Consider the following 70,918-nt stretch of genomic DNA (forward strand, 5'->3'; position numbering starts at 1 on the left):
CTGCTTACAGCAAAGAAGGATGAGGCTCCATCTTCGAGTAAGGAAGCTGTCATTTGTGCAGAACAATCCCAGAAAATAGAATTGATGCCGAATGAGGTAAAATTGGAAGGGGTAAAAAATTACTTGTCATGGTCTAGGAGGGCACTGCGTCTGTTAAAGGCAAAGAAGCTTGAAGGCTTTGTCAATGGAGAGGCTATCGAGCCTAAGGATAAATTGAGTGCCGAGTGGAAGAATTGGGATGCTGCAAATTCTTTGGTGGCGGCATGGATGTTGAGCTCTATGAATCCAGCCATTGCTAACACTGTTGATACAATTATCAATGCGGCAGAAATGTGGGAAGCCGTAGAACAGATGTATTCAGGAGCTGGAAATGTCATGTTGATGGTGGAGACTGAAGATCGCCTCCATAATATCAAGCAGGGGGAGCGATCTGTGGCTGATTATGTTCAGGAGTTAAAGTGCTTGTGGGCTGATTTCGATCACTATGATCCAATTGAGCTGCCACACTTAGAATGTGTTGTCTGGGTAAAGAAGTGGATAGAAAAAAGGAGAGTAGTTCAGTTTCTAAGGGGTCTAAATCCAGAGTTTGAGGGAAGATGTGCTACCATGTTTCATCAATCCAATTTGCCTACCTTGCAGGAGGCCATAGCTGCTATTTCTCAAGAAGAGTCAAGACTCAAAGTGATGAGAGAAGATGCTTCAACTCCATCTCGTCCGGCTTTTGCAGCTATGAGAACTAGAGATACTAGAGAGTGTTACAACTGTGGTGATGTTGGGCACATTGCCCGGGGTTGTCCTAAACCCTTCAAGTTCAATCGTGGGAGAGGAAGAGGAGGAACAAGAGGTGTTCCTAGAGGTGGAGGTGGCAGAGGTCGTGGTGGCAGAAGTGGCTACAGGGCTAATGCAGTAGGTACAGAAGAAGAGATTTCCAGGACTGGCAAGGTTGAAAAATCAAAGAAGGTGAGTGAAAGTGAAGGAAAATCTAATGAGGAAGATTCAGAGATTCATTATGGTGATTTCGTCAACTTCGCATACATGGATGAAGGTAATTATGCTAATACATCTGTTTCATCACAAATATCACAATTAAATTGGATTCTAGATTCTGGAGCATCAAGGCATGTCACAGGTGCAACAAGTGAATTTGCATCATATACTCAGTATCCCCCCACACGTAGAGAGACTATACAAACTGCTGATGGTACACCTCAACCTATTAAAGGTGTTGGTATTGTACAGTGCACTCCAATTATTAAATTATCATCTGTCTTGCATGTGCCGGCTTTTCCGGTTAATCTTATTTCACTAAGTGCTTTAGTTGATCAATTGGATTGTCGAGTCATACTTGACCATGAAGGTTGTTTAATTCAGGAGAGGCGGACAGGGAAGTATCTTGGGACAGCCACCAGGCATAGTGGATTGTGGTATATGGATCGAAAAGGGACTAATGAGGCATTATGCTCGGTGTTGGCAGCTACCATGGGAGAAAAGGAAGCATCAGTAATGCTGTTACATTGTAGAATGGGACATCTTTCCTTTGATAAGATATGTAAAGCGTTTCCCAATATAATGTGTGGGATGGATAAGAGCAGATTATTTTGTGATGCCTGTGAGTTTGCTAAACACACAAGGACATCTTATGTGAGTAAGGGAATCAGAAGTTTGTCCCCTTTTGTGCTAGTTCATTCGGATGTTTGGACATGTCCTGTGGTCTCTATTAATGGGATGAAGTATTTTGTTACATTTATTGATTGCTTCACTCGCATGACTTGGGTATATCTTATGAAGCACAAATCTGAGGTGTTTAAATGTTTTCGAGATTTTTGTGCACTTGTCAAGAATCAGTTCAATACTCAAGTCAAAATGATAAGAACAGATAATGGGACGGAGTACGTGAATAAGGAGTTCAGTGATTTTCTATCAGAAAATGGTATATTGCACCAGACTTCATGTCCAGATACACCTCCACAAAATGGAGTTGCAGAAGGGAAGAATCGTCACATTTTGGAAGTTGCTCGCTCACTGATGTTCACTATGAATGTGCCAAAGTTCTTGTGGAGTGAAGCTGTCCTAACAGCCACATATCTTATTAACCGTACTCCATCGAAAATACTCTCAATGAAGACTCCATGTGAAATACTTTGGGGTGAAAACAAGTTTGTGGTTCCACCAAAAGTATTTGGATGCACATGCTTTGTTAGAGATCATAGACCACAAGTGGGGAAGTTGGATCCACGGACAATAAAATGTATTTTTGTGGGATATTCTACGGGACAGAAAGGATACAAGTGCTGGAGTCCTAGTGAGCGGCGCTTGTTTGTAAGTATGGATGTCACATTTCGGGAATTAGTGCATTTTTATGGTGAGAAGACAGATCTAAGCTTTATGTTTGAGTCCGACTCTACTAGCATAGATGAATCCAGTAGAGAGGGGGAGAATGGTGATGTAAATGATTCAAATGAGCAACCATTAAGAAAGATGGATGCGGTAATCAGTAGTTCTGTTCCCGAACTGAAAGAAGCAGAACCACAGGCTGATGATCCCAAACCGAAAGAAGCAGAACCACAGGCCGATAAAACATGGCAACATAAAAATATATCGAAGGTGTATACAAGGAAAAAGTTTGGATCTCAAGCACAAGCAAGAGAGGTAGTTCCAGTATCAACTACAGAACAATGTTCTGCATCCTCAGTCCCTCACGAAGAGCTGGAGATCATTGATGTCACATCAACCTCAGAAACAGAAATTGAAGCCTCCTCTCCAGCTGATCTTCCCATTGCACTACGAAAAGATGTACGAGCCAGGGCTGGAATCCCTCCACCGAGGTATGGATTTGAGCATGACATTAGTAACTATGTCTCTTATGCATCTTTGTCTCCTGCATATTGGGCATTTGTTACATCACTACAATCCATTGTTATTCCCAAAGATTGGAGAGAAGCAAATCATGATCCTAAATGGCGAGAGGCTATGTTAGAGGAACTGAGAGCTCTTGAAAAAAATAAAACCTGGGTTCTTGTGAAACTGCCATCAGGAAAGAAAGCTGTGAGTTGTAAATGGGTTTTTACGGTGAAGCAAAATCAAGAAGGGAAGGTACAAAGGTACAAAGCAAGGCTTGTTGCAAGGGGATATAGTCAAACTTATGGAATAGACTATGATGAAACATTTGCACCAGTGGCTAAGATGAGTACGGTGAGAGCTTTAATCTCATGTGCGGCAAACTTTGGTTGGCCATTGCATCAACTGGATGTCAAGAATGCTTTCTTACACGGTGATCTACAAGAAGAAGTGTATATGGAGGTCCCTCTAGGATGTTCTAAACCCGACACAGCTGGCAAGGTGTGTCGATTGAGAAAATCATTGTATGGTCTTAAACAATCTCCTCGGGCATGGTTTGATAAATTTAGACGTGCACTCTGTGAAATGGGCTACAAGCAATGCAATGGGGACCATATAGTTTTCTATCGACATTCTAGAAGAAAGATCACAATCTTGGCGGTATATGTGGATGATATTATCATTACAGGTGATGATGCAATAGAGATTGGACGCATAAAGGATAATTTAAGTGAGAAATTTGAGGTCAAGGATCTCGGTCAACTTAGGTACTTTCTTGGTATTGAAGTTGCTCGATCTCAAAAAGGCATATTTCTCTCACAAAGGAAATATGTTCTAGACTTACTAAGTGAGACTCACATGCTTGCATGCCAGCCTGTATCAACACCCATCGATCCAAATCATAAGCTGTCTGCTGAATCTGGAGATCCAGTGAACAAAGAGAGATATCAAAGATTGGTTGGAAGACTTATATATCTCTGTCACACTAGGCCTGATATTGCATATGCTGTTAGCGTTGTGAGTAGATATATGCATGATCCAAGAAGCGGGCATTTGGAGGCAGTTTACCGGATACTAAGATATTTAAAAAATAGTCCTGGAAAGGGACTCATGTTCAGAAGTCATGGCCATCTGAATGTTGAGGGATATTGTGATGTCGATTGGGCAAGCTGCCATGATGATAGGCGATCAACATCAGGATATTGTGTGTTTGTTGGAGGAAACTTGGTGTCATGGAGAAGCAAGAAACAATCGGTTGTATCTCGATCAACTGTTGAAGCTGAATACAGAGCCATGGCACAAGGTGTTTGTGAGATCTTATGGGTTAGAAACCTTTTATCTGAACTGAAAGTGATGAGGAGAGGTTCGTCAAGGTTGCATTGTGATAACAAGTCGGCTCTTAACATTGCCAACAACCCTGTTCAACATGACAGGACAAACATGTTGAGATCGATCGTTTCTTTATCAAGGAAAAACTAGATGGTAATATTATATCGTTGAACTATGTAGCATCTGGAGAACAGATTGCAGATTGTCTAACCAAAGGTTTAGGATCAAAGGAGTGTGAGTCAGCATGTAACAAGATGGGGATGATAGATATCTATCGCCCATCTTGAGGGGGAGTGTTGGGTAGTGTTGAGTTTATTGGGCCTAGAGCCCAGCCCATGTATGTAATGTGTATATGTAGCACTAGCAAGCAATGGAGAACTACTAGATTTTTCCAAACCTCCACAGACGGCAAAAATGCCTGTCACAGACTCACACAAATTGATTGTGGAGGCATCACTCTGGAGGATCTCTCGTCAGTCGGTAACTATTCGGTGTATCGACGCTTCAGCACGCTGGCTAGCTACCAACGGATTCTCGTACGATTACATGCCAGGATGTTCGGCTTTTGAGTTAATGACAACAGAACTAAGCATGTTGTAGTTGCTAGTCTAAATAAGGACTCCTAAATGTCATTTACTGGTTCTGCTACAATTTCTTCAGATGTATAGCCAAATCATGGCTACATTATATGACTAGAAATCTTGAGAAAACAAGGTAGAAACTTAATCTTGCCATTTAGGTCATTATGCTTTTTTTTAGATGAAGGATAATAAACCGGTCTCTGCAATCAAGGCTTTGATCGCATACAACCAACGAGATTCTACCCTGCAGCATATAAGCCGCACACCACATAAAGTGACACGATACAAGAGATTTAGATCACCCCAAAGAGACAACAATAAGATCTAAATAGATTCTAGTTATCAATTCTCTTGAAGATATTCCACCCAGCTTTGCTCAAAACGTCCATAGCTGTTATCTCCAAACTCTTGCAGCCTCTTAGCAGTAGGAGTTTCTCTTCCTCTTTAGAAAGGAGCGCCCAACACCGTATCCAGTGTGTCCCTCTGAAGATCACCTGCATACAAGAATTAGTTTTTGATTTTTGAAATACCACGTCATTACGACACAACCACAATGCCCAACACAAGGCTGCAGTACCAATTAACACTTGATTTCTCAACTTAAAGGGGAAACTCTTGAGCCAAGAACCAAAGAGATTTGCAATACTACAAGGTGGTTGAATGCCAAAAGACATACTAACTATATTCCACATCAAGCGTGCCAGATGGCAACCAAAAAACAAGTGCTGAATAGTTTCATTATTACTACAAAAACAGCATTGCACACTTCCTTTCCATTTCCTCTTAAGAAGGTTATCTTTAGTTAGAATGACTCCTTGTTGTAGATACCAAAGAAAGACTTTTATCTTGAGTGGAAGCTTCACTTTCCAAGCAAAGCACTCGGCTGGCAACCCAGCCCCTTTCATTAGTTCCTTGTACATAGAGCTTACTGTAAACGTTTTGCTCAAGCACCAGGAGAAAGCATCCTTGTGTTTATCAAGCTGTATACATGTTACCTCTCCTACCAGTTTATGCCACAAATCCAAGTTACTCCCAGTTAAAGCTCTTCTAAAAGAAATCCCTATAGGAGTTGTACTTAGTACTTTGGCCACAGTGACATGCTTTTTCCTTACGATGTTATACAGGGATGGAAATTGTTTCATCAAAGGCTTATTTCCAATCCACAAGTCCTCCCAAAACCTAACCCGGTTGCCCTCATGTACAACAAACCGACCCCTTTCCAAAAAAATCGTTTTTAACTTCCATCAGCCCACTCCAAAATTGCGAGTCGCCCTTCCTCTTTTCCACTTGGGACAAAGTTTTATTTTTGAGGTATTTCTTCCTCAGCAAATCTTGCCACAGGCCTTCCTCATTTAAGAGTTTAAACAGCCACTTGCTCAATAAGCATTTGTTTTGCGTGTCCAAGTTTATAATCCCCAGCCCACCAACACTCTTTGGCTTACAGAGAATGCACCATTTGGCCAATCTATATTTTTTCTTATGTTCGTCACATTGCCAAAAAAATCTAGACCTGTAATAATCTAATTTCCTTAGAACACCTTTAGGTATTCTAAAGAAAGACAGCATAAACATTGGTAAGCTAGAAAGCACTGAATTGATTAGCACTAATCTTCCTCCTATCGACAACATCTTACCCTTCCAGCTGCTAAGTTTTTTCTGAAATCTTTCTTCGATGATCCCCCGATCCTTATTTGAAAGCTTGCGGTGGCTCATAGGAATGCCCAAGTACCTAAAAGGTACCACTCCTTCCTTGCACCCAAACAAAGCTACATACGCATCGACCTTTTCTTTTGCCTCCCTGAAACAAAACAACTCACTTTTATGGAAGTTGATTTTTAGCCCAGATAATTTTTCGAAAGCATATAGTACTGTTTTCAGATTCTCAGCTTTATCTAAATTATCTTCCATAAAGAGGATTGTGTCATCCGCATATTGGAGGATTGAGAGCCCTCCTTCCACAAGGTGAGGTACTAAGCCTATGAAGTGATCAAGCTTTGTAGACCTTTCAATTAGGACAGCCAGTATATCTGCCACCAAATTGAAGAGTACAGGAGAAAGAGGGTCTCCTTGTCTCAAACCTTTTTTAGTTTGAAAAAAGTGCCCCATGTCATCATTCACCTTAACGCTCACACTCCCACCAGTGACAATTTTATCTACCCATGCACACCACCTCTCCGAGAAACCTTTCATTCGCAGCACTTGCTGCAAGAAAGACCAATTAACCTTATCATAAGCCTTCTCAAAGTCAATTTTAAGGATAATGCCACTCTGCTTTTTCCTTTGGAGTTCATGGATCGTTTCGTGCAGGACGACCACTCCTTCTAAAATGTAGCGACCCGGCAAAAAAGCCGACTGAGATTGCCGAATTAATTTACTCGCTACCAAGGTTAATATATTAGCCATCACTTTAGTAAAGATCTTGAAGCTCACATTTAGCATGCAAATAGGTCGATACTGCTGGATTTTCTTTACCTCCTTTTGTTTTGGGATCAAAGTTATTATCCCAAAGTTAAGGCTAAAAAGAGGGAGATCCCCAGAGTGAAAATCTCGGAACATGGCCATTAGATCATCCTTTATGAGACTCCAGAACACCTGGTAAAATTCAGCAGGAAACCCATCTAGCCCCGGAGCTTTGTTATGTTTCATTTGAAAGATGGCGTTGCGAACTTCTTTTTCAATGAAATCTGCAGTTAAGATGTCATTCTCCTGCTCAGTTACCTGAGGGATATCTTCCGTAATTGACTCTACCAAAGAAAAATTATTTTCTTGATGTTGTCCGAAGAGACCCTTATAGTATTTTGTTATATACTTCTTAAGGTTTTCATCTCCTTCAATTATTCCTTCATCTTGCTCTAGCCGAAAAATTCTAGTTTTTCTTCGCTTGCCACTAGCCACAAGCTGAAAGTACTTTGTATTATCATCTCCTTGTAATATCTCCGTCGTTTTAGCTCTTTGGAACCATTTAAGCTCTTCCAGTCTAAGGAAGTGGGCCAAACAATGTCGTTTCATTTGAAAGATGTCATTATGCTTATGCCTGAAGCAAGGCGCTACTATCATTAGATTCCACAGACCAGGTTACAATAGTATTGCCGTTGCAGATTCTAGATCAATTCGAGCAGCTGACTGATCATAGGTGCACGTGCACCTATTTATCAGTTATCTCTATTGTACAAAGGAGGTTCTCACTTCTTATGATGCGAACACTGTATAGTACTATGAAATGTGAACTTCCATACTGCACGTTAGATGCTGATGGGGTGACCAAGATGATCGCTGCAGTTGGTGGATGAAATCATGAAACTACATATTGCTCCAGCTTCCCTGTCCACTCCTGCCGTGGTTTCAGGGTGATCGCTCTCTCCACCGCGGCCGCATCAACCCAAAGCATCTGCTTGTACTCCTCATCACCAAAGTCCACCATAGTCTTTGATTTATTTTCCCACGGATTCAGCACAACTGACAGGATTACATACAGGATTACAATGAGAAATCCGTCATGCTGTTAACAATTAATTTTCTGGTAGGTAACTAAGGGCAACATGTCTTACCAATGTCAGGAAGTCCTTCCTTTCTTATGACAAATGAGTGTTTCTTCTCATAGCCAAGAACTGCTACTGCATTTGGGGAGCAAACATAGACTCGATTGACCTGTATAGCAATTGAACAAAAGACTAGAAATATTGAGCACCTAAGATAGAAAAAAATCCAGTGCAAACGACAACTATAGGCTAGAATCTTCTACAGTTATGCTTTAAGTATCAACAAAGGCTAGCACATAGTTATATGTATGACTATAGCAAGGAAACTGCAGCAATTTACTTGCAAGACTTAAGTTTCCACTAGTTTGAGCAGACTTAGAAAGTTTTATTGCATCAATACATCCTTTAAAGTACTGGGGGAAAACTTCACCTCTGACTCAAATGTTATAGTGTCTCCTTATTTTGTAAACCGTTCTTTGTGGCTAAGATTGTCGAGATATTCAAGGGCCTCCAGACCTTCTATCCTCACCTCACCGTAATTAACAAGACATAGCAAGTCACGCATGGAACGTCAATGAAGGGAGTAGTTAGGTATAAAAAATCGATTGCTGGGCAAATAATGCGGTAATGCCTAACCTGATGTCAGAAACGGAAAGATATGAGTGATAAGCAAATGAGAAACTGAATGGCTTGCCATTGATATTCCTAATGCGTGAGACTAATGACAAGTCCCCGTCTTTCGAAAGAGAGACCCTCATACAAAATCCAAAACTGCAACCAAATTATAGTCAGACATGAGGACTTGAGGAGATTTGCATGAAAGAGCACAGATAAAAATTACCAGGAGAACTCAATTTTGCATGTTGTGATTCAACATGAGAATGCATCTGGATCCCACCGCTGCTTGGGAGGAAGTACTGTAGGGCGAGCGACGGGCAGGGGCCGATCGGCCACCGCGGATGCCTCCCGAGCGACGGGCGGGGGCCGGGCAGCGAGCGACAAGCAAGGGCCGATCCGCTGCCGCGGATGCCTCCAGGAGCGGGGAGCGTCGGTCGTTTGGGAGATGGCCCGTCCTCCCGCCAGGGGACGCGCGTCGGGCGCGGCACGCGCCGCCTCACCGGCGGCGAGCAACGGAATCGCCTTTGGGCATCCTGAAACCCTAGGCGAGCGACGAGACAGGATAATGGATGATGATCGGAATGGATTGGGGAATAAATGAAAAATAAAAGAATGATAAGAGAAAGATAAAATAAGATATCACAAATAATTTTTCCCGTAATATCCTTATACTACCTATACTACCTAGCTATACTAGCACATACTCCTAATCAATGTTAAGTAGTATAGAATAAATCTACACCGTACGATGTTTATATACGAGTCCTTTTTCGATAGTAGTATATGGTAGTATTGTGTGTTTATATACGAGTCCTTTTTCGATAGTAGTATATGGTAGTATTGTGCACCATAAAAAGGTCATGTATGAAATCCGTAGAGGCACTTCATTTATGCAGAACATATGTGTTTCACGTGGCCATTTAGTTTGTTGGTGTACCTTGTATAACAAACATTATTTTATTCAGTTATCTGATGAAACGGTGAGAACCATTTGTTAGAAATTGGGCTCACTGTAAAGTAGTATATGATTGATTAGCGAAAATGGGATTGGGCAATTGTGGAAAACAAAGGCTACTCAATCATGTTAGAGCTGCACTGATGTCCCAGTTTTCAGAGCATATGCTGGAAACTTCAACGGGTAGCCATTCCAGACCTGAACAAACATTATCGCCTATACATCGGTGGTCATCGCAGGTTATGGGTGGTGGTTATTATCACCGGTTATCAGTGATATCTACTAGGTAAGATATGAATTAATAGTTGTATATATCGGTCAATGTTGTCATGAAAACCAACTTAGTTCAGGCAGTACACAGCACACTGCACTTGCAGTATAAGAGGTTATGAGTTACGGAACTACTTGACTCTGCCCTTCGGTAATTATCCAGTAATTTTCTTTTGAGGAAACAATTATGCTGTATTGGATGGACAAGTCCGGTGTATACTATACATTTGTGCCATCTGCTCTCGGTGACATCCAAGTCGAACTCCCTGCCATAGGGAATCAAGAAAGTAGCATGACTAATGGACAACATGTAATCCGTGATGGCCTAAGTTTTTCGAATTAGTTACTAACAGTTTGACCTTTTGCAAGATCGACTCAATTAACTATATGCTGCTAAATAAGTTGCATGCTACCTGGCGTCGATCGAGCTGGGTGCATTATATTCAAGGACAAAAGAACCTTGGCAAAGAGTTTCGATCTTCACATAAGCAACTGAAATTTGCGAGGCACGAGGAATCCACACAGTTCCCTGATTATTTTTCATCATCTACCAGCCCACATCTGAAGGCATGGGATGCGGTTCTCATGATCAACGACGAATAGAGCAACATGACCTGAGGATTTTGACTTGTACCCAACCCCTTCCGAACCGAACAAGCCTAAGGTGATTTCCACCCACAACATAGTCTTGGAATATATGAGAAATGTATGCCATTATGACACCTTTTGTCATTATTGTTCCATAATTATTTCAGCTTTCCCTTCAATGTGTTCCTTGGCCCAAAACTAAATAAGCTTTGTTAGAGCAACTCCAACAGCCTAGCTAAATTGATTTGGCTGGATAAATTTGAAGAAATAGCAGTGAAAACCTCATCCAACAGACTCTCCTTCCTCGTCTTCTCGCAATTCCAGTCGGCATTTTTCTCCCTCCGCTAGCCTTTTCCCCGAGCGCCCTCCCCTCGCCATCTTGCTCCTCCCGCGTCGCTCGCGCCTGCTCCCGCCTGCTCGCGCCGACACCGCCACTCCGCCCCTCCCTCGCGTGCAGAGCAGGGAGCCCCCGCGACGCAGCTAGCGGCCAGGCTATTCGCCCCTACCTCACGCTCCGGGCAGGGAGAGCCGGCCAAGCCATCGGCGGTCGTCCGTCCCTCGCTCGCACCGCAGAGCGGCCAAGACGCCGTTAGCCAGCCCGTCCGCCCCTCCCTCGCCCGTCGTCTTTCTCCTGCGCGGGCGGCGTGGCTCCTAGCGGTCTGGGTCGCTTGCTTTGCTCTCGATTCATGGCCTTGCTCCGAGCTATTTTTAACTAATCAATTTTAGGTCTGATACGAATAGAATTGGTTGGGCTCGAGCTCAAATCGATCTGTGCGCACGGTTCTTGGGGAAAGATCGAGTTTAAAGTACCTTGCATAGCTTAGTTCGAGTTCATGATCTGTTACCCATCTGCTTCCTCCGTCCTCTTCTAATCGCACGGCGGCTCCAGCAGGTGGCGCTGCCCTACGCACGCGACGGCGGGATCGAGCAGGAAAAAAATTGTCAAGAAAGGAACGGATGTGGCCCCGTTATGAATATGGAGAGTCCGATTTGAAGAGGCTGTTGGGTTTTCAACTGTTTTAGAAGTTTTATATTTGTTTAGAGAGCTCCTAAAATTTTAAATTTGGCTAGAATTATAGCTAGTTTCTTGGAGTTGCTCTTATTAGTAACGCCATGATGCATTTAGTCAAGTCAACGTACAAGTTGGAACCAACTACACTTTGGTGTTGTTCAAACTCACTTCTCTTCAACGTTTGACACCGGAATATTTTTGGTCTTCCTGAAAAATGGAAAATAGTTGACAGATAGGACCAGACCGTCTGGTCCAGACGTATGTGCGTATAAATTGACTGTTACAAGCTCAACAATGAGCAGCATAGTATAGGATACAGATCACGAGTGACCAAGGCCGTCCTGCATGTTGCGTTGCGGGTGAGAGAGCACAAGAGCGAGTTACTACCGCTGGTCGCCAAAGAGATTTGATCTTCATGGAGGACAATGAAGCATGAGAAGCATCAGGAACAAGAAACGTCCTATTTTCCTTTCATCTTCAAGACATCCAAGACTTCTAAGCGCGCCAGCTTTCATCAGTTCTTGGGATGTCTGTAGTACTGGTGCCGAAGCTGGTAGAACTACTTCACACCGCCAAACGTTTGGTCCGAGACAAGATGCGCGAGCATGTCACAGGAGGTTTGCCGGTGCGTGCGATCCAAATGTTTGGAAGAACAGGCGCGGGCAATGTCCAATGATTGTGCTAGAAAGGTTGTATTTCTCGGTGCAAGGTGAGAGCAAGAATACATCAGGATTTCGGCATAGGTGGGGCAAAGTACTTAGCATGAACCTCCTGTGGCAAAACGTACATGCAATACCCACCGCCTCTACTAATTTATCCTAATTAGGGCCATCGAATTGGTTTAATTACGCACGGTCGATCACTCGACTAGTTCACTTAGTGCCTTAGGAATATTAACAGACGCGAATCCTTGGAGGAAAATAATATATGTTTTTATGCATGAATATTTGCATAATCAAAAATAGTAGCATGGAGATGGCGTACTGCAGTTTTAGAGAGAGAAAAAAACAGAAGTTATCATCAGCCCTTCAGTAGATTACAAATGTCATTCAACATTTCAATCTACTAGGGCGTGTTACAGGTCATAGCAGCGGCGGCTGCCTGTGGACGCCTGCCTTGGGAGGACGGCGCCGGCTCACGGCCTGCGGAGGGCCAGACGGCAGCGGCAGAAACACCGGCATCGTGGGACTTTATCATGGCGAGAGAGCACGGTGAGGACAGCCCTTGAAGCGCGTCTCGACACGAGCCGATGATGCACGCACGCACACGGAGTCAGGACGGAACCCAGGAAGACTATAAAAAACGAACCCTAGGAAGGGGCAGGGCAGCGTCACAGAATCGCCAGATTTCCATCCATCTGCCTGCCTGCAACCATTGCAGAGCTCCAAACTAGGGGCTGTACGTGCATATGACTTCTGTGGCTCCCCCTCTCTATACATTTTTTTTGAAAGCACCCGGAGCACTAGAAAGTCATGTAAGATTTCAGACGCCCACGCTGACCGGATTTAACACAGACAAGACCGTCCGAGTAGTCTCGAAATGCGCCATACTGCAGCACTCACACCACCACGCACGCACGCACACCCCACGCATGCTGCAGTACCCGGTGGAAATCTTGAGCCGAGCGACGCTCGAACTCAGGACCGGCGGCCTCCGCACCTGGAGTGCCCACCGCCCGAGCTAACGCTCGGTTCCCTCTCTATACATCTTTATATATATCCAGCATACACTAGAAGGAACAGCTGCATATATAATGGGTCCGTCACCACACATGTCCCTCAGTGGCCTCGTCAGCATTTCCTTACATGGCTCGTCAGATCAATGAATTTGTTTTTCCTTGCATGTGTTAGACTAGTTGCATCACAGTTGGCTAGTGATTAAATGATCACGCTCAGGATCGGAGCATGGGTGAATTTCACCGAGCAAAAAACCAGCGCAGCAGCATCCTCCAGGGATGCATTCAGGCTTGCGAGGCATCGGGAATCTACCACGCCCAGTTAGGTCAACCCATTCGTGGCCTCTGCCCGGGATTAACTGATCATGTGGTGGTTTCCCCCTTGTGTGCCTGTAGATCAGGACTGGCTGTAGAGGCACAACTGTACGTCGCAGTATGGCTACATGATGCATGCACAGTGCTTGCATTGTATAGGCATTCCGCTACTCAAGGAGATCCACGGTGCTGCACCAGAATTCCGTCCATGCTGCAGATGATGTAGGTCCTATATATTGCTATCGAGCATCCTGAAGATCCAAGGCAATAATATAATAGCTTGCTGTTGATCCATCAAGACATAGACAACCATGACCGGATGACCCGCACTGCTAGAAATATTGCCATTTGTACCGGTCTGCAACCCCCTTGTTAATACCGGGCAGCTGACCGGTATCGCTTGGCCGGTACTAAATGACATACCATTTAGTACCGGTCAAGTTGCCCGGTACTAAAAGTCTTTGTGTCTAAACGCATAGGTTTCCTTTCCCTCCTTTTTTCGTTTTCGTTTTCATTTTTTTTCTCTTTTTCCTTCTTTTTCCTTTTCCACCACACAGTCATTACAATCAAAAAATCACATCACAATCACAAAAATATATTTCCACACCAGTCATCACAATCACAAGAATACCTTTTACAATCAGATAAATACATCTCACAATACCAAATTTCAGAAGAATACATGTCACAATCACAAATTCTTGCCCGAGCAGCAAAGCGTTGTCGTCGCCATAGCAGCTTGGACGACGACCTCTCCGACATCTAGAAACGCCGTGAGCTAAATTATTAGTGCACCGGTAAAAGCACTCCTACAGTAGCTAGGATCGATCAGTGAGTTATTAATTTACCGGAGTCGGTAAGGAGCTCAGATGAAGCAGGCTGCCCGCTGCTGGGGCACTTGTCTCCGCTCACGCTACGGCACTGGTTTGCATCTTTTGAGAGGTGGCATATGTGCTGCTCAACAGTTTGCAATTTTTTGTGCTCGTATGAATACTCTTTAACTTATTGTAAAAGCAATTATGGCTTGGGATAATAATAATGCATTGATTAGGGTGCAAAGCACAGGTGTGATACATATCGGCAAGGATGACCTAGGTATATGGAAATGTAATCCTTGCCAAATCGGAGGAGATCCCGAGGGAGGGGACGCACCATCAGGGTGCAACACCCAATAAAGGCCAACAAGGCCAGCTAATCAACAGCCCATACGATCAGCCTATACATCTCGCTAACCCATCTGGTTCATTTGACGCAAGTTTTTTTTTCGGTATGTGGTGTAGGGATTCCAGTATGACATGTTTGCCTTCAAGGCATCGACCATACTGCAAATACGAAACCGAGCTTGCAACTAGTCAACAGCGATCATACATGGACAGATGAACCACCTGATGAATTTTGTATAAACAAAGTCAAAATTAAAATTTTTTGTCTTGGTGCAAAATTAAAATGACTTATAATTAGAACGGTGGGAGTAGCTAGTATTCCATTTGGAGCTACACTATGGTTGACTAGCAAAATAAAATGCTGGGTTTTTTAGATAAAGAAATGCTGATTAAGATCAATTTGCCAAGTGACCATTTTGTCCCTAACACTAGTTACCAAAAAAGGGCTATTTTTATGTGGATGACAATAGAACTTAGTCTTGATACGTCAACGGTACGCAAACGAACCTACATCACAAAATCAAGTGTGTAGCAAGGCATCTTCCAATAGTAGGCATTCCCTGCTATACATCATGTCACCAAATGGTAGTCAGACTTTTACAGTACCCTCAAGTCAATATGAGCCATCCAATCCACCTCATCTAATGGTTTATATTGATCTACGTATAATACTCATCTTAATTAATGCTAGTATCACAAATATCATTTCAGAGTACCATATGAATCGTATGGGTAGTATTGAAAAAAAGCCGTGATAGAATAATAAATATGTTTATCTAGTAAGCCAAAATTCAATGTTCAATTCAATCGCTTTCCATCCATTTCGTGATGCCATGGTCATCCAATTCATTTTCTTCCCATCCGTCAATTCCTGCTGGCCATATGAACTTCGCACACTTTGTTTACTACAGCATGAACTACTGCAGAGCAGCAAAGGTGTTATCACCAGAGTTCACAGAAACTCTGAAATTTGACCCTGTACCGCAATACTAGCAAGCCCAGCACCTATTCCGATTTCACCCTGGGAGGAAATTTGCAGTGAGAAACAGTGAAGGGCTACAACGTTGCACTCTTGTTTGCTTGCCGTGGTGAAAATATATATGAACCGTGCAATTTGCTTCAAGGTGAGTTATGTAGTTTCAGGAATTCATAGTGTTTCAATGCCAATATAATAGAGTCCTGATGGCTCATCCGAATGGTTAAAATCCCCTCCCGTTTGCTCTCCTCCCCGCGCTTCATGGGAAAAAGGGGGACACGTGTCGCACAGCCTTTGCTTTTGCTATTTTACAAAAAAACCCTCCAGTTTTCTAAATATCGCGGCTAAACCCAGCCCGCCGGGAATGCACAGTAACTGTGTTCGCAAATTTCCCATTCAACCTCTCAAACTAATGTCTATTTCCACATAAAGAAGGAGAAATTCGATAATACTATCATATTTGCAAAAATTTCCTCGAGATGCTTTTTCGTTTACCCCCTCCCGCTACCCCGAACCCTACCCCCCTCACTCTCCTCGCCGCACCCTCTCAATCCCGCTCCTGCTAGCCGCCTCCGCCCTCTCTCCCTCTCTACTCTCTCCCTCCCCACCGCCGCCTCCCCTCCCGTTCACCCTCTCTGCTTGCCTTCGTCGCCCCTCCCCGCCGGCGCTCCTCCTGCTCTACGCCACCGCCGCTGGCTCCCGCAGGATCCAGATCTGGCACGGCGCAGGGCTCGGAGGGAGAGGATGCGATCTTGGCGGATTCGCGACGGCCTAGCGGACCGGGAGACGCGCGGCGCCACCGCGCGGCCACTCGACGCGGCTGATTCCTGCTTCGATGCGCGGGCGGCGCTTGAGCGCGAGCTTTGCGTGGAGGGGCCATAGAGGAGCCCCCCTCTTCCTAGGCCAGAGGCGCGGTGGCGGCGCAGCAGCCGGGGGCCTCTGGGAGCACGGGCTGCGGCTCGGAGTCGCTGTGGCTGCACCTCGGGAGGACCAGGCGCCGGGCGGGATCCGGCACACCGGCGCCCTCGTGGAAGATGGAGGATGAGGGAGCCCCGGAGGAGGCTGGCGCCCCGTTTGCCACGGATCTCGGCGTCAGCCTCGGCCTCGGCGCGGCAGCTGGGCGCCAGCCTCTGGAAGATCCATGACGTCGCGCGGGAGCGCCGGGCCAGGCCGCGGGGCGGGAGTGGCATCGCTGCCGGTCGGGAGCACGGCGGCCGCATGGAATTCAACCAGGTGAGAATCTCCCATTCGCTCTTACTTATCGGAGTTGGATGGAATCGACACCAATTCCGTGGCTTGCTCGTTCCGCTCTTTCGGTGAACATGGAAACTCAATGAAATCCTGGGCTTGAGTGCTTACTAATCCATGATGAACAACCTCCATCGTCCATTTGTTTTTCTTCCTCCCATTTCCTAGCGTTCAATTATCCATCTAAACATATAACTATTTATTAATGTGTTGTTTGCTTGGTTCCTCTGCACATGGTTCTGTCAAACTGTCCGTTCCATGACTCGTAGGTTTTGGCCTCAGTTCATTGATTTTCTGGGTGGTACAAGCTTTGACTGCCCAGTGTAATTTTCTCTAGGTGGAAAGCAGTGTGGACCTTCTGTTGGTGTGATGCTACTACAACTTTGTTCCACCCTTCGCTTCAGAAAAATAATTGCATGCTGGAATTTAAAGCTAGCAAATTGGGAAGGACTGAGTGTGTCCTACTGATGTATGTACTAGGTGCAGGCAAAATCAAGGTCAGGGCCAGCGGCGAAATTAATAAATCCTTAGGTGAAACACTATTTGGATTTCAAGTCTCATCCTGCCATGTAAATGAGCTGAACCCCCTGACCATATTCTTGGCTGGTTCTGTCCCTAGGTAAAATAACTGCATTTATTTGTCAAATGAAACAAAGCGATTGGATAGTGTTATGGAAGTTTAAAGGGACTTTTAATCAAGCTGATGCTTGTGTCTTGAGTTATCCTGTCCCTTACTTTATTTGCAAGCAGATGTGCCTGTGATTTGTTGCGTGTTTATTTTAATTGTAGTTCGGAATAGTCCAGTTCGAGTGTGTATTGGTCAATGTTATCCTAAACGATAAACGGTAAACAGTTGGTCACCTACTGTTTAGCCCATTATTTGGGCAAAACGGGTGTTTAAACGGGAAAAACGGCCGTTTAAACGGTGAAAACAACCGATTAAACGAAAACGGTGTGCCACTGTGTAGCGTTTAAACGGTGTTTAAACGGGCTAAACGACCGTTTAGGCAAACAATTGTATTGGTGGACTACAGTTTCACTTTGTCTTAACCTGGCGATTAGCGCAGACATTTCTTTCAGTGGCATTTAAAGTCTGAAAGATGAAATTTGTGTTGTACCCTACCGCTCTTCCTTGATCTTCCAATCTTCTTGGGTTTGGGCTGGTATCTATGATTTTAGAATTAGTACTCATGTTAGCCATGGGGGGAAATTATAGCTGTGCGGCAACAGGGACAGTATGGGGCATGCCTTTTAAATCTAGGATAATTGGATAACTGCAATTTGCATGGGACATCCCTTTTTTTATCTGATCTTGATATCATGTATGAACCTTACCATGATCTGCTTGTCCTCTATGACTGTTGTACTAATTCCACTTCTCATCCTATGCCTAGAGATGTGTGACCGGTTGATTATGCTTGGAAACTCAGTGAGGGCTTATGTGTGACAGGTTCAGGGACCTCTATGATCCACATGATAAATCAAAATTACTGCACAGTGACCTGGTGTTGATTGATGAAGAGGTATTGATCATCCCTTGTCAATGTACGCACACCTAAGTTTTCATCTATTATTTTCCGCTGTGATTATATAGCTTGCTATGTTCATCTAAACTGCAAGATGGTTATGCCTATGGATGTCTGCTCCAGTTTACTTAGTGCTTTGTGATGCCTTCTGGCATCTTGTTTGCTTGTGGAAATACTTTGCTTCAGCAATGTGTAATCTGATCCTCCATGAACCAAACCAAAATTGTGAGCACATTGCTGGACCTCTCGCATTTATGGTTCTCAGTTGTCAAACCAATTCGAATTCCTTAATGTGGTAGTGAACCAAACATGGACCAATAAATGATTGATGATCAGCTTTCCTGTAATGTGTTGGAGGCCAGCTCCATAGACCGTGTCTGATTTAGCGTTGGGTCAATCAAATAGGCCAAGGAAATAGGATAACTCAGTTTGGTGCTGGGAATCAAATAGGGTCTACAGAGCATGCTTTGCACTAATCAAAGTTTTGTTGGATAGCTGACTTGAAGGACAAATATTCTACATGTTCAGGTTATAGCAGTGACAAGTGCTAATTTAGAATTCAGTTTGACTGTCATAATATTTCTAAATTCTGATGGCACGCTAGATTGTGCACTATGCTTATGGGAAGTATGTTGTGTTTCATAGACAGACTCAGTTTTGATTTCAATTTCAGTTTCTATTCATGGGCATATTCAGAGGTTTTATAATTTTGATGAATTTTGACATTTACAAAGTTGTAGAGGATCAAAAGACCTTCAATCCAGTAATATCTCAAAAACTTTGGCAGAATAGTTTAGTGATTATAGCCCTACATGGACCTGAACAGAGTAGGTAGCATTACAGCCTAAGATGATTGCTTGCCCATGATTAGCTTGCTTGTGAAAGCACAGCCATGTATTGACTAAACAACTTGGGAGCTGACTACATGTGATATCTTTCCATTGAACAAAATGAGATCGACAAGGCGTATAACCACATAAACTCGGCTGATCAAAGTGGCCAAGCTAGATAACTTAAACAAAATGTAGTAAGAAGACACAGAAACAATCAGGTGTTACTATTTTGTTGGTCTTTTTTAATTAGCAATCTGCCATCCGGTTTTTAGAAAGCATTCAAGTAACAAATCATCTGGAAGTTGTGTTACATCTACATGACACATGCTTGACATTAAATTACTATCCTTTTTCAGTTCAAGGATGCATGAGCAGTGAAGCTCATGTTGATTTTGTCTCTACCAGTTGTGGCCGGCTTTTGTGTAGCCTTCGTCTCCAGCAACAAAAGTCTGATGCATGGGACTGTGTAGCTATGACCTCCGCCTGCAAACTGTGTAGCATGGTGATTAGCTTTTGGTTTCAGTTAGTATTCAAAGCTAGGTTATTTGGTAGCTATGCATACTTGTTGCGTGTGGATTTATGGTGCTCGAATGTACTGTTATGTTGATGATTGAGATGTTGGGCAGATACCTGATTCAACTGCTGAACAGACACCTGATAGATATGATAGTGATGTGTTGTAATATTTATGATTCAAATACCAGATAGACACCTATGTTAACGTGTTGATGATGTGCTTGTTACCGGATGTGGTGGTTTCGTATTGAATTCATCTTTATACCATGCATGTAGTTTAATTCTTAGTTTTTATTACTTATGATTGCTTATATTTGATTATTCAAACAGTAGGGCGTGCATCACGTGCCGAATGTTCTAGTCAACCTTCAAGAATGCTTTGATATACTGCAGCTTGGCATGAGTGAAGTTGGTACTTGGTAGGATGCAAAACTGCAAAGAAGTACAATAGTTACTAAAAGGATATCAATTACGATACGGACCCAAAAAAAACTACAGGTCAAAACTTAGTTCGAATTATTTTGGTTTTAGGTTCGTGGTAAATTCGTTGTGAATTTAAAATCAAGTTCCAGTGGCCAGTTGAGGCCATGCTATTTTGGCAGCAGTGGCAATCAATTGCAAGTATTATTGTTTCTTTGTCGTGCTATGCCATTATTTTTCTCTTTTACTTAGTGCCGGCAGCATGGTTCACCGATAAGATATATAATTTGTACGAGATGGTGCAGTCAAGTTTCTTGGTTTTTAGTACACGTGGACTAATAAGCCCATGTGAAGTGTAAGCCTGAAACCTCACTCAGGCTTAGATACAGGGGCTAACAACCCCAGCCAGATGGATTCATCACGAGATGTATGATATTTCAAGGCATGAAGTAGAATGATGTGATATTTTCACCGATTTGCCAAACAAATATTTTTCACTAGTTACTCATCGCCTAGTTATATTTATGGAAAGCGCAAATTAAAGGAGCTACATCTTGAATGTGCCAAAGTAGAGGTCTAGTTAGGACAGCCACATAGGAAGAGGGACACAAGGTGGGGATGGCGAATTGCGCTTTGAAATGTGAGGCTTATGGCGCAAATCATATAGGATTGGTAGGCATGAGGAACTCGATTATATCAATGCTAGGTTGGTGTTCATGGTCATAGCAATATATGTGCTAAAAGAATGTTCTATGTATGGGGTTAGTGGTTCCCGGACGACCTCTCACATGAGTGAGATCGAGGTTGCTCGTAAAACAGGACAGAGAATGCGCTTCACTCTTCAGTGAGGTGGAATACGCTCGCCAATGAGATGGATCGATGTTGCTGTGGTACATAGGCAATGATCAGCACAGTCGGAAAAACTCAAGCTACAACCAGTGAACCAAACACACTAGCAATTCTCAATCCCAACCTTCGCTGAGCTCTCCTCTGCAGGATCAGAAAAAACATTGGCCAATTTGGTGACGATGTTTTCTTCCTCACTTCAGTTTCTGATTATTTGTGATAGATGCTTAACCCCTTGTCAGCGTGAACAGATTTGAAGTTATCAAGCAGTTTTTATGTATAATTGTATATGCTACAAGATTTTACTTTTCATATGTTGGACCGTGGGCATGAGCAGCTGCTAGCGTTTTAGTGCAACCAAGACTTCCCTAGAAGGTCAAAGAGCTTGCGTCGAGCTTCTATAGTTAGTCTGAGCCTTTGGTTTCTTAGCAGTAAACTAAGCACCTTGGTTGCCGCATGAAACTCGAACCGATTTGCTCAGCATCGGCGTTATTAGGGGTCATGGGAGTTGTTATAATCTAATTCCAGAGCAGATAAAGATTAACTACAATAGCGTAAGTAAAATTTGCAGGACTGTTCAGGGAAAAAACATTGTCCATCATCTCCACTCAATTTGCTTCTGTTTCCATTTCTAATGCATCAAGTAATTGTAATGAGTGTGCTCATGAACTTGCTCATACTAATTAGTTTGAGTTGGGATCCCCTCCCAAATTTTATAAACACTCTTGTGGTTCATGATCTCACTGAACTAATTTTGAAGTAACAAAAGTGCAAGTGTTGAGCTTGCAAAAAAAAATAAAGTAGTGAAGAACAATTGAACTTAATGTTAGTTAACGATTCCATTGCTCTGCCATCATCTAACAACTCGCGACAGGCACTGTCAGCAACGACACAATGATGCTCATCTATCACTAAACGGAGCCAAAAAGTTATGTGACCGTATGGATTGGTTTGTGACTACAAGCTCCTGCAGGCTGCAGCAGAGGTTGAGATTTCAAACCGCCGGTAGGACTTGGCAGGAGGAACCCAACTGTGAGATGTCAAATTGCCTATATGGAAGACATATCCGTATATGATTGGGAGGTTTCAAGAATCCAGTTCAATTACATTATACAACGCTCAGAACAATAAGAGTGTGCTCATTGTCTATACCAGATCCTACTTCAGTTCAGAGGTTCAGACATTCAAAGCAGATGCTTTCATCTAGTTTCAGTTGTGTACTTGTCAGCAATCTATATGTCAGCAATTTATGTATAGTATGAACAGGAATAGTTAACCCGCTTCCCAGATACTTCAATAATACTTTTCATATGTTGGTTGGGCACAACAGACTGCTAGCGATCTAACGCAAAGAGATAATCCCTAGATAATCAAACTGCTTCAGTGACATCCACGGCTCCACTGCAATGCTAACCACTAAACAATTTCCAACTCCAGTCAAGTAGAAACAAAAACATGAACTTGCTAGTTGAAACAAGAGCAATGCATAACTCATTTCAATGCACCACTGGCAGGACAAGAAACCATATGGACAAGCTAGCCTTTCAGGAATTCAGTACTGATAGAACTCCCCTTTGCAGCCAAAGATCTATTCAGGTATCTAGCTATCATGACAAAGAGGCTTCTTAACATTGGGCGTAGCAAAAGGGACATCACACCACTAACAGTGGGCATCAGTGCTCCAGGTGGAAAACACACTCAGTCAAACACTGCAGTTTGCTTGCGTCGAGTTTCTGGTTGGTCTGAGTCTTTGGTTTCTTGACAGTAAGCATCTTGGTTGATGCATCCAAACTCCAACCATTTCCCACTGCATCTGCAATGGGGGAATGGAACTTGTTATAATCTAATTTGATTATTTGAAGCATTTTAAGATCAATCGCACTAGCGCAGGTAAAACTCAGAAGACTATCTATATACTCCAACTAAAGAGGGCCGTCTGCCACAGTACTTCAAGCAGCTTTCACATTAGAAGCAATGAAGCATACAAAATGTTTCCCCACCACTACCAATCTGTGGTACCGATAAACCAAATAGTGCAAAGTGCTAACTAAATTTCTAATCAAACTGATGTCTACCCATAATAATTAAAAAAATGATGTGAAAAAAATAATGCACTAAACAACAACAACAACAACAACATAGCCTTTTTTCCCAAGCAAGTTGGGGTAGGCTAGAGATGAAACCCGAAAAAAATAATGCACTAAACAAATCAAGAAAAATGAAAATAATAGTTGGTCTGGTATTAAAATATAGTCTGAGTGAGATGGCATTTCATGTCAAATGATGAGAACTGAAAAGCTTTTTACATAATCATAATGAGAAACTTTCTGGATCATGGTAAACATGCTTCCTACATCATGGTAAATCAAGGTCACCAAATTGCATCAATTGACCCAACAGAAGATAAATCCCTGATGCATAACAAATATACTAGAGAAGTAGCCAGCCATGAAAAAATAAGATTAGAGCTACCACTTCAACATAAGTGAAGCGTATCAAATCAAGACAAATGAGATTTCCCACAAGAACGTTTATATTTGAAAAAAATAAATGATGCTTAGTGCACATAAGACTCAATAATACAATCAAGAGCTAATCATGTCAAAAAAAAAGATGCAGAAGGCAGAAGACACATAACACCTATGTCCCAAAATAAGTGCATTTCAGTCTATGCAACTGGAAAGAAATGCACTTATTTTAGGACAGATGTATTCATTTATTCTTATAGAGTGGATATAGCCTATATCATATAGGTAGAGGAAAATAATCATGTTATATAGCATATTAAATAGACATTGGTGTCAGAAGGATAGGGTTCTCAAGAGTTATAGGATCTCAAATAATGTCGTCCCATCATTAAATAAAATAATGCCATCCTCATCCCATGATTAAATATTTATGATGGAAAAAAAAACATGAATGGCAATCATTTCTTCAATGCGACCTTCACGAGCTGAGGAAGTGCATTCTAAACGCTACTAAGACAAAGATATTTGTTGTAAAGTGGAAAGAATTCAGCACATCCCAAAAGTGCAAAATTAAAATGGAAAAAAAAACATGAATGGCAATCATTTCTTCAATGCGACCTTCACGAGCTGAGGAAGTGCATTCTAAACGCTACTAAGACAAAGATATGTGTTGTAAAGTGGAAAGAATTCAGCACATCCCAAAAGTGCAAAATTAAAATAGATCCACTAGAGCTTAAAACAGAAAAAAAAAAGGCCACTGAGTATGTTAGAACAATCATACTTAGATTGAAAAAACAACAACTGGGTTTATTGAGAAACATACAATTGGTAGCATCCTCCTCACTCATCCCCATGAAGTGAGCCACATCAGGAACACTGATTGTGGAATACGCAGAGGTCAACAGTTGGAATATCCTCTTTCTGTAGCTTTCTGCATCAGAGCAAATGAAGATCCAGATATTCACCTTATAAAGTTACACAATCAATATAAAAACAAGCAAATGAAGATCAGAAGAAGAATGTCATTAATTTTTTGAACTTCACAGCTTATATTTAGTAAATTCTGCCTCATACTCACAATTAAGAAATACTCTTGCCATCTTAACAGCAGATATAGAAATAACAATCATAAGCTCCTCTCATGTAACAGTTAGCAATGAGCTACTGGTTTACTACATAGTATTGCCAAAGTGCATTCTGCACCAGCGTTTTTTCTGTCACCATAAAGCACAATGATATAATGTCTAATATTTTAGCAATCACGTTTCAACATTACAAGTAAGAAGGCAACTTTGCCATATCAACTTACCAAGACACAATAATATTCACATTGTACCTTGAAGAACAATTAATTTTAGCAGGATAATCAACCAGATAACACACAACCAAAACATTCACCTGAGAAACTTCTCCATCATCCTATCCAGTGAGGATATCTGATTCTCAGTGCAGCCCAATTATCTAGATAGATTTTCCGACCATTAATCCATGGCAACCGCATGGTCAACAGTCTCTCCCCATCCATGCACTAAACTACCAAATCTCTATACTACATTGCACAACAAGCACGGGAAAATTGCGTGCCACCCAAAACAGTAAAAACAAGCACTATACCTAGGAAGGCAGTGATGAAGTCAGCGAGGTCAGGGCCCCACTCGAACCCCTGCGCCGCTGTGTAGACGCCGGCATGGTCGCGGTTCCATAGACACTGAACGATCCTCCAGACAGCCACGAGTTCCGGCCGCGCGTCCTTCACCTCCTGCGGCAACGACTTCCAGTAGAACCTCGCGCTGTTCCTGCTCACGGCCAAACACACCACGGCATTGTCATTAACAAAAACCCATCCCCATACTCAGTAAAGGATGCGTGGAAAAACGAGGGCAAGGTGCAGCGAATCGCGTACAGGTCGTTGAGGTAGAGGTGGGCGAGGAGGTGGACGGCGTAGGGCCATTCGTCGGTGGTGGCTCCCCTGGACGCGGTCTGCGAGACGCATGGGGAATACCGTTTGGCGGAGCGCTAACCCTGACGCGGGTGTGGGGATGGGGGCGGGAGGGATGCGTGGAAGGTACCTGAAGGAGGAGATCATCGCAGAGGGGAGCGAGACCGGAGTAGGACTTGTCGGAGAGCGCGGCCTGGACGGCGGAGATATGCATCGGCGGCGAAGGTGGAGGGGATCGCCGGCGGTGAGGGAGGACCGGGGGAGGCACGGAGAGGGTTTTGTGGCCCGCTCGAAAGAGGATATGGGCCAGCCGGCCCAATCTAGATACATGGGTTTTTTATCTCTGCTCGTCCTCTTATTAATTTAATTACCCCTCAAAAAAATTTAATTATAAAGTAATCTTACCCCTCAAAAAAATTATAAAATAATCTCAAAAATATATAAAAAATAAGTGGAAAAATAATTGATCTGAACTTTGAAGGCATAAGAAAAAAATGAAACTGGTGCCTGCTATCAGCAGAATTTGTTAGGACTTCTGTATATTACGAGTTTCTTTAAAGACAAGTCGACAACTTTTAAACAAATAAAATTTTGTGGCTGCTTGGATAGAGGAGAATATATTTGAAATACCCAAAATTTTGAAGAATGATGCGGTCATCAATTTGGTGGGCTAGCATATAACCGTTAGATGTCATCTAGGAACTTACTTAACCCAAAGGATAAGAAAATTTCTAGATGATTGCACTCCATATTTAGATATTGTTACGTCATTCGCAACGAAAAATAGTTGATGACAGTTGGTCAGCATCTAGTGGCATTCCCAAGCAATTAGCGTTATAAAAAGCAGTAAAGAGCACAAAATATATCCTCTGATGCCTTTTGTTTTTACCAGTAAGAGAACAAAATGTATCCTGGACGGCACATACAAAAGTGTTTTGGCTATCTCCAGATCTAATATTATGCATGTGCTGTCGTAATCAGATCCATATTGCAGTAGTTGTATTCCTTTTGCGAAATATTATAGTAGTGTTAAGATTTATTGGCCCGAGCATGGGTCGACTCGTGCCATTCCTTTTGTGAAATATTATAGTAGTGTTAAGATTTATTGGCCCGAGCATGGGCCGACTCGTGCCAGATTTATTGGCCCGATAGGATTATTGGCAGGCCTCTGAGATTTCTGAAAATAATTCAGCATTTCAACCAGCCCGGCCCGAGCGTGGTCTCCTCCCCCAAACTCTCAATGCGCACCACACCTGGAGTTCAGTCCCCACTCCATCGCGCTCGCCTCTACTCCCGGGATTCAAAGGCCTGTCGCTCGCCTGCCGGCGGCCGCCGGCCGCTGTCGTCCCCGGCAGGGTCCCAAGCCCGCATAACACCACCTGGTGTGGCTGGGATCCGGGCACTAGAGAAATCTCCGCCCATACCTTGCCGGGAGCCGGTTGCAAGGTAAGCCTGCCTGCAGGCCTTCTGTATGTGCTGTGATGCTATGGGGAATATAGGATTGAAATTGGATCGTTGTATGTGCCCTGATGCTATGTGGAACAAGATACAAGAAGGATCGGTGTGTGTGCTATGTGATGGTGCTTTGTAATTGCATATTGTTTATGCCTCCAGATCTATTTTTTCAGTCGTCAGAGGAACCCCGTTGCATTTCTAGGAGACTAGGACATCTGTTGTATTCTCTTTGGCTATATGTTTACATAATGTCTCGGAAATTTGATGTCGCCTGTGGCATGATTACCTACCAATGTTAGCAGATGTTGCTATTGGTAGCATATTGTATTATTACCTTGGATGTGCAGTGGCGGATCTAGACTTTAAAAATTGGGTGTACATAACCTCTAATAATATTTTTTTGCACTTAACCATATTCTAAATAAAAATTATTATGGCTAATTTGAAACATATATTATTTTCCAAGGTAAAAATCATTATTTAAACATACATTCTACCCCTCTTTTTATGGTAGCTTCTCAAGATCAGATAATAAAGATTTCACAAGTCTTGTATATGAACATCTACTGCTTTATTTATAGCTTATGTTAGTTGTTATATAGCTAGCACATAAAATATCTATCTGTGTGATATTTTGCTCCACTATATGATTTGAAGTGTTTCAGGATATGTTTTCTAACACTGAGGTAGAATAAGATTTTTTTTTAGCTGGAACAATTTGTTATGATACTAGCAAATATACTTGTGCGTTGCTATGGGTGATACTGTGATACATTTATTAACCTTATTAATTTTCATCGCGACATAATTAAATTTCACAGGACAACATCTCGATCAAAATCCTTTCAAACAAAATTTTGACCTCTAGCACTTCTTAATAATTTCATACATGCCACCCGCTCCTTCCTCAAAAAATTTCCCTGTCATCCTTCACGATGCTGGTTATCGCGACCTTGACTTTAGCAACGATGAGGGTGCCCACCATATTAGCATGCATGCTTGTCCCGACAATGTGGTCTGATGAGCAAGCCGACCCTTCTTTTGCTCGCCAATTGTTCGCTCGCGATGTTTTTACCAAGTTTCTTGCGTGGTTACCTTGTGAAGGTCGTCTACGTGTTGGTGGCGCGCTCTACTTCATCCTCCTCATGTCCTTTCCCTTCATCTCTTAGCCTTTCCCTTCATCTCTTACTAATGATCTGTATATAAAGAAGATAAGGCAACATCGATTTCAAATCAGAGGTGACTACAATCTAGACGTTAACTCTGTGCACTTTCAATTCTGTATGTGATAAGAATTTTAATGACCAAAATTAAAATGAATTACGAAAATAGTCCGCTATTTAGAAATTAGTGGAGATATTATTTGAAATGTTAGGAGCCAGTATTTGATAAAATTGTATGATAAAGTTAATAAAATATGACTTCCTATACTCCATTTTAAAAAATATTCATTTTATTGCAAAGCACTATGCTAAAAAGATCAATGCTAACAAGATGCTCCAAATGGTGGATCATTCGTTGCCAACCTTTTCAATATTTTTGATATTATCAATCAAAATATCATTTGTTATAAGCACTAAAGCAGACAATTCGTATTATTATTTCTATTAGTCATATTTCTTAAGCCGCTGTCTAAAATTGAGTTGGAGAAGATACCCTAACTAATTTGTTAGATATATATTTTGTAGATATGAGACGTTTTCCTCTTCGGAATTTAGCTTATTAATATTTATATCGAATGCTATTTTCTCAATTTATTCGCTAAAGTTTCATATTGTGTGTACTTACGTAAGATTTGGATCAATAACCAACACTGAAAAGATTGGTCTAGTACAATAATAATTAGATGAGAACCCAATTTAATTGGTATAACATATTTATGTAGCTAGATAGGTCATTAGTAAAAGGTGATCAACTAATTTTATTATTTCATCTATTATATTAAAAAGAAAAGATATTAGTATAAAATAAAAGAGAAAGAGAGTTATTGAAATAAAAAGCATCACGACTAGCTGCTTTATACCTACTGAGTATTCACTGTTCACTCTTATTCTTAAATAGGGTTACCAGAAAAGCTCAAGATTCACGAGCTATTTATATTTGACTTGCTAAAATTCAATTCAACCTAGGCTATACTTAGAATCAAGCCAAGCTTGGACCTAACCTGGAGTTTGAGAGCTCCAATGGTCCGAGGTTGAGGTATTCAGTGAAACTCGAGTATTTCGGTTTGTGTGGTATATGCATGCATCCTGCTACCTTTATTAATTAAATTTACAACCATCAAAAATTAAAATAATATAGCTGTAGGCTGGAGCTATGCATTAGCTAGCGAGCTACTGTGTTGCACAAACTAAAATAGGTACAAAATAATACTCCCTATGTTCTATTTTCTATTTTGATAGTTCTATTTCATCTTAGTACAATGATCAAGAAGAAGAACTTTGATTATCATCTCATTAATCAAGATTCCTCATTTTCGATGTTATCTTAGACTTACACTAGTATTTTTTCAAGAAGAACAACACTTCCATTCTCTCGAAGAGAAACTCTCTCCTGATCTCCTCCCTTGCTCCAGATCTTCCTACTAGTGTAAGTATTGAGCTACCTACTAACTTGGATTTCGTTTGCAAGAACAAGAACAATATCCTATGCTGGGTCCGCCCCTGTGGATGTGTGTATGTGGAGATCTCGTGTATATGCCGTGTGATCCTGCATTGTGTTTCCAAACTAAGATCTTTCCATTTGTTTATAAAGTGCCTCTGCCTGTCTATGCAATATGTCAGTGAATACATGTCGTGATCCTCAAAAGCTTGAGGATCCCAAGAATTGAGAATATACAGTATAGTCTTTTTTTTTGTATCAGATAAGAATCTAGTTTTGCTTGAGAAGATATAATGTATTATCAAGCTTTTATCTCTCCAGCATCATAAAGTGTATTAAAGGTACTTAGACAGATGCATTGTTTTAAAGAATGAAATGGTAATTTAATTTTCCGGTTATATCCAAATTGAATCATTGGATCTGAACTTAGGAGGACCTTAGTGAAAGGAATTATGGTGTTTGACAAAAAGGCTGTAACAATGAAAAGATGCAGTTTGTTCAATTCAGAAAAGTTGATGCACTTTTTAACAGGTTTTGGATTTTGCTCTGCAGCTGATAAAAAAAAATCTTTTATCTCTACCCCACCTTTTCTGATGGCACAAGCAGCTATCTATAGCCTTTTCATCATTAACAAGTCTGGTGGCCTCATATACTACAAGGTATATTCCTGGTTTCCCTATCTCTTCTTTTATATCTGTAAATATGAAGAACCTGCACATTTCTCCAGGATTATGGTTCAGCTGGGAGGATGGACACCAATGACAGTCTTAGATTGGCAAGTCTCTGGCATTCAATGCATGCTATCTCCCAACAACTCTCCCCTATCCCTGGTTGTACTGGCATTGACCTCCTACAAGCCCATAACTTCGATCTTCACTGCTTCCAATCCCTCACAGGTATGCAAACTGCTATATAGTTGATAAATCGTATGGTTCTGAACTTGAAGTTTTTTTTTTGGCACTATGGGGTTCCACATATTGGATCCATTCAAGCTTTACTGTTGATAAACGTGCACAGATTTACTTTTTCTTGCTCTGCATGTCAAGAGAACTCATTATGTTGCATATTATGGTTGTGTGCCAGACCATCTGCTTTGTAGCCTTTGTATGTGCGGGAATACCTCCATTAACACTATTACTTTTCTGCTTAAGTCAGAGGACACTAGGTTACTGGGTAGAGTGTTCACTAGACAGAAGGTTTGTAGAATTGTAGCATGTGAGGTTACTTATCAGGCAGTATTGAGTGCATGAATGCTTATGGTAGAAAATTAAGATTTTGAAACCCATTATCACTTATCAGTTTGTTTGCTGAACTAATTTTGCTGTAACCATGGATAATTTCATTTGGACTATCCTGCAGCTGAATTGTACATTTGGCCATTTGGGTTAGACTGATTTATCTCTAGTGTAAGCTTGTGCTGTATCATTTATTATTTCTTTGAGGTGTGGTCTATGTAAGTAAGCTGCCCAAATTGGCCCGACTCAGATTATCATAATCTGCCTGTCCCCCCTATGGTGTCTTCAACCTCTGTGGGACCGAAACCGGCGACCAGAGGGGGGGTGAATGGGAGCCGATCAAAATTTCTTCCGAAATCGATCTGTCGGCCTATATCCCAAAATCACCGCAAGCCCTTGAACCTAGGATATGAGATAGTAGCTATGGACTAGCTATCTCCTAGTGAAAAGCCCTAAGTAGCTGCGCGGAAGCAAAAGAGCCAACACGATGCAAATCACAGAACTGAACTGTTGAGACCGGTCAGACCGGTCGGGCTGGAAATTCAAATTCCAGACCGGTCAGACCGGTTACTCAGACCGGTCAGACCGGTCGCTCCCAGACAGCCCGCCAACAAGGCTCCAAATGTCAAATCTTGAGTAAACGAAGTCCAAATTCGATGACACTTGGAGGAAAGCTTCGTAACTACCCCGTGAACATATCCCCAAAAGATCTCACCCAAAAGATTCACGGATCGAGAGAATTCGAGGAAAGATCAAAGAGGATTGGGGTTTTCTCAAGAACACAAAATCGCCAATTCGTGAGAACTCTCGATTCCAGTAGGTTTAGCACTTGGCTAGAAGGATTAGAATCGTCACAAAGAGTCCATCAAACTACGAATTCAAGGGTTGGTCTCCTCCAAACAAGAAACACACCAAAAGAGGAGAATTAAACCCAAAACGCAAGAGAAAAGGGGAGGACGAGATGCTCAGCACATACAAGTGAATCTCAAACAAATTTCATCCATTAATCTCAGAGGAATTCACCTATACAAAGGCTAGAGCCATCCGCCCATCATCCACCCTCTAGATTGAAGAGTATAGCTATAATCTAAACTCTCTTTGCGTTGGAGTCCTTGGCCCTAACCTAGAGTAGAGGCTGGGAGAAGGAAAAACGAAGAGAAAACAAAAGACTCAAGAGACTCACCCTCCCACGGGCTGGTGGGGGGTATTTATACTCGGCTGCTGCGGTCAGACCGGTCCAAGGGACCGGTCAGACCGGTCGGGTCTGCAGCCGCCCGCTGTACACCCTCGATCGATGGCGGAGCTTCTTTCTTCGACTCGAAGTCTTTGCTGCGATGCCGCCACGTCGGTGAAGTACCGGTCCGCGGTTTTGGAGGGTCCGCGAAACCCGGGTAGGTGGCCGGTTTTGAGAAAACCGCCAAAACATCACGCGCGGGAAGATTCCCGCCTCCACGCCGTGGCCCTAGACGCCGTTCCCGCCTCGGCCTTCTGACGGCCCTAGACGCCGCCCGACGCCCGTCACCTCCTCGCCCGCAGCGAGGCCCTAGACGCCGTCGACGCCCGTGCCTCCACGACTCGGCGTCTTCAACCGCCGTCCGCCTCCTTGGTTTTGTGGCGCAAACCAAGAAACCCGCCTTCCTTCGCCGCTTGCGCCCTCGATCCAGGAGTGGACGCCACAGCTGCCGCCCGGTCCGAGCTCCGGTCCCGGCTGCCCTTCACCGCCGTCCACCGCACGGTCCATCGGCCACAGCACCTCCACGGCAGCTCCCCGTCGATACTCGATGCCCGTGTACCTGCAATCCAAAGACCAAGCGCACGATCACACCGTACGGTTGACAATTCACTCATCACAAGCAGGATAGAGTACTCAACATTCCTCAACCTCTTGCATCTGATATTATCAGCCCCCTAGCTTTGCTCATATGCTATTGTTTGTTTGGCTAATTACTGTCGCATTTGACACCTGTCCTGTTAATAGTCTGCTCTGGTTGCTTCAGGGACAAAATTTTTTGTTGTATGCGAAACCGGCGCACAAAATATGGAGACTCTGCTGAAAGCGATATACGAGCTGTACACAGACTTTGTTCTGAAGAACCCATTCTATGAGATGGAGATGCCGATCCGGTGCGAGCTGTTTGATCTCAACCTAGCTCAGGTGATCCAGAAGGACCGTCTCGCCCTTCTGGGTCGGTGAAACTGAAACATGAAAACACTACCGTCCCAATAGTGTGATTGATAATTAATTCATTTCTCTAAGTTACTCTCAGCTATGCTCAGCTTGAATCGTACTTTATACTGGTGCAGAATCGATAACTTCACTATGGTGTTTGTGATTGCTGTAATACAGAGTTTTGCATACAAAAAATGCAACTACACATGTTTTGCCTGTGATGAACTTCGAGGCTTGAGATTGGTCGCATGGGCTGTATTGCAGTAATGTTCAGGTGCCATATGTACTGTGGATCGTCTATAGTTGTAAATGAGTCTTCATATCTGATGTGGCGTAGGAACAACAGTGGCCCCAATGTTTTTTTATACAATACACGAGTACTTTGCGCGTGCCTTGGCGCGCCCTTCTTTTTTCTCTCTCAATATAAGTAAACATAGAAAGCATGTATTTATAATGGAACATGTAATCTACGGAGGTATCATTTAGTCTTTTAATAGGAATCAAAATACACTAGCACATTTATTTACAATGGCACTAAGCTTGGATTATAAAGTTCCTGGAGTCTCCAGTTGCTTTCATAAAGCATTTGTTGCACATGGTCTCCAACAGGCCATTTAAATTTAAAAATATAAGATATCAGTTCAGTTGTGCTAGTTGTGCTTCTGAACTACCACAGTGTTACCCGACCCAGAACAGCCCTCAAGGACCTTACAATGAAACACCGACAGAAACATTACTATTGGTACAAATGGCATTGCAAACTCCACCCAAAAACAGAGACTCCTGGCTGACATAGGTGGTGAATTGATGTTCTAATACTGTTTGGGGAATAGTAACTCACCTAAGAGCTCATGAAATTGAACCAATGTTTGTTGCCCCCAAATAATTAAACTTGGCATCCAAAATTCAAGCATAAAGAAGACCTAAAAACCTCATGAATCTCTTACAGAAGTAATATAAATGTCTGGATAAATGAAACTAACAAAAATCCTTATGGTGAGCATCTCACTGCAAAAGACTTTCAGAACTAATTTTCAATAAGATTTAGTGAGAGGGAGGTACTTTATTATTTTTACCGTAATGGAATTTATTTCATTAACTTAGTGACCATGACATCAACATCAAGGTACATTTATTTATGTTATGGATATATAGGAGCCTATGCTATTGATCAGTAGAAGTTAGGATCAAGTGGTTGGAGTCTCTTGCTTTGCTTGGAGAGTTCCGATTTTGGTTGCTGCATGGGGGAAATGTAATTGGAACTATAAACCATGATTAGCTGCGAGGTAAATGTAGTATGTGTTTTGTGTATTTTTCTAACCTGCTGTTGCGTTGCCTGGTGATATTTCTTTTGTAGGGTGTACTTATTTGAGGTAGGATATGCTTCCTGATAGAACAATAAAAGAGGGGAAAATTATTGCGAATACAATATGCATTGGAGTTCAAATGGATGGGAAAATAATTTGAGTATCTTTTTTTTAAGTGGCATACTAATTGGACAACATACCTCTGATTCTGCTGATGTCAATTGAACATGGGTAGGATTTTTTTGGTTCAAGGCGACCTCTTTTCTCTGCATTCAAACACTGTAAAGAGTGTTGCCTAGTAAATGGTTCATGGCTCATGTAAAGTATGCAATAATAGTCCTGTAATCCTCTAAACTAAAGCTGTAAACACATTGAAAGAAAGTAACAGCTTGCAATAATAGTGGCTCCACGGAAAGTTAAAAATCCTAAATTTGTTCTATTCAATGAGCATACATAGGAGGGCTTTGTATTTTTCATAGGAGAAGTAGCAGTAGTATAGATTAAAGCTACCCAAAACCAGGAAAACCCAAAGGATCTACTTTCCTGAAAGGAAATAATCCCAGACTCACCTGATCATTCTATAGCCAAAACTTCTTGCAGAAAACGAGAGGCATCACTAAAATTCACAACCTCTTTCTCTTTCTTTGGTTCTCAATTCTAGTTCAATGTGTCCCATTTCATTCACTGGGTAGTTGCAAATGTTCTAAATGGATGTGTTTTATGCTAATACCAGGCCACCTATCATAGCACTGGTTGTGGCAATTACATAATGTACTGCTGGTTCATCTCTGAAGTGTTGCAAGGTTATAGAATGCCCCCTTCATGTTCATGAGCTGTGGGTAAGTTCCAAGCTCCACCACCTTACCCTCTCCTAGGACTGCAATTGAGTCTAAATTCTTGATTGTATTTAGACGATGTGCCACCGCAATTGTCGTCCTCCCTGACATGATTCGATCTAGAGCTTCCTGTACCATTTTCTCTGATTGTGCATCAAAAGCGCTAGTTGCTTCATCAAGTAGCAGTATTGCTGGATTCCGTATTATTGCCCTTGTAATTGCAATTCTTTGTTTCTGTCCTCCCGAGAGTTGTATGCCATGCTCGCCACAATCAGTATCATATCCATCCTTCAGAGATCTGAAAAAGAATAGGCTCTCAATTCCATATGTCGGATAATGCGAAGTTCAGATAAATGGATGGAGTGAGGATAGGAGAAACATTTATGACTTACGAAATAAATTCATGTGCATTTGCAGCTTTAGCAGCTTCCACTATTTCATCTTCATCAGCTTCGGGTTTACCAAAAGCAATGTTGTTCTTACACTACATGAAAATATTGCTGGCTCCTGACTAACAAGAGCTGTCTGTCCTCGATACCAAGGAATATTTATGTCCCTCACATTCATACCATCAATACATACAGCTCCAATAGCAATGTCATAGAACCTCTGGATTAATCCTATGATAGTTGATTTACCACAACCACTTTTCCCAACTAGGCCAACACCTGATCCTGCTTTTACATCGAAGCTAAAATCCTTCAATATAACACATTGTGGTCTTGTTGGATATGCAAAATCTACCATTTTGAATTCTATTGTTCCTTGTATTTTATTCTTCTGATTGTCTTTTCCCACCTGCAATGTAGTTCTCATTATGATTCATGGCAATGTAGCATTGTAAAATCATATTTGTTTGCAAGGATGCTGGTCTATGGGACTACTGATGGATATGTACCTGTAAATTTTGTGGAGATTTCCTATCCAATACCTCAAACACTGAAGCAACTGCATTTGCTCCCTTTGCCAGGTCTGATGTCATGCTACCAGCTTCAGCAATCAGCTTTCCTGTCGTCATAAAATAGGTTTTGAAGAAATCAGCTGCTGAGATCTCCCCAGACTGTACCAGCTTTCCACCATACAAGAAGTCTAGTGCCCATGATAAATATAAGAGGCAAGGTGACAACCCTGTGGTGATCCCTGCTACCCACGACATCTTCCTTCCTTTCCTCAGTGGTTCCACTTGCGCGTGCTCGAAGAGCTGAAGAACCTTCGATGAGCATCCAAATGAGGTTACCATCCTGTGGTTGTAATTTGTAAACATCTTCGATGGCAATCTGAGCACTCTGATGCTGAGCTTTTGCCAAGTCCCTTGACACATTTGCGAGAACTGTCTTTTTGGCATAGTAGCATATCATCGTAGATGGTTGTACAGCTATCATGACAAGAGCAAGTTTCCAAGCTAATGTCAGACCCATCATCACTGCAGTTACAGTTCCAGAAACTGTTTGAAGAAGTAAGGAGATTCTGTCTGCAACAAGGGTTTTGACAAGAGAAGTCCTCGTTGCTTAGCTGCGAGCACAATGAACAACTTGAATTAGTTTCTTCGTCAAACCATGCTACCTCAAAGGTTAAGATCTTTTCGAGTATTTGGATTCGGATGGGCCTAACAAGATGCACGCCCATGTATTCAAAATTGTAGTGCTGCAGAAGATTCACAACAATGGATATCAATGATAATGAGCAGAAGATCAAGGCAGAGCGCCTGATGATTGCATTCATCTCACTGTAGTCCTGAACAAAGAATGCAGCAACCATGCTGCCAAAGGTTGTGGCATAAATGGGCTGCAACAAACCATATACCAGTGCAGATAGGCTGCCTATGACTGCCTGCCTCCACTCTGGTGCATTCATTGCAAGAAGCCTGTAGAAAGATGGTGCAGCTGTTGGAATGACATAATTATCTTTTATCGAGACAGTTTTAGTGACTGGCATTGGACTTGCACTGGACACATTAGGGCCACTGGTACTGGTCCTTGTTGTGGAGGAAGACCTGAGTTGTTCACTTTCTTGATTGATGTAGTTCACCATCTTCTGCAATTTCACTAGTCTTGCGTATGGGCCACCCTTGTTGATTAGCTCGTCATGAGTACCAATTTCAGCTATTGTACCTCCATCAAGTACTGCAATCTGATCAGCTTTCTTCACGGTGGAGAGATTATGGGCTACTATCTGATGGGTGGTAATGTGCATATTAGCATCACAATGGAGAGTTTCTGATTTTTGCAAGACAAAGTTGGAGAGTCTAGGGAATGGAAATTTACCAGTGTTGTTCCTCCCATAGATGCTTTATCAAGGAAGGGCATGCTGCACCAGATTCTCTGATTCGGAATCAAGTGCCCTCGTGGCTTCATCAAGCAGAAGTATAACAGGGTTCCTGATGACTACCCTTGCAATGGCAATTCGCTGTTTTTGGTCACCTGATAGCAATGCTCCGCGCTCGCCAATCTGCAAGAATTGCGAAAAGGGCAACCATAAAAATTATGGGAGGCAGAGAGTTCTGGTTTCCAGAATGTTTTTGTGATGTGCATACCTTGGTCTCATATTCTTCGGGAAGCTCCCTAATGAAGTTGTGAGCATTTGCTGTCATGGCTGCTGTGTAAATTTCATCGATGGATGCATCTGCTTTGCCGAACAAGATGTTCTCTTTTATTGAGGTACCAAACAGGGCATGATCCTGGCTGACAAGCCCCATTTTGCTCCTGATCCACTTTAGCTGGAGTTCCTTAATGTCAACCTCATCAATCTTGACAGTACCTTTAGTTGCATCGTAAAACCGCTGCACCAATGCTATTGCCGTTGACTTACCGCTGCCGCTGGACCCAACTAAAGCAACAGTTCGCCCAGCAGGAATCTGGATGTTGAAGTCTTGTAGAACTGCAATATCTGGTCTTGATGGGTACGCAAAGTGGACGGATTCAAACTTGATCCCTCCCCGAAGTTGGTCCAACATAAGTCCCTTCGAATCATCAGCGTTAATTTGTGGCACACGGTTTATCTTTTCGAGAATCCTTGTGGCAGCAATAGATGCATCAGTTAAATGTTTCAGTTCAGGGAGAGCCACCCCAAGGGATCTGCAACATTTCAGTAAGTTTATCTTCTATCTATAGAATCAACTCATCAAGAAGAGTTACGAAACAGGAGGGAACAAAGACTGAAGAACTTACAGGCCACCCAAAACAAAGGAAAGTGCCGCAGCATATATCCTCCCTCCGCTTTCATGACGGAGCATCACCAACCTGCTCCCATACCAAGCGAGGAAGGCCCAGATGGCGAAAGCAATGCCGGTGCATCCAACTGCGAGACCTTTCGCGATGCCTTGCTTGATCCCCACTTTGATCGTCCCATCAAGGAGTGTTGCGTACCTCTGGATGATACTTTTCTCGGCGGTGAATGAGTAAACGGTCTTGATTGAGCCCAGTGCTTGCTCGACCAGGAAATTTGCCTTGGCGTACTCGTGACGCGACTTGCGGGAGAGATGGAGCAGGTACTTGCCATAGATAAGCCCAGGGATCACTAGAAGCAGGACTAGAGGAGGAGCAGCCAGGGCCAGCCTCCATGAGAAATAGATGGAGAAGGCCAGTCCAGATATGAAAGTTGCAGAGTGCATCAGAAACAGAGGAACTTGTAATAACACATAAAAAGAGTTAAAAAGAAAAACAATCGATCTATCTCTTTCTGCTGTTTCTCGTACAATTTTTTTTTGTTCGAGGAATTGCTTCTCATTGAATAATCAAACCAAATGTGTAGATGACGCTTTGTTGAATTCGTCTATATTTCCCCCCTTTTTTTCTGTGATCTCGCTATCGAAACTATATGTTCTGCTATAGAACTGCTTGGCTTGCATCTTCATACTGGATTGATTTATGGATCATTACTTCATTTGGCTCCATTTTGAGATCCACTGTTCTGTTATGAAACTAGCTGTTTTGCATCTTTACTGCATAGATTTACGGAGCATTTCTACGTAATCATATTCCCTGTGTGTTGTGTAATGTGCCCACTTGTTCCGTTTCGTCTGCATTCAAAGTTTATGAAGACCGGATGAGTACGATTCTAACATTTTAATCGTTTCCAGAAAAAAAATGGCAGCCTAACCAATGTGGGCACGTTTGGTTTTCAAAGGCTTAAAATAAATACTATCACATGGAGTGCTAATTAGAAAGACTAAATATAAACTAATTATTAAATTAATTGTATAAAGCTAGAGCTTAGGGCAATTCTAACCCAAAACACTACTAGTGGTTTCTATATTTGCTATGTCATATAGACACTACTCATAGAAACTATATTCCCAATGGATGGTTTCTTCAAAAGAAGTTGCTATTCAATCATATCTCTTCCTCTCTTTTCTCCCTCCAATCATAACTTCTTTGTCTTAGTTTTTGTGTAGACATGATTTTTTGCATAGGACTTGGTTTCTTCATTTTTTTCTCTCCTCATTAACTCTCCTGCCCCATCAGTTTTTTGCTTAAATGACATTGTATTTGATGCTATGGAAACTAGCTGAGTCAGAGGGTTGGGACTGCCCTTATTCACAAGACGAATCTGTTAAGCCTAATTAATCTATAATTAGCACATGTTTACTGTAGCACAACATTAGCTAATTATGGACTAGTTAGGCTCAACAGATTTATCTCATGAATAAGTTTAGAGATTATAAAATTTATTGTCAGTAGTCTATATTTAATACTTCTAATTAACCTCTAACGTGAGGAGGCTTATTTTAAGCCCCGGAGGAACCAAACCTAGCCGTAGAATAGCATCACGACCGAGTCCAGATTCCAATCAATGGACGGAGATAATTTTTAATCCTTTTTCTTCTGAACCCCTAGTGGACAGAAATTGTTAAGTGAGACTAAGGTTGGCATCGTGCTAAACAAAAACAAAGCTATCTCACGCGTCGATCAAAGAGCTAGCGGAGGGGGGTGGCCTGGTCGGCCGCGGCCGGTGCACGTGCACCTTCTCGGCGAGGACCTCCTGTATGACGGACGCGTCCTTGGAGATGCCGCCGATGATCTCAGCGGTGGCGGCGGCGGCGTCGCCGGAGTCGAAGAAGCCGGGCTCTTGCCGCAGCCAGGGGCAGATCTGGGGGCAGGGGGGCTCAAGCCCCCTACCCCATGAACTCCATGGAAATTAGAGGAGAGGAGGGAGAAGAAGAAGAAAGGGGCGTGCGGGAGGAAGCAGCCCCCCTGCCGGTAGTGCTATAGGCACCGGTTGAGATTGCTCTTTGGTACCGGTTTATTTAACCGGTACCCCGAAAGTGGTACCAATGGTTCGAATCTTTGGTACCGGGTAAAATAATAGGTACCTAAGGCCTCTAAAATGAGACAAAATATGTTTTTGTTGGGATTTGAACCCACGACCTCTAGCCTCGCACGCTGCCCCTTTATCATCTCAGCTACACAGTTGTTCTGATTGAGAAGGAGATATATTCCTTTTAAAGTAACACATGTATGAGCCTAAGGTACTGGTTTGTGTTACCAACCGATACCAAAGACTCATAAGGTACCGGTTGGTAACACCAACCGGTACCTAAGGTTTGTATATAGGTACTGGTTGGTGGTACCACCCGGTACTAATATAAAAATTACCACCCGGCATCTATGGAGAGCCTTATGTACCGGTTGATAATACCAACCGGTGCCTAAAGACCATTCAAAAATTCCATCCACCCCAAAATTACCGGTATGGAGATAGGTACCGGTTCATCTCAATACTGGTACTATTGGGGTGGACCTAAGGCTTATTTTCTAGTAGTGATATGTGTTCATTGTTTCACCAGAAACAAGCCATTATGCGATCACAGTATATAGTTCTGAAACATCGTGTAAATCAAAATGAAATGTTCGTCACGGGCATCCTCAGGCTGCAACTTACCCAGGAACGCCACCGGCAAGACCGCGAGCGCCAGGCAGACGAAATTCAGGCACGACTGCATCCAGAAAAATAAAAGGGAATTAAAGCTATGAATCAATCGCGCACAGATCGATCGATGATGATGAGCACCGAGCACGACGAGCGAGCGAACCTTCTCGACATCGTGCATGAACCGCGCGCCGCCCAGCTGGCCGCCGCGGCCCAGCGAGTTCACGACGTCGCTGGCGAAGACGAGGAGCAGGTTGTAGGAGCAGCCGTCGGCGACGGCGCCGAGCGTGCCCAGGGCCACGAGCAGCACGTCCAGCCGGTCCGCGAACGCCAGCACGCCGCGGGAGGAGATGCCGCCGCCCGCCGCACGCCGCCCGCCGGCGCACCCGTCGCCATCGACTTCTATTCTCTGTCCGCTCCCAAGCCAAGGTGAGTAAGATTGCTTGTTGAGCTGATGCCTGGTCAATGGCTTGGTTCCAGCACTACGAGGCTATCCGAAGCGCATCCAGACCGATAGATGCTAATGATAAGTTTTGATGATTAATGATAATTGTATGCGATTAACGTCTGTTTTGAAAAAAATTAATGATTGATTTAGTCATATATGAAATATGAAAGGAGACCCCTCAATTCGAAATATTCATGCGTGCCAAGAATTCATTTTCAAAGACTAAGGACCTTTCTAGTATCAAGTGTCAAAATGAGATGAAGGACACTTGTTTTAGTTAGGACTTTATAGTTTTTAATTCTTTACCGTACTATTAAGAGGGGTTTTTAAATTAGTAGCTTGACAAAATTTGAGTTGGCCTTATAAATCTTGCACACTCGCTCAAACTCAGCTCAAGACATCCTAAAGAAGCCAACACAACACTTGAAAAAAGAAACTTTCGAAGAAAAAATCAAATCCAAGTCAATTCAGCTGCAAAACAAGAAAATCAGCACCGATGCCTTAGCATCGGTGCATCCGAAGATTAGCGGAAGAACCGATGACCCCATGTCGGCTCAATTTCTCAGGGCAAACTGGAATCAAGTTGAGATACCCTAGGACACCGGTTGAACCGACGGTTCAAATATAAGCATCGGTGCAATTGACATACTATTGCTCAGAGAGCATATTTGGGTGGACCAGAACTCGCCTTCGGCACCGGTTTAACCGACGCTTATGAGGAAGGCATCGGTGCATTAGGTGTACTATTAACCAAAACATCCTTCAGCACCAGTTTAACCGATGCCCATCGGAGCATGTGAAAGGATCGATGGACCAAGAGGGGGGTGAATTGGGCCTTTTTCAAATTTCTAAGGTAATTAGAAGCAACCTTAACCTATGCAATACTAGTAAGGCACCAATTCACCAACCGGATAACTAAGCTACCTATACAAGCTAAGAGAGATAAAACGAGTAGTAAAGCCTAGCAAGGTAGAGCTAAGTTATGATCTCTAAGGCAAGCACATGAATAAATTGCATGAAAGAAAATGCTTGAATAAAGAGAGTGGACAAGAGACGACCGGATTTTTTTCCGTGGTATCGATGTGTTGGCACACACCCCTAATCCACGTTGTGACACTCACAAAGAGTCTTGTCACCTCCCAAGTCACCGAGACGAGGGCGCTCACTAAGAGTCTCCGTTCACCATCCCGGCGTGGTGGAGATCAAGCCACGTACAATCTTCTTCTCCGGGCTCCCACAATCCTTGGCAAGCTCCGCGAGAAACACCTCGATCACCAAGATCGCCTAGGTGATGCCAATCACCAAGAGTAACTAAGGCCTTCACTTGAGCAAGAACCGATCACCAAGAACGGATGCACACAAGCTTCTCTCTACTCAAGTCCTTAATCTTGCTTCTTGATTGATTGAATGAACAAGTATGTGAAATATGAAGCTCAAGGTGGCTCTTGACTATAGTAGGAGTGTTTTGATGTTGCCTGGTGTCAAGAGTGGCAAAATGACCCATTGGAGGGGTATATATAGGCAGCTCACACGAATAGAGCCGTTGGAGAAAAACTGCCAGAAAACTGCGTAGCGCTGGTTAATCCGACGTACTTCCAATAGTTAGCGTCGGTTTAACCGATGAATGTAAACTGTCCATTCTAAAAACTAGCCGTTACAACTTGGGCAGATTAACCGACGTATCATCGGTTTAACCGGTGAGTGTAGTTGTCCACTGATCAACTGAAAAACTAAGTCTCTGGACAACTGCACCGATGTTAACTCAAACCTATCGTCGGTTTAACCGGTGAGTACAACTTTTGAAATTCTTGAAAAAACCATCTCACTGGTCAATTGCACCGACGTCTCAATTCAAACAGCGTCGGTTTAACCGGTGTATAGAACTTGAATCACCCTGGAAAAACCAACTCTGGACTAATGCACCGACGTTAAATTCAAACACGATGGTTTAACCGGTGTATTGACTTATCCAGACTCTGCTGACTTTGTTTAACCGACGTATAGAAAAATGAGAGCGTCGGTTAAACCGGTGTTAAAGACTTTTTCTGATTTTGCCTTTTCTGATTTGAGTCTTGAATGAAATCCAAATATTCTTGAGATATAAGTTGAAAGCCACTTATTTGAACTTCTAGGAACCTGAGTGACCATAGTGTGCATCCATTTTTGATTGACCATGTCCATGCTCAAGTTACTTGGCCTTAACCCCTCTTAATAGTGCGATCACTACAAAACTATAAAACCTATACTAACCTAAGTGTCCTTCTCAACCTTATGACAATTAGGACTAGAAAGATCCTTAGTCTTGACATATATAAGAGTTGAATATGAGATCGCCTTTTTGAATAATGAAATTGAGGGACCTCTTTTGACATATGACCAAATGAGCGATAATGATTTATTAAGCTGCACAAACTCATTAGTCACAATAATGGTTGTCATTAATCACCGAAACATACCTTGAGGGCCTAGATGCTTACAGCATGCATCAGTGCAATGACGCAGGCCTATACACAGTGTCAGAACTTCCAACGGATAGCCCGCAGAGAGACCGGTTGAACCGATGCCTAGCATCGGATATTCCGATGGTCCTGATTTTTGTGCAGTGGGTCTGCAACGGCTATGGGGGCTCTTCCACACTATATAAGTCGACCTCCTGGTTTATTTATGATGCCTTTGACGCATTGAATACCTGAGGCCACCTAAGAGAAGAAGAGAGAGTGCTTTGAGCCATGAGATGAAGATCTAGATCTTGATAATATTCCAAACTTGAAGAAATCAATTTTTGCAAGTGTAACAAGTGTGCTTGAGCTTAGGACCAACTGAGTGTATGTCAAGTGAAGACTTAGGAGCTTGTTATTCTTGATGTTTGACGGCATCTAGACGGTTTTTGTGATTGGAAGGTTCTTGGTGAGCTCTTGGAGTTTGTGGGAGCCCCAAGAAGTGAATATTGTACAAGGTGTGAGCTCGCCATTCCGGAGATGGAGAAAGAGCATTCTTAGTGATCACTTGCTCCTAGGTGAAGCAAAGGAGCGATACCCTTTGTGTGGGTGCTCCAACGTGGATTAGGGGGGAGCGTCAACTTCTCGATACCACGGGAAAAAATCTGGTTGTCTCGCGTCCCTTGCATTACTTCAAGCAATTAAATTCTTTTGTCCTTGTCCTTGTTCTTGCTCTTGATTGCTTGTGGTTTGACTAGAACAACTTGCATGATAGTGTGAACCTTTGATTAGGATTTGATCTTGCTAGTGTGCCTTTGTTTAGACAAGATGAGCATGTTAGTGTGTTTACCTACCTAAAGATTATTTGCTAGTATGCTCTAGTTGATAGATTTCGAATTTATAGATTGGACAATATTAATTTAAGTTAAAACGATACGTCTCCCTTCTTCTTGGGCCCTCAATACTTTCACTATCATATACTAGCACGTCGATACGTTAGAACGAGCTTGGTGACCGGCGACGTGCCGACGGCCGACAGCCCAACACGATTCAGAGAGCAACTTCCTTTGCCGCGTCGTGGGCCACGTGGCTATCCTCTTGAAGGCTACATTTTCGCACTGGAGTTCAAAGAAAAGCGTCCCAAATTCGGTGGTAAGATGATAAGAAACCATTTTTATAACTAGGTAAATGACTAAATAGCCTCGCTCGTGGCTATCCTCTTGGACTCTTATTTAATTAGAAATATATCTAGTGCAAATCAATATTTTAGTGCAAACTATACAAACTTCAATCTATACTACCGGATCAACATCCAAAGAGGCGCAGGGGGAGTGGGAGGGGGTTTTGCAAAAGTGTAATTACTCAATCCAAGGGCGGGCAGTTAATTTTAAAATTACTCAATCCTCTATACCTCATAAATGTTGATCTGGTGGTTAAGATTCAAGTTTGCACGGTTTGCACGAAGAAATTAGTTTGCACCTGATATGTTTTCTATTTAATTTTCCGCTGTCAGTGTGGGCCCAATTTGTTAGTGGCATAGGTAGGCCCAATTTGTCATTGACAAATAAGGGATTGCAAAACTTTGCAATGCCAAATAAGAATTTTCCCGGACTATAATATGAGCCTGATGAAAACAAGTGTTTATACGTCGTAGCAAGTGCGTGCTGTTTTTTTTTCTTAAACAGTTTGACGCCGAAAAAACGTACTCCCTCTTTTTTTTAAATTATAGGTCATTTGACTTTTTTATATTAAATTTAACCATTCATTTTATTCAAAAAATTTTATGCAAATATAGTTAAATTTAAATCATTCTTAAAGAACTTTATTAATAAAGCAAGTCACAACAAAAGAAGTGACATATATTTTGCACAAATTTTTGAATAAGACGAGTGGTCAAACTTGGGGTAAAAAAGTCAAACGACTTATAATTTAGAATGGAGAGAGTATTAAATTTCAGTCAAATGGGCAAAAGGGCATGTAGCCTAATAGTTACAAGAGCCTCAGTAGCACCTGAGATTCTGAGTTCGACCCTTCATGGGAGCGAATATTCTGAAATTTAATGGCGTTGTGCATTCAGTGGTAGGCGACGTTTCCGTCGGCAACGAGATGCCTGTGGTGACTTCGTCAATCTCGAGGATTTGCCGCCTCAGTCTTCAAAGATGCTCAAAGGGATAGGGTTCGCGTACACGTGTTTATAGGGGTGTGATTTGCCGGAGTCTTCAAAGATGCTCACAAGAGTAGATTCGCGTACACATATTTATAGAAATGTGAGTGTGTGTGCTTTATACTGTGTAATCTCAAAAAAAAATAAAGTTTCAGTCAAATGGTCGGGAAGCTTTCGCGGTGGATTGATTTATGAGCGACATCGTGCATGAACCGCGCGCCGCACAGTCCCCACGATAGCCATGCAGGTTCCGGTTCTTAGACCTGAATGATCAAGCCCATGGAAAGGCGATCAGCCGGGGGTCTGTGCAGGCAGCTTGGCAAGCACGGTGCATCTCGGGCTTTGGGCACACCATTTAAAACCATATGGGCCTCTAATCCCATAGCGAAAACTTCTCCTATATAAGAGCAAGTATTATAGTGGGCTAGCTGTAAGTTGGCTAAATACTAAGGTGAAAAAAAGAGGGGACAAAAAAGAAGGAAGGTGAGCTGTAAGCTTACAACCTACTTATGACAAGAACTAAGAAAAGTTGTGAGAGAAACAAGTAGGCCATACATTAATGGTTAAGGGCTCAACCACTATATGAATGGGCTGAGAGAAAGCTAAATACAATTTATATAACTAGCAGCTGGCTATATTATTAACCATGCTCTAATGCATTTGGCAATCCACTTCCGTTTCCTTTTCACCCCGGCCCCTAACACTGTCCTCCATCGGCCTTCGCCCAATCGCACAGACGCGTAGAAGATTTTCACCTGCTAGAAAACCTGCTTCCTACGGATTTTAGTACCACACGGAAAAGTTTTGGACGTGGTTCCCCTCACAAAAGATGACCGCATGCCGCCTCTACCGGCAGCCGCGTGTGGTGTGCACGCTTAGCTACTAACCCAAGGATTAGTGGTTTCAAATATGGTTGCCACATGCAACAAGTATGCTTAGCTCTTTTTTTTCGAATTTCCTATTAAAACCCATAATTTTGAACTAAACAAAATAATTTGTCTTAATTATCTAAATCTTTTTTTTAGATTACACATTACAAAAAAAAACCTTAATGGAGGCGGTCATAATTGATTTCCCGAGGCGGGCATGCCCAACCGCCTCGAACTCATCGTCACGGTTAATCGTAGCTTAATCGAGGTGATTTGTGTGCACGCCTCGGTTAATCAAATAGAAAAAATAAAAGAATAGAAAACTCGTGGATAGGCCCGCCGAACCCATCCACGGGGAGGCCGCCGCCGCCGGGAAGCGCAGATCCGCCGCCGGCGGGACCGGATCCGCCGCCGGGAAGCCCAGATCCAGCACCAGCGGGGCCGGATCTGGCCTGCAGCGGTGCTCGGCGACCTTCCCGGCGGTGGATCTTGCCCCGCCACACTGCGCCTCAATCGAGGCCCGAGGCCGCGCCCCCTCCACGACGAGGCCCAAGGCCGCACCGAAGAAGGCCGGCGGCGGCGGATCCAGCCCCGTCCCGGCACCCCCCTCCACGTCGAGGCCCGAGGCCGCGCCGGAGGAGGCCGCCAGCGGCGGATCTGGGCCCCTCCCGCGCGCCCCCTGCCACGCTGGCCCCGGATCCGGCCTCGCCGTTCCGCCCGCGCCGGCGGGCTGTGCACCTGGTTGAGCGCCGCTGCATCTGCCTCGCGCCGCACGCTGCCGGTCCGCCTCGTGCCGCATGCCGTGGTGCGCCTCGCGCACCCGCGTCGGAGGGAGAGGGAAAGGGCGGTCGAGGAGAGAGGGAGGAGCATCGCGTCGGCTGAGGGAGGCCGAGTCGGCTGTAGAGGGAGAGGGAGAAGAAGAGGAAAAAAGATGAGTGAAGAAACCCTAAGTTCCTATATTTATAGGCAAACATTGATTGGGCCTTGTCTGGGCTAGTTGGGCCTCGGCCTTTTCGAAGGCGGGCCTTTAAGTCGTCCGCCTCCATAAATCGATTAACCGAGGCATTTGCGTTAGAACAACAGTCTCGGTTAATCAATATTAACCGAGGCGGATATTTTAAATATGACCGCCTCGGTTAATGTATATAGGCAAACACTGATTGGGCCTCGTCTGGGCTAGTTGGGCCTCGGCCTTTTCGAAGGCGGGCCTTTAAGTCGACCGCCTCCGTAAATCGATTAACCGAGGCGTTTACGTTAGAACAACCGTCTCGGTTAATCAATATTAACCGAGGTGGACATTTTAAATATGACAACCTCAGTTAATGTATTTTGCGAGGCGGTTTTCTATAACCGGCTCGGTTAATAAAAAGTGACCGCCTCGATTAATGATGGCCATTAACCGAGGCAGTTATTTTTTCTGCCTGCCTCCGAGCCCATTTTAAAGTGTCTTGGTTAATCAGATTTTGTAGTAGTGTATGAGCATCTTTGAAGACTGAGCCTGCAAATCCTCGAGATTGACGAAGTCACCACAGGCGCCTCGTTGTCGATGAAAACGTCGCCTACCACTGAATGCACAATGCCGTTAAATCCCATAATATTCGCCCCGATGAGGAATCGAACCCGGGACATCATGTGCTACTGAGGCTCTTTTAACCACTGGGCTACAGGCCCTTTGGCATCTCTATCTTTTTTTTGTGCGAATGGAACTACAATAGTTGGCATCGTCGTTTTGCAAAAGCAACTCTGGCTGTATATACCCAAGAAGGACACACATAGACTGGAATCGTTGTCTATCAATCCTTTCTCTAACGTTGGTGCAAGTGTAACTAGTGTTATGCATATTGTCAAAAGTTTCATAAGATTTTGAATCATTTCGAATGTACAAAATAAGCACATTTTGGCAATGGAGTTGTTCTAAGGAGATTCGGTGGTAAGATATACATTTCTCAACTATGCAAATGCCTAAAGGTTTTCACAGGTGACAAGTGATGGCTCCATTCGTCGTTTAGCATGTAAGAGTAATTAATGCATTATATATAGAACTATAAGAATTTATAGGATAAATTCCTTTCCTACCATTGTAAATCTGCCAGACCCTTATTTAACTGGTAGGGTGCATGTGCGGTACGCACATGTTTAAAGAATAATATTGTGAAAAAAATAATAATCACACTAAATTTTAGTTGCAACAAGCTTTTTTAAGAAACTATATATGATAAAAACAAACATTAAAATCTCAATTGCGGTAAAAATAGACAACAAAATATAAAAATATATAATTATAAAAACAGGTAAATGGTATGTGTAGAAGCATGTGCCGATAATTAGACAGATAATTATACAGATAGTGGAGATGTGTGGCACGTGTCATAGAAAAACATATTTATAAAATAATTTCATTACAAGAAACGACTACTAAAGAAATTAACCTCTTAACGATACTATAGCAATCACTCTATATCAAGTATATAATGCTTCTCAAACTTGTACCGGTGCATTGATACGGGTGAAAAGAATTCGCTCCGTAAGCATCAACGTGCATAGTCATATATTTGATGCGGTAGCCAATGTCGACGTCGAGCCGGGAGTTGTCAAGCGCGAAGAGGTCCGGGTTGCGGACGCAGACCTTGAGTACCTTCCCGCCGATCTTCTCCGCAGCGACCATGAGTACCTTCGTTTGTACAAGAAAGTTCATCTTGACTGGGATCATGCCACTTTGGACGGAAATTAAGCATTAACAAACTTGGCAATTCTCTTCAGGGACTGTCAATTGCAAATGAAGGAAACGTGTGCATGATTGGAAATTCATATTTACTGGACAAGGAAGTGTAGAAACATTTAAATAAGGATGTGATACCTGATCAAATAAGTGTTTTGATAACTTCCCAAGAAGAATTTCAAGCATGCTGAAGTAATATGAGCTGTCCTCAGCAAGAAAAGTCCCTGACATGAAAGAGGTTTGGTAACCCTCATTACTGCAATATCCGAATGAGATAGTGTCAGTACAATGTTGTATTGATGTGACAAGTATTTCAACAGTAAAACAACTTTCATATGCAAACCTTTACAGCTTACATTGGACTAATAGATTCCAAATTTTGAAGCACAGAAAACAGCCACGAAAAGAACTCATCTAGTCAGTTCAATGAAGTGTTAGATTGGAGAAATGCAGGCACATCATCATTAGCCCCAACTGCAGCTAGCTAGATACATCATAGGATGGTTAGTATAGCAGTACTCTTTACCACAAATCAGCATTGCAAAAGAAAAGGTAAAAGACAAGACTTACATTTGAAAATATGGAACCAATTAACTGCATTGTAGCCATACACTAACCAACAATATTAGCCTTAAGCAATTAGGTACCACCTCCAATAAGCAAAATAAAAGCCATACATTTCGTTAGATTTTTTATGTATGTCCATGATCTTTATTTATCTCCAGAATCATAGATGCATTTCAATAAAAACCTTTGAGACTACTCAGATTAAAACAAGAGGATTACAACTCAGATTAAAATCACAGATGCATCTTAATAAATTTGAAGGTGAATGAAGGTGAATCAACAGGAGGACGCACAAGAAAACTAACTAATCCACAACTGTGCCTTTCACATGCACTTACTCGAACAGGTTACCTGCACAGACATGGACGGCTAATGGGTTGCAGCAGCTGGTGGTGAACAGCGCGCCGGCGTGCTGGCTGTTGCTCTGACGTGGTTGCGCATGCCGCCTAGGGAACCATTGCTTAGGATACACCAGCCACCATTCCTTAAAGGTTGAAGCATGAAAGTAAGGAGGCCAGCACGCGAAATCATCCTGAAACAACCAAAAGGCATCGTCCGTAAAAAATAATTTTGGGAAGAAGAGTCTCTTCTTACCTTCCGTCACCAGTGGAGCCATATGCTTGCCCTGCTCGCCGATGCCAGCACTACGACCATCCGGTCGTCGTCGATCCCATCTGCTCGTCCGTCTCGGGGGAGGACGCGACGCAGGCAACAGCGAGGGTGCGCAGGAGGTACTCGCACACCGCGTGTGGGGATCCGTGGTGGGGGCAGGTCGACGGCGACGACGACGGCCGCGCGTGAGGGATCGGGAGGGGAGGGAGGAAAGGGCGCGAGCCGGGGAAGCTGCCGTGGAGGGAGGAGCCGGCGGGAAGGCCGGACTGGGGAAGCCGGGCGCACGCCCCTGCGCATCCGTTCAGGCGGCCTAGGTCACCACCAAGGCGGCCTGGACACCGCCACCGCGGCTTGGACGTCTCGGGCTCGCTCACCGCCAAGGCGGCCTCGACGCCGCGGCCGCGGCCTGGGCGTCGCGGACTCCCGGTCTCGGTCACCGCCAAGGCGGCCTCGACGCAGCAACCGCGGCCTCAGTCACCGCCAAGGCGGCCTCGACGCCGCCACCGCGGCCTGGACGTCTCGGGCTCGCTCACCACCACGGCGAAAACCCAGGTGATCGAGTGCACCGCTCGTCCGCGCGCCGCGCCGCGGGGGAAAACAGGGAAACTCCCGAGCGCGTCCGCGCGCCGCGCCGCGGGGAAACTCGCGATGATTACGGCGCTGAGGGTCCGCGATGACACCGCGCGTCCACGCGCCGCGCCGCGGGGGGAAACGGGATAGTCGCGATGATTACGGCGTTGAGGGTCCGCGATGATCACGACCAATAATAAAACGGATACAAAGGGCGGGTATGTGGAGGCGTGGTGAAAAAAAATGGGAGTCGACGGGAGGCGGCGTCGGGATTGCACGGGGCTCGCCAATCTGTCTGCCTCCGCTTTTGGTCGAACAATTTTACTTCTAGGTGGGGCCAAAAGTGTTGGGTTGTGAGATAGGTATGAGGACTAGTCTTAGTGAGAAAGATTTTAATTTTCATAAATCCTTATAGTGTAGATAGAAGATAGATTTGCCACCGTGAGTGCCATAAGTAGGCCCAATTTGTCATTGGCAAATAAGGGATTAAATTTTGCAGTGCCAAATAAGAATTTTTTTCGGACTTCATAATATGGGCCTGATGAAAACATGTGTTTATTCCCCTCCGGCCCATGATGCCGTCCTACACTGGCCTTGGCCCAATCATATCGCTTCCTAGAAGAAAATGGGTTTTTAACACCACATCGAAAAGCTTTCAACGTGGTTCCCATCAGAAAACATTACCACATGTCATGGCAATCGGCAGCTGCGTGTGGTGTGCATGCTTAGCTACTAACCCAAGGATTAAGTGGTTTCAAGTATGGTTGCCATTTCTACCAGCATGCGACAAGTATGCCAGGCCTTTCTTTTTTACCCCTCTTCTTGTTATTAAACCAATTTAGTCATTTTTACCCAACTTTTGTGCCTAGCCATTTCGATCCCACTGAGAAAACAGACAGTGATAGCGGCAATGTGTGTGTGTTTGTGTGTGTGTATACATATATAGAGCTTCGCCAACTATATTCGTAGTTTGGTATATGTTAGTAATCTCATAGCTAGATCGTCTCATGTGATGCCATGCCACAAGTGGCGGAGCCGGATCAAACAATTAGGAGGGGCCGGCCTTTGTAATTGAGGTGATAAACCAATAAATAGTGTCAAAATTACTATTTATTTAATGGAATTTTTGTATGGCAAGAGGGAGCCGTGGCCCACACTTGGCTCCGCCAGTGCATGCCACGTAACCTTTTTTTATATTCAGATATTGTTGTTTAGGGAAGCATTTTTTTATGTATTCTAAAAACTTAGAGAGATCTAGAAACTGAGGTCAAGGTACGAAGCATTAGCCGCTAATAGAAACTAAGTACCCGCAAAAAAATAGAAACTGAGCAGAGGAAGTAGCATTAAGCCGCGGCAACTGTAGGAGTTGGGAAACGTGGAGTCAATGAGAGTGACAAATACGCCGAGTGCTCAATGTCTTGACGTTTCTTGTGTCTTCACATGTTACGATATGTCATGACTCATGTGGTGAAAGTCGAGAGACGAGCTCAAATCTCTAATGCAATACTCTATCCGTCCTGGCTCAAATCTCTAATGCAATACTCACAACTACAGAATACTTAACTGAGGCGGGCAAAAAGACTTAACCGAGACAATTTCTGCAACTGCTTGGATCGCAAGGCCTCGATGAATCGAGGCCTTTAAGGGGGTGTTTTGGAATAGAGACTTAAAAAAAGTCTCAGGGACTTTTTAATTTTTAGAAGTATTAAATAAATGTTAATTATAAAACTAACTGCAGAACTCTGGGGCTAAACTGCGAGACGAATCTATTGAGGTATCTTAATCCATGATTAGCGAAGGGTTACTGTAGCATCACTGTAGCAAATTATGAATTAATTAGGCTTATTAGATTCGTCTCGCGAAAAAGCACTCAGCTGTCAAAAAACATTTATAAACAGATTTTGTTTAATACTATAAAATAATAAGATTCCTTTTGATGTGATAGGGACTTCTGAAAAAAGTTGGGATCCAAACAGGGCCTAAGTCTTTAACCGAGGCGGTTGCGAAGCCGGCAGCCCGGCCACCATTAACAGAGGCGCACTTCCGGCTTGCCCCCCTCCGATGCATTTTTAAAGCGGCTTGGTTAATCTTTTTTTTTTGCAGTAGTGACTTTATTCATCCTGAAATATAAGATATTTTGATGTATTCTAAATTAAACTAGTCTAAGTTTAACTAAATTTATATAGAAGAATATTAACATCTAACATATCAAACAAGCAAATTAAAAAATTATATTTTATAACAAATCTAATTATTCTTATTTAACATTTAAAATATTGTCACTCTTTTATATAACTCAGCCTGTAACGCTGTCCAGCATCGGCCTGGGCCCAATCGTACAGACGCGGAGAAGATTTTCACCTGCTAGAAAATCTGCTTCCTATGGATTTTAGTACCACACGGAAAAGTTTTGGACGTGGTTCCCATCACAAAAGATAACGGCATGCCGCCTCTTCCGGCAGCCGCGTGTGGTGTGTACGCTTAGTTATTAACCCAAGGATTAGTGCTTTCAAATTTGGTTGCCACATCTAACCGTATGGAACAAGTATGCTTAGCTTTTTTTCGAATTTCCTATTAAAACCCATAATTCCGAACTAAACAGAATAATTTGCCTTAATTATCTCAATCTTTTTTGTGCGAATGGAACTACAATAGTTGGCATCGGCGTTTTGCAAAAGTAACTCTGGCTGTATATACCCAATAAGGACACGCATAGACCGGAATCGTTGTCTATCATTCTTTCTCTAAAGTTGGTGTAAGTGTAACTCACTACTAAAAAAATATTAACCGCGACCTTTAAAAGTAGTCTCAGAGCCGGGAACAACTTTTAACCGCCTCGGTTAACCGCAACTTTTAAAAATAACCTCAGAGCCAGGCACAACTTTTAACTGCCTCGGTTAATGCTCGACATTAATCGAGACGGTCATTTCTTATTAACTGAGACGGTTAAAAAAACTGCTTCACAAAATAGATTAATTGAGGCGGTTTTCTTATGTATGGAGGCAATTTTCTATACCCGCCTCGGTTTAATCATTTACGGAGGCGTACATGTATAAGGCGTACGCCTCAAAAAATCAGGCCTAGCCCACACCCACTCAGCCCATCTCAATCTCTTTGAGTATATATATGGGTCTTTTAGGGTTTCACTCTCCCCTCTCAATCTCTCTTCATCTCTCCCTTCCAAGAACTCTGCTCATGCCCGCCTCCAACTTCTCCTCCCTCCCCTCTGCTCCCCCGCCGCCCTCCCTCCTCCCTCCTCACCTCCGTCTCTGGCCGGCGGTGGGCCTCGCGGCGGTGCGGCGGAGCAGGGGACCCGCACCCCCAGCGAGCGCGGGGGCCGGCGAGCCTCGGCGTGCAGCGGCTGGGGACGAGCTTGTAACACCCCGTGTGTTATTTACCTTAATTAGGATTAATTGGTAGCTTAGCTTGATCATTAGTGCTAATCGGGTACAGTTTATGGGTCCAGATATTTCTTTCCGAAGTCTCCCGAACTGGCCAGCATGTTCCGTGTTCAAGTCGTCCACGGCGTCGTCTCCTCCTCGCGCAGACGAGAGCCGAGCAGAGCTGCTGCTGTGCCGGCCATCCCCGGTCGCGTCCCCCTCTGGTTCTTTCCGCGGGTGCCCCCCCAACCTCATCCTCCACCTCCACCGCGCAGCAGCAGGCCCGGCCGTGCTCTGCCCAGACCGGAATCGGCCATCTGCGGGCCGCTCGAGCTGCTGCTCCGCCCCCAACATCAAGCTCCTTCCTCCGGCCATTCCCCGCCGGATTCGAGGCCTTGGTAAGCACCAACACTCCCTCCTCTACCCACCCCAACAGGCGCCTTCCATTTCTCTGCCGGAGCAGACCTCCCCACGAGCTCCCGTGGAGGCAACAATGGCCGCTCATGGCCGACCATCTTCCACCCTGTAACACCCCTGTGTTAATCAACTCGCTAATCATGAGTTAATTCGCTAATCGCGGACTCGAGTTCGTCATTAGCGTTAATCGGGTTCGCATAGTAATCTTTGCTTTAGCGATGTTCGATCTTGTTTTTGTCCTTGATCTGAGCTCCAAATCAACTTCCGCCCAAAACGAAAGTTGTAGATCTTCTTTTCCTCTACAACTTTTATTTTGGCCAAATTTCAAGTTCCTATATGAAAATTTGAGTTTCATCCGGTCAAACATGGGTCAAAATCGAGTCAAAATCCTTCGAGTGTTCACTGTGCTCCTCTGTTCGGTACTGTGGCGCCGCGACGCCCATACCGCGACGGACGCCGGCGAGCTCGTCCACGCGTCGACGATCGCGCCTCGACTTCGGCGTCTGAGCGCCGCCCTTATCCTCTCGCGTGCACGGGAAGCTTCTCCTCCCTTCCAGCTTCCTTCTCCCTCGCGCTCGCGTCGCGCTGAGCTCGGGCTGGACGCCGTCACTTGCCGTGCTGGCCAACCCTCGCCGCCGCAGCCCGATTCCGTGCACCCCAACCTCCCTAGCTTCGCCTTGGACCTCCTCCACCCCTCCCCGAGATCGGCCGCGCTTAAACCCGGCCGAAATCGCGGACCAGACCGCGCCGCCATCGTCGTTCTTCTTCGGAGCTCCGCCTCTCCATCGAACTCCCTCCTACGGCCGTCCTACGCCCGAAATCGAGCCTCGGTGAGCTTCCCCGCACCACCCTCGACCTCCCCGACCTTTTCCCCACCCGAATCGGCGCCGCCGTCGTCGAATCGCAACCGCGCCGCCGCGGAACGCGCCGCCCGCCGCCCGCGTGCGCCGCCGGAGCTCCCTGCTCCAGCTCGCGGCCCCCTACCGCGCGCCCTAGGGCCGCCTAACCTCCCCGAAGCTCAAGCCGCCCCACCCCGCGGCCGCCGCAAGCCACCACCGCCGGAACGCCGCACGCCGCCGCCGCCAGTCGCCGCCGCCCCTGGGCTGGTGTGCCGCCGCCGCGTCGCCCCGCCTCGCGCCGCCTCCGCGCGGGCTGCGGGTGCGCGGGCCCCTGCGCGCGCGGCCCGCCAGCGCTGCGCCGCCGGCCGGCCGGCCAGCAGCCGCCGCGCGCGCGCGCCAGGCGCGCCCCGGTGTCCGCCGGCCCGCACGGGGCAGAGCAGAGGAGGGGGGCGAGCTGGGCCGGCGCCCACTGTCCAGTGGGGCCCGGCTGCAGTCCCCCCCCCCCTTTATCTTTTTAGTGTTTTTCATTTAGTTAATGGCTGAAAACTTCTAGAGTTTGTAGAAAAATGAAGAAAAATCCAAAAAATGCAAAGTAAATTTTGTTAGCTTTCTAAAATCATGATCTTCAGAGGAAAAATGCTTAAGCATGCATTTTATCACTTTTGCTCTGGTGAAAATTCAATATGTGTTTAAACTAGTTTATTTTGTACCACTTGTTCTATAACTCTAAAAATTATGAAAAATTCGCAGTGGCTTACTCATTTCATGTGTAGTCCACTGTAAAAGTTTCGTGGCCTGTTGCTATGCGCTTTTGGGTAGATCTATTTATACTTTGTTTACTTGCTAGGGTTAGTTATTTGTTTGTTAATCCATGCTAACCTAAGTCGTTTTAGTAGTTGTTTTTGTTGGAAACACTTCAGGCTAAATGTTTGAACTTTGATTTCGCATCGTAAGCTCTCATGCTTTGCGCTGAGTTCTAATTTGTTGCATTACATATTTTTATTCGTGTAGACGCCACGAACGACGTTGTCCACGAGCTAGTCGCTGAGCCGGTCCAGGAGCCCCGAGCAGGAGCGCAGCAGGAGGACGCCGTTGAGCACGCCCCCGGAGACCTAGTTAACCCCGCTGACCTGCAAGGCAAGCCCCGGAGCATAACCATAATTTAAAATTATTCAATGTTTATTTAAGTATTGTGCATTTATGTTCTAGGAGTTGAATGGAACCATAGTATGCATGTTTTCCCTAGGTACCGTGGGCCTATACTAGTATGCAGGTGTCGATAGAAATGCTTTGCTAAATAGGATTTCGGTAGAAGTCGAGTGATTGCTGTCACTCGCGAGTTTAGGATCTTGATCCCTTAGCTTTGGCTTGAATTTAAGTGTTGAGTGAAGAGAAATGGAGACCGGGCGGAAATGAGTTGGTTTTGGTATAGAATGAATGGAAAGTAAGCTCCGCCTGTGTCGATTGAGGACCGTTCCGTTGTTGGCAGTGCTGATCGAGGATTGAACAGTACTAACCACATACCGGAAGTAGGAGGTAGTCGAAACCGGTAAGCTGTGTACCACCTTACAGCGGTGATTTGAATTCCGCCATGCTACGCTGGGCGTGGGAGTTGGCGGGTGTTGGATAGGATGCCGCCTCCGGGTTCTCCGGGAGTTCACTGCGAGGGGCCCATCACCTGGGTTTTAGCAGGCGTAGTTCAGATGCCGTGGTAATGTGGAAACAGTTGACGCGCGTGGCCCGACGGGGCTTACATGTGTCGTGTGAGTTAGGTCCACCTTGCAAGGTTAAATCGGATCGATTCGCCGTGACTCGCGGTTATGAGAGCCTTGATCTCTTTGTCACATCGTAGTAAGAAAGTGGAATGAAAACGGAATGGAAAAGACTGGTTTGGAGTTACTAAAAGATAATCTGTTCCACCATGTGTGTTTTAGATGAATAGGCGAACTTAGTAATACTTGGTATACTAAATGGAGCTAAAATATTGAAAGTAAGGATTCACTTCTAGCAGCTTTTCAGCAAAAGAACTCCAGAGCCAAAAAGCTTTGCATGTCTAGGTAATGGGCTAAGTATACCCAGAGTCGGGTAAGCCTTGCTGAGTATTAGTATACTCAGGGTTGTTGTTGTAACCCTTCTGAGCAGGTTGTGTCCCTGCGGACTTCGAGGAGATCTGTGCGTCCTGGATTGGACAGCCGCTTCCTCCAGGTTGGACCGTCGAGTGGGCCCCGTCTTCCCCGTGAAGATTGGGCAGGTTGGCGTCACATCGGTGGGCAGGATGTGGAGCTCACCTTTTATCGTCGTCGTAGCTATCGTATTGTATTTCGAACTCAGTTTTAAACTTCCGCTGTGCGTTTGAACTCTGTTGTTTGTATTTAAGACTTTTATGTAAAACTGGTGTTGTAAATTAATTTGAAGATTTCTGTATGCTGGTAACACCTGTGCTCGTCTTCGTACGGGTCTAAGTGCAATTGTGATACTGGAGTACAGTAGTTTAATCGGGATTTTACCCGACAGCCTGTCAGGTTACACCGTTTTAAGTGCACAATAACTTGATTAAGTATTAAGATGATGGTTAGTGCATTTAAGCCGGTTTAATTTGGATGGTGCTGCTACAGCTGGCATCAGAGCTCTAAATTGCACTGGGGTGATTACCTTGCAACGATTTCGGGTTTTCGAAAAGTTGACGCTAGATGCGCTAAGGAATAGAATAGATAGTTCATATGCCCTAATTATGTATATAAGTTAGGTGGCAACTAAGTATCTATTTTATTCCAGCACTTCCAGCTTTTACTTTTTGTTAAACCTTATTTCGGTAACGACGCACCTCCGCTGAGGTAAGCAAGGTAAGCATTCTGGTAGTCCTTAGAATAGCCCACGTGTTTCATACGTGCGCGGGTCCCGTATGATGAGCATATGAGGAGGTGATAAGGCTCAATTCAAACGAGCCTGTCGCTATCTGCCGCCTGATATGGAGTGCGGATTTCATGCCGTGTGATTGTGATCACGGCCATTTCGTAAGGCAATGTTACGAGATGTAAACCTGTCATGCGGTTGGCCATGACCGTGACCCTTGGGACACGTCTACCCTTGGATGTCCCGTAAGGCGAGTGTACGGGAAGTGAATACGTTGTTATGACGTATGCAGCGCTGCCCATTCAGCGTCGAACGTCTGGGTGCCATCTCTATAGTGGATGGTAATGTATGTGTGAATATGTGGGAAACTGCATATGCGTTACCCGTGTGGCGTAGGACACATGGGGGCCCTTCGTGTGTGCTGGCACGAAGGGTCCAGAAATGGATATTTATATCTGTCTCTGTGTTCTTCTGCAGGAAACTAACCACGTTAAGCGCGTTATAAACTCCTTGATCGTAGGAACGACTAGTCTATATATAGGGAGAGTACGTAAATGTGTCACCGATTGTCCTCGTATACCATATTTGGTATTTGTTTGGGTGAGAAACGCTAGAACGTGGCATGCATCTTGCATCTTGCTTTCCTGAGTTGTTGTTTGTTTTGTTACCTTCGGTTGCGCTTCACAAAAATTTATTTGGATCACCATGTTTTTACTATGTGTTCTTAAAAATTTATTTGTGTTGCGTTACCAAGTTTAAATCTGTTCTTTTAAAAATCTGTGACTCACGTTAGCGCTATGTGTTCTTACATATGGCTAGCTTCACGCACGTGATCGTGGACGCTGAGGGTTGGGCGCACTCCAATGCCCTCCACACCGGCCACTTTCCTCGTCTGCTGTGGCAGATGCTCAGGGCGTTTGACTACACTGAGCCCCCACAGTACTCCGGACATGAGTCTAGCTTGCTGGGCACCGAGCGCTGTCAGATGATTGTGAAGATCCCTGCGTGCCCCGCTCGCTTGGAATGGGACTCGTGGCAGCTCACTGTCTATGGTAGGAAGCTGGCAGACTCCTGGGAGATTGCAACTAGGAGGGCCATTGAGGAGTTCTCAGAGAAGCATAATGCAGAGGTGATAGATACTCCTTACAGTGTGTTTCCTCTGAGGGATGAGACTACTCAGGCCTATACAGATCGGGTGAACCGCAACCTAAACTACATGATGCCCGACTACAATGTCAGGACAGCACTCTCGTTCAGCTACTCCTCAGCTTTGAGCAACATGTATGAGCAGCTTCGTGAGGAAAATGCAATATGCAGGAGCAAGGCTCGAGAGGCTCACCTCCATGAGCAGCACATGATTGGTACCCAGGACAAGATCAAGACCCTGAAGGCCAAGTCCAGAGCGAGGAAGATCAGGATTCAAGAGTTGCAAGAGGAGCTGGAGAACAGGACTCAGATGGTGCAGCACCTTGAGGGGCAGCTTCAGCAGGCCCAGGAGTGGATTGAGGACGCTCAGGCTCAGGTGCAGGCAGCAGCTGAGATGGAGGCCGAGGCAGCAGAGGAGGAGCCAGAAGAAGAAGAAGAGGAAGAGGACCCCGAGGAGATCGAGGGAGTGTCTGGAGTCGAGTCGGGACCTGGGACTCCGTGAGGACGCAGCGGGATAGTGTTGATTCTCCCCTTGCAGTGTAGCCTAACTGTAGGATAGTTGGGTAGGATGACCAACATAGTGCTCTAGGCTAACCTTGGGTTGAGAATTCTTTTGTGGCTCAGTAGTTCGAGTCATGTAGGATAACTCCTCGCTAGTATGGTGTGTAGCCGGGTCGGGCAAGACCTTTCTTTTAGTAGTGGTGTGTTGTAGGGTCGTTTGTGAACCCTTCTCCCATGCTAGTTTGATGCTGTAGCACGGCTTGGGTTGTACTGAACCTTGTTCCAGCTGAAGCAGCGTGGCTGCTTAATGTAAAAAATTTACTCCCGTAATGAGCTTTTCTGTCAGTGTGTGGAATTTCAGCTTTGAGTTGCGCTTTGATCGTCTTCAAAACTGAAAATTTGTGAGCGGTGTTTAGTTTAGCATACGTTAGAACTGCTCTGGACGAAATTTGTGGGTTGATGCGCTTTCAACCAAAGCAAGTTAGTTTATCTTCCCTTGGTGAACCATATCGCGAGGGGAAGAATTCATGCTGTGTGTTCATATTATATATGCACATTCTTTAAATTGCATGAATTAGTCCTGATAGCGAAATGGCTAACCAGGGGAAATGATTATTTTGCAGATGGGTGATAATCATGACAATGACAATCATGAGGCACTGCCTCAACAACCTCCCTCTTTGGCTCAAGCTGTTGCAGCTCTTATCGCTGACCGCAATGAGCAGACGGAATTGATAAGGCAACTGGTGCAAGCCCAAGTCAATGCCGGCAGAGGTCGACATGCTCCCCCACTAGTACCAGCAGAAACTGACTATGTCGGTTTTCTGGCCACCCAGCCACCTCTGTTCCATAAGGCCGATGATCCCCTTGAGGCTGATGCCTGGATTCGCACCATTGAGGATAAGTTCAGCATCCTCAACTGCACAGAGATGGACAAGGCCGCCTTTGCAGCACAACAGCTGAGAGGACCTGCAAAAATATGGTGGGTCAATCACAAAGCTCTACTTCCCGCTGGTACACGTCTCACCTGGGATGAGTTTGTGGCAACTTTTAAAGCCCACCACATCCCTACAAGCTTGATGAGGAGAAAGATGGCAGAGTTCCTAGCTCTGAAGCAAGGAAACAACACCGTGCTCCAATATGCCCAGACCTTTAACCAGCTATCCCAGTATGGTGGTTTTCATGTGGACACTGATGAGAAGAAACAAGATTGCTTCAGAAGGGGACTTAGTACAAAGCTCCAGGACAAACTGGCTCTCACTACTTGCAACAACTTTACTGATCTGGTTAATAAGGCCATCACGCAGGAAGATGCCACGCTGGCACACAAAGCTGACAAGAAGAGAAAAGCACCTGCTGGATCCTCCAGCAATGCACCCCAGAGATACAAGCTGATTCAGACAGGGAATCAGCAGGCTTCAAACCGTCCTCCACAGCAGGGCCGTTGGGTCGCTAGGCCACCCCAGCAACAGCAGCCGTGGGTACCTCGTTTCCCGACACAGCAGCAGAGGCCCCTAATGCTACAAGCTCCACGCCCCAACAACTACCCCTGTTACAATTGTGGTAATCTGGGGCACTTTGCACGAGACTGCCGTCTGCCACCTCGGCAGAACATCTACAAGATTCCAGCACTGAGTCAAGGTTCCAGCCAGAAAGATCAGAAAAAGAAGGTTGTACCTGCCAAGACTGGTCGTGTGAACTACACCACTCTGGAGGAAGTTCCGGAGGGCACCCAAGTGATGGCGGGTACGTTCTCCGTTAATCACTGCCCTGTTACTGTGCTATTTGATTCTGGAGCATCTCATAATTTTATCAGTGAAGCATGTGTGGCACGACTTCACTTACAAGTAACATGCCTAGAGAGACCCTACATTATTCAGACACCTGGCACCCGGTTAAATGCTGGCCAAGTAGTTCGAAATGTTTCCCTTACCTTGGGTGGGAAAAATTTTCCACTCACTCCCATTGTTCTTCCAAGTCAAGGGATAGATATCATACTTGGAATGAATTGGATGAAGAAGCATGTTGTTATCATCAATACCTCTTCTCGTATCCTTCAGTTCAACTCTTCCATGTATGGTTCTATGGACATTCATCTTTCCCAGCATGCAATTCCAGCCACTGTCATATATCATCTTGAGGGAAAAATTCTAGAAGTAATTCCGGTGGTTTGTGAATACCCTGATATGTTTCCTGAGGACTTGCCTGGCATGCCTCCCGATCAGGATATTGAGTTTGTCATTGAGTTACAGCCCGGCACAGCGCCCATATCTCGAAGGCCATATAGAATGACTCCCAGTGAGTTAGCTGAATTAAAAATCCAGATACAAGAGTTGCTGGATAAAGGCTATATCCGACCGAGCACCTCACCTTGGGGTTGCCCGGCTCTATTCGTAAAGAAGAAAGATCACGGACTGAGGCTATGTGTGGATTATCGACCTCTGAATGCAGTGACCATCAAAAACAAATATCCACTTCCTCGTATTGATATTCTTTTTGATCAACTAGCCGGAGCTAAGGTATTCTCAAAAATAGATCTACGATCTGGTTATCATCAAATCAAAATCAGACCGGTGGATATACCAAAAACAGCTTTCTCTACTCGTTATGGTTTATACGAGTATTTGGTAATGTCTTTCGGATTAACCAATGCTCCCGCTTATTTCATGGACCTCATGAATTCGGTATTCATGCCGGAGTTAGACAAGTTCATCGTGGTCTTCATTGATGATATCTTGATCTACTCCAAGAATGAGGAAGAACATGCTCATCATCTTCACATAGTACTTCAGCGTCTGAGAGAGCACCAGCTTTATGCCAAACTCAGCAAGTGTGACTTCTGGCTGAAAGAAGTGCCATTCCTCGGTCATGTCATATCTGCTGAGGGCATCTCTGTGGATCCCAGTAAAGTACAGGATGTACTCGATTGGGAAGCCCCAACTTCAGTACCTGAAATCCGCAGTTTCTTGGGTTTAGCTGGGTATTATCGTCGGTTCATCCCAGAATTCTCCAGAATTGCGAAGCCAATGACTGAACTTCTGAAAAAGGGTGTCAAATTCTATTGGAGTATTCAATGTGAGGAAGCTTTCCAGAAATTGAAGACACTTCTCACTTCTGCTCCAATCTTGGCCCAGCCGGACACTACAAAACCTTTTGATGTCTACTGTGATGCCTCAGGCACAGGACTCGGTTGTGTCTTGATGCAGGAGAACCGAGTGATTGCTTATGCTTCTCGATCACTCAAGCGTCATGAAGAAAACTATCCCACTCATGATCTTGAATTAGCAGCTGTGGTCCATGCTCTGAAGATCTGGCGACACTATCTTTTAGGTTCATTGTGCAACATCTATACGGATCACAAGAGTCTCAAATATCTGTTCACTCAAGCTGATTTGAACATGCGTCAAAGAAGATGGCTTGAGTTGATTAAAGATTATGAGCTCGAAGTGCATTATCATCCAGGAAAGGCAAATGTAGTGGCCGATGCGCTAAGTCGCAAAACTCACTGTCATTGCATCTCAGCTATACCATTAAGCGAATCTCTTTGCTATGAAATGGAAAAGCTGAATTTAAGTATTGTACCACATGGCTCATTGGCTCATCTAGAGCTTACTCCTACTCTTCGCGATCTCATCATAGCGGCACAAAAGCAAGATAAGGGGGTGAAGGAAATTCAGAGAAGACTATTAGAAGGAGACCCTAAAGTGAATTGCTTCCACCAGGATGCTGAGAATGTGTTATGGTTCAAGCACCGACTAATGGTGCCTAAGAATTTTGAGCTTAGGAAACAGATCCTTGATGAAGCCCATACTTCACGACTATCAATTCATCCGGGTAGCAACAAGATGTACCAAGACCTGAAGCAATGATTTTGGTGGACTCGGATGAAAAGGGAAATAGCCAAGTATGTGTCAGAGTGTGATATCTGTCGGAGGGTTAAAGCCAGTCATCTCAGACCAGCTGGGACTCTTCAATCCTTGAGAATTCCTGATTGGAAATGGGAAGATATAAGCATGGATTTCATCGTCGGTTTACCTCGAACTCAAAAGGGTTATGACTCTATTTGGGTTGTGGTCGACAGGCTAACTAAATCGGCACATTTCCTCCCAGTTAAGACGACGTACTTGACCAAGCAATATGCGGAATTGTACATGGATCGTATACTATGTTTACATGGTGTGCCAAAGACTATCATTTCCGATTGAGGAACTCAGTTTGTTGCTCGTTTTTGGGAGCAATTACATGCTTGCTTGGGAACGCATCTTATTCGCAGCTCTGCATATCACCCTCAAACAGACGGCCAAACCGAGAGGATAAATCAAATTTTGGAGGATATGCTTCGTGCATGTGTCTTGACCTATCCACAGAAATGGGATCAATGCTTGCCGTTAGCTGAATTCTCCTATAACAATAGTCATCAAGAGAGCATCAAAATGGCACCATTCGAAGCACTGTATGGTCGTCGATGCCGTACACCTCTCAATTGGTCTGAAATCGGAGTAAGAACGATCTTTGGGCCCGACATGGTTCAAGAGGCCGAAGAACAAGTCCGCCTTATCCAAGCCAACTTAAAGATTGCACAAACTCGACAGAAGAGCTATGCGGATAAAAGAAGGGATCCGCTCGTCTTTAAGGTCGGTGACCATGTCTATTTAAAAGTATCACCTTGGAAAGGCGTGCAAAGATTCGGAATAAAAGGGAAATTAGCTCCCCACTACATCGGTCCATATCAAATTGTGGAACGATGCGGTCCTGTGGCTTATCGGTTGGATCTTCCAGCGAATCTTTCTGCAGTTCATAACATCTTCCATGTGTCACAACTCAGACTGTGCCTTAGAGTTCCGACGGAAGCTGTTGAAAGTGACTCGATTCAATTAGAGTCTGATCTCACTTATTCTGAGCATCCTATCAGGATTATTGATCGCAAGGATCGAGTTACTCGTCGCACAACCAACCGATTCTACAAAGTACAATGGAGTAATCACTCCGAAGATGAAGCTACTTGGGAGAAGGAGGAATTCCTGAGATCCAAGTACCCGGAGTTTTTGAACACTCATCCAGGTACTACAACCTCGAACCCTTTCCGCCTGTCTTTATTCCTTTGTGCCTGAATCTCGGGACGAGATTCCTTTAAGGGGGGAAGGCTGTAACACCCCTGTGTTAATCAACTCGCTAATCATGAGTTAATTCGCTAATCGCGGACTCGAGTTCGTCATTAGCGTTAATCGGGTTCGCATAGTAATCTTTGCTTTAGCGATGTTCGATCTTGTTTTTGTCCTTGATCTGAGCTCCAAATCAACTTCCGCCCAAAACAAAAGTTGTAGATCTTCTTTTCCTCTACAACTTTTATTTTGGCCAAATTTCAAGTTCCTATATGAAAATTTGAGTTTCATCCGGTCAAACATGGGTCAAAATCGAGTCAAAATCCTTCGAGTGTTCACTGTGCTCCTCTGTTCGGTACTGTGGCGCCGCGACGCCCATACCGCGATGGACGCCGGCGAGCTCGTCCACGCATCGACGATCGCACCTCGACTTCGGCGTCTGAGCGCCGCCCTTATCCTCTCGCGTGCACGGGAAGCTTCTCCTCCCTTCCAGCTTCCTTCTCCCTCGCGCTCGCGTCGCGCTGAGCTCGGGCTGGACGCCGTCACTCGCCGTGCTGGCCAACCCTCGCCGCCGCAGCCCGATTCCGCGCACCCCAACCTCCCTAGCTTCGCCTTGGACCTCCTCCACCCCTCCCCGAGATCGGCCGCGCTTAAACCCGGCCGAAATCGCGGACCAGACCGCGCCGCCATCGTCGTTCTTCTTCGGAGCTCCGCCTCTCCATCGAACTCCCTCCTACGGCCGTCCTACGCCCGAAATCGAGCCTCGGTGAGCTTCCCCGCACCACCCTCGACCTCCCCGACCTTTTCCCCACCCGAATCGGCGCCGCCGTCATCGAATCGCAGCCGCGCCGCCGCGGAACGCGCCGCCCGCCGCCCGCGTGCGCCGCCGGAGCTCCCTGCTCTAGCTCGCGGCCCCCTACCGCGCGCCCTAGGGCCGCCTAGCCTCCCCGGAGCTCAAGCCGCCCCACCCCGCGGCCGCCGCAAGCCACCACCGCTGGAACGCCGCACGCCGCCGCCGCCAGTCGCCGCCGCCCCTGGGCTGGTGTGCCGCCGCCGCGTCGCCCCGCCTCGCGCCGCCTCCGCGCGGGCTGCGGGTGCGCGGGCCCCTGCGCGCGTGGCCCGCCAGCGCTGCGCCGCCGGCCGGCCGGCCAGCAGCCGCCGCGCGCGCGCGCCAGGCGCGCCCCGGTGTGCGCCGGCCCGCACGGGGCAGAGCAGAGGAGGGGGGCGAGCTGGGCCGGCGCCCACTGTCCAGTGGGGCCCGGCTGTCAGTTCCCCCCCCCCTTTTTTATCTTTTTAGTGTTTTTCATTTAGTTAATGGCTGAAAACTTCTAGAGTTTGTAGAAAAATGAAGAAAAATCCAAAAAATGCAAAGTAAATTTTGTTAGCTTTCTAAAATCATGATCTTCAGAGGAAAAATGCTTAAGCATGCATTTTATCACTTTTGCTCTGGTGAAAATTCAATATGTGTTTAAACTAGTTTATTTTGTACCACTTGTTCTATAACTCTAAAAATTATGAAAAATTCGCAGTGGCTTACTCATTTCATGTGTAGTCCACTGTAAAAGTTTCGTATCCTGTTGCTATGCGCTTTTGGGTAGATCTATTTATACTTTGTTTACTTGCTAGGGTTAGTTATTTGTTTCGTGCCTGCAAAGCAAACTCTTGTTAATCCATGCTAACCTAAGTCGTTTTAGTAGTTGTTTTTGTTGGAAACACTTCAGGCTAAATGTTTGAACTTTGATTTCGCATCGTAAGCTCTCATGCTTTGCGCTGAGTTCTAATTTGTTGCATTACATATTTTTATTCGTGTAGACGCCACGAACGACGCTGTCCACGAGCTAGTCGCTGAGCCGGTCCACGAGCCCCGAGCAGGAGCGCAGCAGGAGGACGCCATTGAGCACGCCCCCGGAGACCTAGTTAACCCCGCTGGCCTGCAAGGCAAGCCCCGGAGCATAACCATAATTTAAAATTATTCAATGTTTATTTAAGTATTGTGCATTTATGTTCTAGGAGTTGAATGGAACCATAGTATGCATGTTTTCCCTAGGTACCGTGGGCCTATACTAGTATGCAGGTGTCGATAGAAATGCTTTGCTAAATAGGATTTCGGTAGAAGTCGAGTGATTGCTGTCACTCGCGAGTTTAGGATCTTGATCCCTTAGCTTTGGCTTGAATTTAAGTGTTGAGTGAAGAGAAATGGAAACCGGGCGGAAATGAGTTGGTTTTGGTATAGAATGAATGGAAAGTAAGCTCCGCCTGTGTCGATTGAGGACCGTTCCGTTGTTGGCAGTGCTGATCGAGGATTGAACAGTACTAACCACATACCGGAAGTAGGAGGTAGTCGAAACCGGTAAGCTGTGTACCACCTTACAGCGGTGATTTGAATTCCGCCATGCTACGCTGGGCGTGGGAGTTGGCGGGTGTTGGATAGGATGCCGCCTCCGGGTTCTCCGGGAGTTCACTGCGAGGGGCCCATCACCTGGGTTTTAGCAGACGTAGTTCAGATGCCGTGGTAATGTGGAAACAGTTGACGCGCGTGGCCCGACGGGGCTTACATGTGTCGTGTGAGTTAGGTCCACCTTGCAAGGTTAAATCGGATCGATTCGCCGTGACTCGCGGTTATGAGAGCCTTGATCTCTTTGTCACATCGTAGTAAGAAAGTGGAATGAAAACGGAATGGAAAAGACTGGTTTGGAGTTACTAAAAGATAATCTGTTCCACCATGTGTGTTTTAGATGAATAGGCGAACTTAGTAATACTTGGTATACTAAATGGAGCTAAAATATTGAAAGTAAGGATTCACTTCTAGCAGCTTTTCAGCAAAAGAACTCCAGAGCCAAAAAGCTTTGCATGTCTAGGTAATGGGCTAAGTATACCCAGAGTCGGGTAAGCCTTGCTGAGTATTAGTATACTCAGGGTTGTTGTTGTAACCCTTCTGAGCAGGTTGTGTCCCTGCGGACTTCGAGGAGATCTGTGCGTCCTGGATTGGACAGCCGCTTCCTCCAGGTTGGACCGTCGAGTGGGCCCCGTCTTCCCCGTGAAGATTGGGCAGGTTGGCGTCACATCGGTGGGCAGGATGTGGAGCTCACCTTTTATCGTCGTCGTAGCTATCGTATTGTATTTCGAACTCAGTTTTAAACTTCCGCTGTGCGTTTGAACTCTGTTGTTTGTATTTAAGACTTTTATGTAAAACTGGTGTTGTAAATTAATTTGAAGATTTCTGTATGCTGGTAACACCTGTGCTCGTCTTCGTACGAGTCTAAGTGCAATTGTGATCCTGGAGTACAGTAGTTTAATCGGGATTTTACCCGACAGCCTGTCAGGTTACACCGTTTTAAGTGCACAGTAACTTGATTAAGTATTAAGATGATGGTTAGTGCATTTAAGCCGGTTTAATTTGGACGGTGCTGCTACACACCCCTTTCCCCGTGCTCCGAGTCACCTAAATGGAACCTCCTCACTCTCCTCTCTCTCCCCATGCCCTCGGCTTCGAGAATGGAGGCCGGGAGCGCCATTCCCGTGGAGCTCTGTGAGCTCATGCTCACGGTAATGGCGACCAGGGGCTCCACGCAACAATTGAAACTTTTTCAGGGGGCTAACTGCACAAACCAAGACTCAGGTGAATAGTGTCGCGATGGACCTTTTTGAAATCTTTGGCTGAAACTTTGGAAAATCGTAGTAAATCATAGAAAAATCAGAAAAATGCAAACTAAAATTTATTGGATTCCTTGTTCTAAGATCTACAACTTTCCTTACAGGTTGATCTTCAGTTTATAAATAGCTTTTGCTCTAGTTTAAATGTTAGTTTAAGTGGTTGCAAGCTTTGAAAATGCTTAGTAAATAGTAGACAAATGGTAAAAAGATAAAACTAGTTGGGTTAGCGTTGTTTTGACATGTATAACTTAGGAAAAATATTTAACATGCTGGTTGTTTAATGTTTCTGTGATGTTTTGATTTAATCATGAATAATGCTTGTTTACGTGTCTTTTTAATATCTGCACTTTTGGAAGTCAAAAAATTATGAAATTTATGCAGTAATGTGCTCTTGGAATGGTTCGTTCACTGTAAAAATTTCAGAACCTGAAGCTATGTGCATGTTTGTAAATCTATTTTTGTTCTGTTTGTCTTGCTAGGGCTAAATTAAATGTTTTCTGTTGTCAATAAATGTTGGCAAATATTGTTGCATGCTTTAGCAATAGCTCATCATGTTGGTAAATTTTGGTTCCTAGATCATGTCCTCAAGTTAAGTTTTTGCATTTGTTTAGTTCTAGCTATATCTTTCACTTTCCAAAAATATTGCTAAGCCATTCTTTTCTGCATGGTTCAATACATCAAGTATGTCATTTTTGGGTGAATCATGTTAAATCTTGTTTGACTAGTCATGTTTGGCAATTTCTTATTGGTGAGTGCTTGCAATGATTTGAGTTAAGTTAACTTGTATGTCATGTTGGGGTTAAATTTAATTACCTCCTGTTATCAATAAATGCTGGAAAATCATGGTTTCTTGTTAATTCCAACAATATAAGTTAGTCCTGTATAAGTTATGTTAACCTCGCGAGAACTAGTTCATGGGTTGCTTGTATTTTTTTTACTTTTATGTCTTGTTGGTTAAATAAACTGTTCTTTCTTGCTTTATATCCTTGCTTAGCTTTTTATAAGCAACCTAGCAATGCTTTTTAGTAGGAAACAGTTCAGGCTAAAATACTTGAATAAACTCTCGTGTTGCAGCACCAACTCTATTGCCTTTTGAGTTTGTTTGTTGTGTTTACTCGATAAATGATTGCCCAGTCCTGTCTTTCCTTTAATTGCATTGCATTTGCATCGTTGCATATCATCTAGGTACGCTAAATGTGCGACACGTGGAACCGGAGGGCAATGTTAAAGCCGAGCCAGAAGATGGTGCACGGGTGGACTAATCCAGAAGACGGAAGGACCGACTGGAGTGCATGCTTGGACTGGGATGATGTCAAGCCGGTGCAAGACTACAAGCTAACTAACTTACTTTGTGTCAAACCCAGGCAAGCCCCGGAGCATAACCCATAAATTCAGTATATCAATGTTTATTTAAGTATTTGTGCATTAAAGTTTTAGGAGTTGTATGAAACCCTAGTATGCATGTTCTCCCTAGGTACCTGTGAGTCCATACTAGTGTGCAGGTATCGTTAGCAATGCTTTGCTAAGTAGGATCCCGGTAAAAGTCGAGTGATTACTGTCACTAGCGAGTTT

The 70,918-nt window shown here is 44.4% G+C and overlaps 3 protein-coding genes, 2 long non-coding RNA genes and 2 pseudogenes across 10 annotated transcripts; 2 read left to right on the top strand and 5 right to left on the bottom strand.

Moving 5' to 3' along the window:
* Positions 1–7,770: 7,770 nt before the first annotated feature.
* On the bottom strand, positions 7,771–9,525 carry LOC120640976 (annotated as a pseudogene).
* A 4,706-nt stretch (positions 9,526–14,231) lies between these two features.
* Positions 14,232–14,596, bottom strand: LOC120643027. Its single transcript, XR_005662832.1, has 2 exons — positions 14,509–14,596; positions 14,232–14,422 (listed from the first exon to the last, which is right to left on the bottom strand). It is a non-coding gene; the product is annotated as an uncharacterized LOC120643027 (long non-coding RNA).
* A 1,721-nt stretch (positions 14,597–16,317) lies between these two features.
* Positions 16,318–20,154, top strand: LOC120640977. 4 transcript variants are annotated; one of them, XR_005662071.1, is made up of 3 exons: positions 16,318–17,032; positions 18,498–18,570; positions 19,763–20,154. XR_005662071.1 is itself a non-coding variant. In XM_039916921.1 (3 exons), the coding sequence occupies exons 1-3, from the start codon at positions 16,941–16,943 to the stop codon at positions 20,011–20,013; spliced, it is 438 nt and encodes a 145-aa protein (XP_039772855.1). In that variant the 5' UTR covers positions 16,318–16,940; the 3' UTR covers positions 20,014–20,154. The 4 variants fall into 4 exon arrangements, 1 of the variants encoding a protein (XP_039772855.1); XM_039916921.1 differs by having other exon boundaries at positions 18,498–18,592; XR_005662072.1 differs by having other exon boundaries at positions 16,371–17,032; positions 17,385–18,570.
* A 2,306-nt stretch (positions 20,155–22,460) lies between these two features.
* LOC120640979 (COP9 signalosome complex subunit 8-like) lies at positions 22,461–25,901 on the bottom strand. Its single transcript, XM_039916922.1, has 5 exons — positions 25,726–25,901; positions 25,560–25,636; positions 25,271–25,452; positions 24,480–24,587; positions 22,461–23,001 (listed from the first exon to the last, which is right to left on the bottom strand). The coding sequence occupies exons 1-5, from the start codon at positions 25,807–25,809 to the stop codon at positions 22,862–22,864; spliced, it is 591 nt and encodes a 196-aa protein (XP_039772856.1). The 5' UTR covers positions 25,810–25,901; the 3' UTR covers positions 22,461–22,861.
* A 941-nt stretch (positions 25,902–26,842) lies between these two features.
* LOC120640980 (trafficking protein particle complex subunit 4-like) lies at positions 26,843–33,294 on the top strand. The gene is made up of 4 exons (XM_039916923.1): positions 26,843–27,041; positions 30,204–30,310; positions 30,379–30,547; positions 32,884–33,294. The coding sequence occupies exons 2-4, from the start codon at positions 30,245–30,247 to the stop codon at positions 33,078–33,080; spliced, it is 432 nt and encodes a 143-aa protein (XP_039772857.1). The 5' UTR covers positions 26,843–27,041; positions 30,204–30,244; the 3' UTR covers positions 33,081–33,294.
* Positions 33,295–34,878: 1,584 nt separating this feature from the next.
* LOC120640126 lies at positions 34,879–47,785 on the bottom strand (annotated as a pseudogene).
* A 1,485-nt stretch (positions 47,786–49,270) lies between these two features.
* Positions 49,271–51,339, bottom strand: LOC120640981. 3 transcript variants are annotated; one of them, XR_005662076.1, is made up of 4 exons: positions 50,867–51,339; positions 50,276–50,756; positions 49,844–50,189; positions 49,271–49,749 (listed from the first exon to the last, which is right to left on the bottom strand). It is a non-coding gene; the product is annotated as an uncharacterized LOC120640981 (long non-coding RNA). The 3 variants fall into 3 exon arrangements; XR_005662075.1 differs by having other exon boundaries at positions 49,844–49,961; positions 50,062–50,756; positions 50,867–51,336; XR_005662074.1 differs by having other exon boundaries at positions 49,844–50,756; positions 50,867–51,336.
* Between the last annotated feature and the right edge of the window lie 19,579 nt (positions 51,340–70,918).

Source organism: Panicum virgatum, chromosome 7K (assembly GCF_016808335.1).
Source record: "Panicum virgatum strain AP13 chromosome 7K, P.virgatum_v5, whole genome shotgun sequence".
In the NCBI taxonomy this organism is placed as follows: Eukaryota; Viridiplantae; Streptophyta; class Magnoliopsida; order Poales; family Poaceae; genus Panicum; species Panicum virgatum.

Excerpts from the sequence above, each read along its gene's own strand:
- LOC120640980 (XM_039916923.1), top strand. The coding sequence starts at position 30,245 with ATGGCACAAGCAGCTATCTATAGCCTTTTCATCATTAACAAGTCTGGT. Across the intron at positions 30,311-30,378 it reads GTGGCCTCATATACTACAAG|GATTATGGTTCAGCTGGGAG; the intron begins GTATATTCCTGG and ends ACATTTCTCCAG. Across the intron at positions 30,548-32,883 it reads CTGCTTCCAATCCCTCACAG|GGACAAAATTTTTTGTTGTA; the intron begins GTATGCAAACTG and ends TGGTTGCTTCAG.
- LOC120640979 (XM_039916922.1), bottom strand. The coding sequence starts at position 25,809 with ATGCATATCTCCGCCGTCCAGGCCGCGCTCTCCGACAAGTCCTACTCC. Across the intron at positions 25,637-25,725 it reads GCGATGATCTCCTCCTTCAG|ACCGCGTCCAGGGGAGCCAC; the intron begins GTACCTTCCACG and ends TGCGTCTCGCAG. Across the intron at positions 23,002-24,479 it reads TGAGGAGGATGCTACCAATT|ATGCAGTGGGAAATGGTTGG; the intron begins GTATGTTTCTCA and ends CCCCCATTGCAG.
- LOC120640977 (XM_039916921.1), top strand. The coding sequence starts at position 16,941 with ATGACGTCGCGCGGGAGCGCCGGGCCAGGCCGCGGGGCGGGAGTGGCA. Across the intron at positions 17,033-18,497 it reads GCCGCATGGAATTCAACCAG|GTTCAGGGACCTCTATGATC; the intron begins GTGAGAATCTCC and ends TATGTGTGACAG. Across the intron at positions 18,593-19,762 it reads ATTGATCATCCCTTGTCAAT|TTCAAGGATGCATGAGCAGT; the intron begins GTACGCACACCT and ends ATCCTTTTTCAG.